The sequence below is a fragment of the Gymnogyps californianus genome, chromosome Z (assembly GCF_018139145.2).
Source record: "Gymnogyps californianus isolate 813 chromosome Z, ASM1813914v2, whole genome shotgun sequence".
Taxonomy (NCBI): domain Eukaryota; kingdom Metazoa; phylum Chordata; class Aves; order Accipitriformes; family Cathartidae; genus Gymnogyps; species Gymnogyps californianus.
In genome coordinates this window covers 41,073,736-41,145,824 of record NC_059500.1, presented here as the reverse complement: position 1 = coordinate 41,145,824, position 72,089 = coordinate 41,073,736, and the positions used below count along the sequence as shown (strand labels likewise).

Genomic DNA, 72,089 nt, shown 5'->3' with positions numbered 1-72,089 from the left:
TAAATAATGGAAAAACAGCTGGCTTGGATGGTTTCCCATATAAATTCTATAAAGTCTTTAAAGAAACTCAGAGGTCCATTTTCTGTGCAACATTCAGCATGTCCTTTGAACATGGTGACAAGCCAAGACATTTGGCACGATTCTGGTTGAGACTGCGCATATCTAGCATCCTTTCATCTATCTGCAAAGTCATTTCCAAAGGGCTTAAATCTATATTTCCCATTACTGAAAATCACAATTAGATAAACTTTGTTAACAGAGATTATTTTATTATTAATAAACTTGTTTATGGCTTTCTCGTATTAATCAGAGTAAGTAACAAGATTCATTACTCATGAAGTACAAAAAGGATTTGATTGCTATGCCTTAGCTTTTAAACAATGATAATAGGCTTCGACATCTATATCAGCAAATCATATTAGATTTTTTAAAAGAAATATTGTTCCTTAAGTACGGAGAGCCAGGAATTAGTCAAAGCACCCTTTTTCTCCCATAAAATGCTAATTTCTCCAAACAAAAATTGTTGCTAGGAAACCATTCCTTTCAACAAATTCCTGGGCTTGAAAAATGTTTGGAAAAGTTTCAAAATTATCAAAATAACCTGTTCAAATTGCAAAATCCAGTCTTTTTCACTAGTGTGCAAAATACAAGGTAGTTATAGTGGCAGTTTTAATAGATTGTTGAAGTATGCCAAAAAAATGCTTTAACTGACCTGAACCAAATTCTCCCCTGACTGAAGGGCAGGGCATCCAGACTGAATCCTTTCGACTGTATTTCCCAGTTACCTGTTTAGAAAGATGCCCCTGATACCCTGAGACCAGAAGCTCCTTCTGGCCTTCTTACAAGGACTGAGAACCAGATCTATGGCTTGTCCATAGCAAGAGATTGAAGATTTTCCTCCCACTTTGTGTAGGCCAGGATTGGCCCAAGGTTTTCTTAATCTGGACCATCTGCTATCCTTTTGTCATTTTTTTTCCCCACAGGGAAATATAACCACAGCAACAGGATTAATACATAGGAAAAAAAATCCATTTGTGTAATTGGAGCTTGCCTTTGTTTTCCTGGGGTTTTGAATTATTTAATGTCCTTATAGTTTCTTCTCTGATTTTTATTTCCACTTCATCATCCTGGTCCTATCAATTTAATACTCTTACTCATTCTTCAACCTTTGTGTCATTCCAACCACTTTGTTTCTTCCACTCACGTCTGTCTTTCTCCATTCCCACTCCCCGCTTATTTTTTCTCCCTTCATTTCTTTTATCCTCTTCTGTTTCTCCCTCTCACTGTTCTCTCTTTCTTGACTCCCTACCTCTCTCTTCTGTTTGTATTTCTTTACCCATCCTCCAGTTCTAACTTCACTCCTTTCCTTATGCTCCAGCTCACATGGGTTTCCCTTCTTCCCACACCCTCCCATATTCTTCTCTCTTGGTAAGATATAAAGCTGAATGGCAGTCATCCCATTTGTTGTAATTTTCTTTTTTCTTCCCCTCCCCCTCATCAGTGTATCACAAGAGGAGCAAAATTAAGCTGTCCAAGTGACACGCTTTTTGTACTGTTTTTCTTTTAATATTACCCATAGCTGTTTCCTACCTTTCTAAATATTTGAGACTGTCTGATAGGTGGCACCTTAACCCAGAGTTTTCAGAAGACTTGTATAATACTTGTGATTATGAAGAAAGCCTTGCAAATACCTACTGAATGTGGCCAGCGCAGCGAGGTCAACCTGCACCAGCAGATAACGCGAAACAGACAGTACATGTGCTACTGCATTTGAGAGATCTGATGCCTGAAGGAAACTATTTGTATCAATACTATTAACTTTCTTTTTACTGATAATTCTGGAAGGAACATTCAGTTGACATGTTTTTTCTGCAGTCAAAAGCACCACGGGTATTACATACGGTAGTTTTTGTGATCCTTGCCTAAATGAGAGCAGGTAGCTCAGGTTCCTTGGCAAAGAGAATTAAAAATAAAAGCAGAAACGGCAAAAGCAAACTACAGTAACAAGACTGAATTGGTCTGTGGGAATTATATCTACAGCTCACATTAGAGGTAAGAGGGACAAGTATTTCTTCTTAAAGCATGACAAAAGCCGCCAATCCATGAACTGCACTACCAATGAGGGTAGCGACAGGCATTCAGCCTCTCAGGATTTCACAGTGTGGTCAGCCACTTGAGAGTCACTCTTGTCGTTACTGTGTCATCAACTCCTCAATATGCTTTTGCACTGCTACAGCTCCTAGTAATGATTTTTCTCTTTCAATAAAATATAATCAGCCCCTGAAAAGTTACATTTAAAAAACCCAAGAGAGAGGGCTCCTCACTTAAGCCCTGAAAGCTTCGTTCTTCAGATGTTGATGTCATTCTCTGAGTTTCTTCAGGGAAAAAGAGGAAAAACAAAGGTTTTATTCATTAATTTAGATGTAGCTCAATTAACAGACTATGTTAGTTGCTTAGTCCTGTGTAAAAGCATATTTACTGCTGGTATTTTAAATCCCACTTCAGAGTGACTTTAGAAAGACTGTGTCAAACATCTAAGCCCACACTGTACCTGCTACATGTAAACCTGTTCCCTCCAGTTTTCCCTGACTGTGACATCTCGAGAACCCACGTACATTACGCTTTTTCCATTCGTGTGCTTGCAGAGTTATAAAATGACAGGTAACTTAATCAATGTTTCACATATACAGATCTATCACTTCATCATCTTACAATGACACATCACACCTCAGGTACCGCCTAATCCAAAAGCTCTCCAAAATCCGCGTGACTTCCTCTGACTCCGCTTGACTTTGAAACAGGCCCTACATTGCTGTGACTCTCTGACAGGGCAGTAGAGTGGAAAACTTCCTAATGCTCAGCATGGTCTGGTCCCCCTTTTATTGTCAGATATTAGTTACATGGACATTTAATCATATATTTACAGGTACTCCCTATTCAAAGGTGCTCTTGGTTTAAGACTAGAGAAGCAGGAGGAGGAGGAGGAAATTCAGCAGCAAGCTGAGGAAAGCCCAGAACCAAGGAATGAGTGTGGCTGGATGGCCCTAACGTGCTTAATTGTCCGAAAGGCTGAACTGTCAAACAGGTTTGTGAGAAGGGACTAATAGAGGGTAGTGTAGCTGATGGGCTCAGGAAAGCAATTTTAAAAGCAGGGAACCATAGAAACAGCACACAGCTGAGTCAGTAGGACATGAGTGGAACAACAACAGCTTGAAACCAGGGAAGAGGGGCGAGGAGGCAGTAGGCAAAAAAAGAGGACGTTTGAGAAGGTGGCAGAAGTTTCTAAAGCAGATGAATTTCCCATCATTCTCAGAGAGTGAAGAGGATGGAGAAGAGTTTTCAATCAGCCAGAGACAATGAGGTAACAATAGAGCAAGCATGCCTCTGCGAAAGTCTAGGCAGAAGTTGGAATGACTATTTAGTTGTCACATTGAAGCTGAGGGTTTTCTAGTGATGGGTGTTTTCAGTAACAGGCCTCTTTGGGTTCAAGAATGATTACTGCAGGAAACCTACTTGATGAAAAGTGAGTGCACTTAATATTCTATCATCTTCTCTCAAATGTTGTGTTTGTCAATTCTCTGATGCTTTGAAAACCTGAGCTTGGAAAACTGACAATGAAATAACAGGAAGCGCAGAGTGAGATCGCTGCCACAGAGCAGTTGGCCTGCAGATACAAACCAGTCTCAAGTTTTTCTGGGGTGTTCCTCATCACAGTAGGTAAACTCTAGCTGTGTGAAGAGATGTTGTGGCAGACAAAAAAACCCCCAAACCTGTGAAGTAAAAAAGTTGACAGAGGAAAACCAAATTCCAGCTCTGAAAAACATTCCCAGTCATCTCTCTCTCTGTTCTTCATGTAAAAAATGATGTTTTGGAAACCAGACAACACTAGAGCTGGGGAAAACATCAGGCAACAAAATTGAATATAGAGATCTATGAGAGATTCACAGTGAGAGATGGAGCAGTCAAATTTTCAACATTGATGCGAATTATTATACATTTTCTGGACATACCTATTGTTAAAACATTGTCCGAAAGCTAATTTTAAAATGAAAACTTTGCTTCTTTTTGCCTTATGAAAAAATATAGCTTTAAACAAATTGAATTGTCAATTAACAACAATGAATGTATTATGTGCCAGATGTGTGACATATGTATATTTCTTAATGTTAGGAAGTCCAAACACAGAACATCAACAAAAATGAGAATCGCGGTATCAGCCCATACAGAAAAACAAAGTATGTTCTGAAAAGCCTACTTCAGAAAACAATAGTTACACGGAAATTGTACAAGCAGCACTTGAAGGTTTTAATTTCCCACATTTTGCATTTTGTATTTCAGCTCCGCTTTCCAGGCTTCCTTAAGTGTTTTCATCTTTTACCTTCGGGCTGGTGAGAAATTGTAGATACTTCTACTCCTTCACCTACACCCCCTCCCTCCTTGCTGCACCCCTCTCTCCCTTCTTGTCCCCCAAAGTGAAAGCAGCGACCTGGGAGGCAGCAACACACTCCGGCCTCTGAAAAGAGGGACAGGGATACACAGGGAAGCACAGTGGAGAGAGCAGAAAAGAGACAGAAAAGTATCGGAGGGAGAACTGAGTGGGGAAGAGGGGAGTCCCCATCCCCTGGGTGCTGGGGAGAGGAGCGACTCGTGCTGTGGCAAGCCATGGTATCGTCCTTGGCAAGCTCCTTCACAAAAGCATCTGAGCAGAGGGGAAGGGCAGAAAAGAGGTTTGAAAATCTCAAAAAGATGCCACAGACTCGGAGAAACATCTGCCAGAAACGCAAACACTCAAGTAGGAGGAGGCATCTGTCGTGCCTGGAGATGCACATTCTTCCACGCCTCTCCATCCTCTTACTCCTTAGGGGAGGACTGTGGCTCTTATGTTTTCACAACGTATGCCACAACATATGTCAGTATGTCACCAATGCTGTATGGATCATTACAATGTCACAGTGCAAACAGCATGGGTGGGATTTTTCAGATCTTTGTAGTAAATTACTAGAAACAGCTTAAAAGCATACATATGAGGTGTTAGTGTTTAGGATCCTTCAATCTGGAGATTTCACACCTTTTTTTTTCACTTGTAGCAGTCGTCTCTAGAGAGTATCCCTTACTAATAAATTCTGTAACATAGGGAAGCTCTACATTCCCTTCAGAAATCCTGTGAATTGCTGCTTTGTGTTTGCCTAGACCTGAAACCCAGAGGAGCAGGCAGTACTGTTTTGGAGATCCTCCATTACTGACGGATGAGAGGCAGAAAACAGTCACATGGACCTTTCACCCTAGGGAATGTTCCTCATTCGATCCTACCTGCCCCATGCCATCCTTGCTGGTTTGTTTGTTGTTCTTTAAAATTATTTTCTTTCCTGACATACTTTTGTGGAAGAATCATAGGATTCCAATGCACTGGTACATTGAAGTAACTTTTAAGGCATTTTTAAGCAGAAGAGTGCTGGAGAGGAAGGTACATTTGAAAAAGACCTTGACTGACTGCAGAGCCCACCACAGCTCACAAGCCTAAGCACTCTGGAGCGTCTGTTCTGAAAAGCTTACCCAGGGGACATAGTTAGTACATAGTCAGTTTTGAGGGGGTGCAGATCCCATTTCAGCATCAGAAAAGAAGCAGATTCTTAAGATGTACGAGACTCTGGATTCTGACCTCTCTGGCCATTTTGGCCACATGTGCCAGGATGCAAAGAGCTTGGTGCCGAGAACATGAAAGCAGTCTGTAAGTGTGACAACCTTGAAAAGCTGTCCCCAAAACCCAGCTCATCCAACACATTCACAGCAGCGTGGCAGCTCCAGGCTCGGTCACTTCTATTGTTGGTGCACCCAGTCCTCGTGACGGCAGAACCACAGAGCAGCCCTGGTGCCAGGACCGCTGAGCCCTGTAGAAATAGGTACAGGAATGGAAACAAATCCTGCCTCTGCAGATGTCCTTTTCCTTCTTCAGACTTTCTTGAGCAGATTTTAGCTACTCAAGAACAGATCATAAGTGAAGTAGTGGAAATGGAAAATAATTAACATTATCCTTAATTGATCTTATAGTTTGTACGAGAAGAGTGAGGAAAATAACATAGATCCTGATTACACTAACTAGAAGGCTCAGATTGGTTCATGTAGCTCATTTTTTGTTAAATAATAGTTAAATAGTGTTGGTTTGTATTTCTAATTAGAGAGGGGGTTAGCATAATTTGATAGGCCAGTAATATTTCCATTAGTGTCATTTATGGTGTTCGTGACTCTTTTTTAATAGACAGCACTTGGAATTTGTTTGGTTACTATTTCCTTTTTCACGTGCAGCCTGCTGGACCAGACCAATTTCATAGCCTGAACCTTGTCCATAGGCTGCTCGTTGACAGCCTATGGAAATATTTCCATATACATAATATGGGGACTTCAGGTACCGTCATTGTAAGGCACAGTTATAGGAGAAGATCTACCTTTTGTACTTTAACAAGGTAGGGAACCATGCCCAAGTTATGTTTAAGCAGTAAAGCAGTTTTTCACTTGCTATAAAGGAAAGGCAGATGCAAGTGAGTGTTTTCTGCAACAAAGAGGTGTAAAAATTTTCCATTAAGCCTATACTGCTCCTTTAGCAGTCTGGAGTTTGATGTGCTGACTCGGCCTCCAGAAGAGATTACAGCTGCAGCTCTAAGTTGCTCTCTAACTCTTCAAGAACTGCTCCAGCGTGGGTCCTTTTCTTGGGGTACAGCCCTTCAGGGACAGACTGCTCCGGTGTGGGTCCCCCATGGGCTGCAGATCCTGCCAGAAACCTGCTCCTGCGTGGGCTCTCCACGGGCTGCAGCTTCCTTCAGGGCATGTCCACCCATTGTAGCATGGCTGCAGGGTGTATAGGCTGCTCTGGCATGGTCCTCCACAGGCTGCAGGTGGACAACCAGCTCTACCATCGTCTTCTCCACAGGCCGCAGGGGAATCTCTGCTCTGGTGCCTGGAGCACCTCCTCCCCTCCTTCTCCACCAGCCTTGGTGTCTGCAGGGCTGTTTCTCTCATGTTTTTCTCGCTTCTCTCTCTCACAACTGATGCGCTGTGTTTTTTACCCGTTCTTAAACATGTTACCGCAGAGGCTCCACCAGCGTTGCTGATGGGCTCAGCTATTCCCTGTGATGGGTCCGTTTTGGAGCTGGCTGGAACCAGCTGTGTCTGACATGGGGGCAGCCCTTGTCTCTTCTCACAGAGGCCAGCCCTGCAGCCCCTGCTACCAAAATCTTGCCACGTACACCCAATACACCACTTCATCATAACAGACTCAGTCCTGTGTGCTCGTGTGCAGGAGTGCTCCAGCAATGGCAGCTCCGTAACTTCTGCCACTGATGTCAGAAGAGCTCTAATGGTGTCACCTACATCGGTTTACAGTGGAAATCTAGCACAGAGCCATCACCCACCTAGCAGAGCTACCTAGACCTCATGGACCAGTCCTTAGAACCAATGTAGAGCAGAAAGCTGAATAAGATATTGCAAAACCGCTATATTCTTTCACTTTTGAACATTATCAAGCTGACTATAAATTAAGCAAACAAAAAACCCAGACAAAGCTATTGTCTCCCACCCCCTCCCTTTACAAACACTTTTGTGAAAAGTCTGTCCTTGTGCCCCTTTTCAGCTCCACAAATGCTACCAGCAGCAGTGCCAGACACATACATTTTCAGTCCTGGTCTATCTAGACTTGTGGTGAAGAGGCTAGCACGAACACTTGTTAAAACAAAAAACTCCCCCCCCCCCCAATCTTACTGATGCTAGAGCAATACATGGGTCTCTTCAGAAGATACACGTATATAAAACTCAAGTACCAACCCACTGAGAAGCAGCTGTTTGTCTGTGGTAGAAACAAAGCCCCACGGGCCCATCTGTGATAACAAATGAGAACTTTGGCTCTTATCCATGGCCAGCGCTGGAGCCGACCAACACAGACCTAGCCATGGACCTTTAAATGTGGGGCACAGCAGTGAAAGGAAGAGATTATCTGATTGCAGTGTATTGTTTATTAGCAGTTGAGGACTACACTATACAAATAGAATAAAAGTGTAACACATTCATACTCTCGCTTAGGAAAAGAGGCCTGGTTATATTTGTATTATGCTCTATATTTTATCATTAATGGTTGCTTAATTTGTACTGCCTTTAATTTATCTATGATAGTGCTACTATGATTACTATTCTATGCACCTGTCTGTTGTTGCCTTGATCTCTACACATGCTTTTTCTGTTTATTCCATAAAAATTGGATCAAAAGCTCTCTGATGCTTGGTCTATTTGTTTGTACAATGCAGAGTAAAATGGAGATTAGTGGCTGTTCATGGTCCCTGTGAAAGTAATGCACTCAGAATTACACCTACTGTGTTTTAGAATGTGTTTTGCTAGAAACAGTGCCATCAAGCAAGACAGCCACCATCAACATAGTTTTATTTTGTCACAGTCAGGAAAAAGACATGTAGCAGCAGTTTGTTCTGGGGCATATAGGTATAAAAGGCTCTTCCAAGAATCTTAAATGAGATAATTTTTAGAGAAAGAACAGTAATAGTTCACAATGCCACCAGAATAGTTCCTGGTCATTTGTACCAAGACCTCAGGGTTCAGCCTTGTCTCTCTGAAATGTCTATATTAGCAAAGATAATCTGCAAATGGAAGATTTTTTGTCTTTTGAAAACTGGTTTTCTCAATGTCCCCTCTCAAAATAAACCAGGGGAAGAATTACCATTCTCCTCTGCTTTGGCCAGCACTGTCAGGTCTGGTTCAGCTGGAACTTTCTTTGGTAGATTCAAGCTTGTCAGATAAGATTTCTTTCTTGGCTACTAGTGCTGCAAAGTCAAATAGTTCTCAGAAATCAGGCTACTTCTCTCTTTGATGGCTAATGAGTAATTACCTGACTGGATTTGCGCAGACGTAACTATAACAGCTGTATCCGAGAAAGTGTAAAGCATGAAAGGAATCCAGTTCACTATCTGCCGCCACCTCATATAGTTTTAGTGGGAGTCAAATACATTGAAAATTTTTTTTTTGCCACATAACTAAGCACATGTAAGTGAACATATATATAGTACAGAAGCCATTTTTGCCTGATATCTGTGTTGTAGGATTTTGGGAGATGTTTGCACAGACCAAAGACCTTGTCTGAGAGAAGAAATAAATCTAGATGCAACTGAAAGCACTTTCCCATTGCTATTTTAGGGAATATTTGAAGAGTAAGAAGGGCGTGAGGGTGACTTCTAATGCAGGAACAAGTTGTGTACAATTTTAGCATCCTACTGAATTCTCCAAGAACTGCAAAGGACAATGCCTCTATAGATCAGTGTAGCAATGATTAGATAAAGAAATATATTTTTCTAGTTATTGCAACATACTCAGACGTGAAGAAGAAAGTCCCTCCAGTTCGCACTAATGTTTTGAAGGAACTTTAGGCACCAAGCTTCATAGAATGGAAAGTTATCACTATTTAAATTCTTGCATTTCCCTGGAAAGAAAAAGAATATAGAGAAAACACTACGGTGAATTAGACCAACAGTTTAATCTTTTCTTTTTGGCCATTATTTGGCAAATTATTCATTGGAAACAGTCAAGTTAAAGTCTGCAGGACAGAAATGTACCTTTTGGAACTAGCTGAAAGTATCTTTGGTGAATATGCTGCCTTTCATGTCCAAGTGAAAATGCTTTTATGAGCAACGTTCCAGAAGAGAGAGCCTTTTCAGAGCCGGGCATTGCTGGTAAGAGCAACACCACCACCCACCCACCTACCACCCACAAAGGCTTTAGTTAACTCCAGTGATAAGCATACACAACAGCCTTTATAGAATGACACTAGGAAATATGAAGAAAAGCTGATGTAAGAAAGCCAAATCTACCTAAGCCTGTCTCAACAGCACACCTCCTCCGGCTTTGAGCCCTTCAGGTTTTTCAAGCGTGTTCTGTGGACGGTTGCAGTTCATGTTTCTGAAGGATAGATGCTCACATCCCCTTGCCTTTGTATATGCCTTTCCCAAATGTTCCCATTAACACAATCACAGATCTGAGAGATGAAGGACAGCCCAAAGTAGGTAGCAAGTGCTCTGCTCTCTCATATTATTTGATGAAGCGTTTCTCAATTGGAGTGAAAGTAATGGAGAGACCCTCCTTATTTAGGTTTTGAGAAGACTGTACCCATCCAGCCTCTTATAAGGAGCCTTTTAAATTCTGTACAAGCTCTTGCAACTCACTGTGAGCACATTACTGTTCTGCGCAGTGGATTACTTTGCCATACTTAGCAGTAAGTATTTATGCTCTTGAGTAGTGGTTTTAGTATCTCTGGAAGGCAAGGGAGGCTCTTCGTGCTTTCCTCTTCTCTGTAGAGAAAGAGTTTGCCAGACACTGCAACAATTGATACTCCAGAAACAAGCCATTTACTTGAATTACATCTCATAAGGATGTCTTGTCATTGCTTTCTCCACAATATATAATTTCCCTCTCCTTTCCAAGGGTATCGTTTTCTAGGGCTGCTACTCATGGTATATGTCATCCTTAATATGTTTTTTCTTAACCCTCTTTACCACAGTGAGCTGATTCCTCCTGTTCCCCCCTACCTCTACAAGGCAACTAAGGAAAACTATACCAGTGTGTGAAAAGCCTTACCGTGTTCAGCAAGCCCCAAGGCAGAGGACATGCTGAGAGCTGGGCGGGTGGTGGAGATTACAGTAAAATGGACTTTGGTACTGTTATTGGTGTTGCTATTCTGGGCCATGCATGAGTTTTAGAAACCTTTAGCCCCATATTACCTGCAGCTAAGTAGAACGGGGATATTGTAGCAAAGTGCACTACTACCCGCCCCCCCCCCCATCTGTTGCAAGTTTTTGCAGTATCTAAGCCTTTGTTTATTCCGTAATTCATTCTACTACTTTCACTAAGGTTACTACAGACAGGCATTAACACCCTTCACCACAATCTACAAAGGTAATAAGAAATCTGGGGGGATCAGCAGGCAGCATTTTAGGAAAAGATGATTTTCAGGGATGGCTGTGTGGCGCTCTGAAAAGTGAAGCTATTCGAAGTGCCCACAGTGGCCCCTCAAAAGCAAACCACCTTGGCCAAAGCATATGATATTTTTATATTACCTGAAAATGGGGGGTAGTTAATAAAAGTATTTAACCTGAAATTTTGAGCAACAAAACCCCCAAGTAGGCCATATACATACAAGTAAAAAGTCTAGATACTCGCATCTCCAAGTGTTTTCTTGGGAAGGGCTTTTACTGATTGTGTTCTGCCACCTAGTGCTCTGAGAAACGAAAAATGCCAGCACCCCTGTGGTGACTTGCGAAATAAAAACAAAGGTGATCAAGAGTAAAAGCAGCAGATACAGAAAGCAAGATGTGAACAGTGCTATTGTAAAGCCATGGAGTGGTCAGAAGAAGAAAGGATGAAAGGAGGGAAGCAAGAGGCTTGAGAATACAACACTTACCTGGTAAATGAAGCCTGACCTGAAATCTCGGTCTGGGCTCTGCCATGGTTTTATTACGGCAGTCAAGGTAGCACAAGGAGAGAACTGATAACTCTGAGGGAGTCCTGAAAGTTTTCCTAGGTCATTTTGGGTCAAGCCAGATACCACAATCACTTATGGAAGGTAAATGTATAGTACAGAGAGTACCTCAGTCGACTTCAGCTGAGCTGTTTGCAAGAATAACGTGTAACTGCAAGGACAAATTCTTTTTTTTGAAATGTCTGGGCGTGATTATTCAAAAAACTGTGGGGGCTGGATGTCTTTTACACGGTATTTGTGAATTGAAAATAGACAAAGGCTTTTTTCAGTGGCTTCTTGGGGAAGTACCTGTAACACAGAAATGATTCAAGATAAACAGGTAAGAGACTTTGGAGTCTTTCCCTGTGTAATAATTCGTGTAATATGGCCAAATAGCCAACTAGAGTCAAATGAGAGTTTTGTAGTACAAGTTCAGTCAGCAATTAAGGATGCTTGGAATATTTGGGGTCACAGAGATAATAAAGCAGCTGTGGAAACTAGCCGGGATGGTGCGATGTAACAGCAGTCATTTGGTACGGGCACCAATTTTTTTGTGTCCCTGCTGTTACTTGAGCTCAGATGCTACAGCAGTGCAATAGCATTTATTTAGAGGGGGGAAATAACATTGGTATGAACCTATCCACAGTCTTCTTCCTTTATTTGAACCAGAGCTGTTAGTTTAGGAAAAGTGCCAGATTGGTGGAGTTATATCTGTTTTGATCCATGTATAAGAGCCTCTGACAGAAACTAGGCATGTAATGCATAGTTGCTTATCACTTTTCAGTACAGAATCAGGCTGGAGGGAGCTCCCGGGTGTAGAATCCCACGACTGCAAAAGTCGTGCTCTCCCATTTCTGCTGTCTAACAATTTTTGCTGTACTGCAACTGCTAACAACACCCCCAGGCTACTGCTTCATTTTACAGATCAGGAACAGAGATATCACAGAGCTGACAAACTTTCCCAAGTACACATGGGGCCTGTGGCAAAACTCACAACTGGACACAAACCCAGGTTTATTATCCTACGCATGGGGCCATTCTCCCTAACACAGGGACTCCAAATGTTGCAATGCAATTGCTGCTGAGGCAGGAGCACTTCCCCAGCATGTGGAAAACAAGTAAGCAACAAGACCCAAGTATAATATTTCTTACATGTATTTAATCCTGGTAACATGCAAGATTTTGCACATGAAAACTCAAGATTTTCTCATTTCATCTAGACAAATGTGGTCCTGAACTGCCATCTATACTTGCCACCGGGGAACATGCAGCAATCTTGCGTAGTGTGCTCCCATCTCCCTGCCATTTCTAGTCACCTGAAACCAAAGGCACCAATCAATATAGCAAAAAGAAAATACCTGTTTTCACTATGGCAACCATGGCAACCCATGCATTCTGATCAATGCCTTTTGAGGTAGTGCACTGGTTGCTATAGCGAATCCCTATGCTGCAGAATGCCATAGCAACAAGAAAATGCTTTGATTTTTTTTTCCCCTCTGTAAAACCATCATGAAGTAGTTCAGAGAGCTTCCCTTGCCCTGCACCAATGCCCTAGACAAAGATTTGTCTTCTACCACTGCTGGTGGGGCTGAGGTTCAGAGTCATCTTCCCAGCTATATGCCACGGCTGAGCAACATGCTTAAATGACTTTAAAGCTACCTGTGTCTAGTTGAAATTTGGAGGTCTGTTAGTGATCCACAGACTCACAAAATTTGGGAACCATGGACGTATGGCACTGCAGAGTGGGAAGCAGTCTGGGCACTGCATAGTGGGAAGCAGTCTGACCACTGCGTAGCAAAAACCGTTTCAGTCTGCACAAGAAAAGAATTGGTATTCATATTCTGTATCTTTAGTGTCTTGCCTCTCTCTACTCACATCTTTCATGAGAAAGAGGTGACATCTTGTTTGAAGAACACTTACTTGGCTCCATAACTTGCTGCATACGACTTGCCTCTTGGACATAGTCAATTATTCACATGTTCACAAAGGTATATAGGTTGCAAGTGCTGCTGTGGTATGTAGAACTGGAAAAAGAGTTTGTTTCTAAAAGTGTGCGTGTGCTTGTTTTTTCCAACTGCATCTCAGCCAATTTAAGTGGAAATATTCCTGTTAGCTACCAGCCTTGCCTCATTTACAGATTTCAGTGCTTTTCTAGACTGGGGCCAGAGAGAACTTGTCTTACATTAAGGATAGTTTTCTTTGATTGTATATGCTCTGAGCATGATAAAGGCCACACAATATGTTTCCTGGAACTGTTGTACACTGAACTGTGTAAAACATTTCCTGGAATTATTGCCGGTGATTTTTAGTGACTAACAAACACCCTGTGAGTGCTACAGCACAAAGCTTCACAAAGCTATTAGATACGTACTGACATCCAGTGGGTAGCTTCTGAGGGTGACAGATTGAGTCACAGCATCTGTGCTTCATTAACTTGTCATCTGCATTAGTTACAACCTATTGTGCGCTGCCATGCCATTAACCGCAAAGCAGGTTAAGCTCTCCCCTTTTTGCAAGACCTTTGAAACAGGGATACCTCCACGTAGGCTTCATCTGTTATTACTTCCAAAATGTTCATGTAAATCTTTGAATCTATACAAGTATAGAGTGTGTATTGGGTTTGCATGGCAAGGTTTTGGCAGCAGGGGGGCTACAGGGATGGCTTCTGTGAGAAGATGCCAGAAGCTTCCCCCATGTCTGACAGAGCCAATGCCAGCCGGCTCCAAGATGGACCCGCCGCTGGCCAAGGCCGAGCCCATCAGCGATGGTGGTAGCACCTCTGAGATAACATATTTAAGAAGGAGAAAAGTTACTGCACAGCAGCAATTGCAGTTGGAGAGAGGAGTGAAAATATGGGAGAGAAACAACTCCGCAGACACCAAGGTCAGTGAAGAAGGAGGGGGAGGAGGTGCTCCAGGCACCAGAGCAGAAATTCCCCTGCAGCCTGTGGTGAAGCCCACAGTGAGGCAGGCTGTCCCCCTGCAGCCCATGGAGGTCCACGGTGGAGCAGATATCCACCTGCAGCCCGTGGAGGACCCCACGCTGGAGCAGGTGGAGGCCCAAAGGAGGCTGTGGCCCCGTGGGAAGCCCACGCTGGAGCAGGCTCCTGGCAGGACCTGTGGCCCCATGGAGAGAGGAGCCCACGCTGGAGCAGGTTTGCTGGCAGGACTTGTGACCCCGTGGGGGACCCATGCTGGAGCAGCCTGTTCCTGAAGGACTGCACCCCGTGGATGGGACCCATGCTGGAGCAGTTCATGAAGAACTGTAGCCTGTGGGAAGGACTCACATTGGAGAAGTTTGTGGAGGACTGTCTCCTGTGGGAGGGACCCCACGCTGGAGCAGGGGAAGAGTGTGAGGAGTCCTCCCCCTGAGGAGGAAGGAGCGGCAGAGAGAACTGACCACAACCCCCATTCCCCATCACCCTGCGCCGCTGCGGGGGAGCAGGTAGAGAAAATCAGGAGTAAAGTTAAGCCTGGGAAGAAGGGAGGGGTAGGGGGAAGGTGTTTTAAGATTCAGTTTTTATTTCTTATTATCCTACTCTGATTTAATTGGTAATAAATTAAATTAATTTTCCCCAAGTCAAGTCTGTTTTGCCCATGACGGTAACTGCTGAGTGATCTCCCTGTCCTTATCTCGACCCATGAGCCTTTCATTATATTTTCTCTCCCCTCTCCATCTGAGAAGGGGGAGTGATAGAGCAGCTTTGGTGGGCACCTGGCATCCAGTCAGGGTCAACTCACCACAAGCGCTAGCAAGCATTTGATTAAATCAAATTTCTTCTCAAGTCTGTGTTGCAGGTTCATTGTCGCTGGCAATTGTGTTGTTGGAAATGTGTTCCTGGGCGCTGATAGTTCAGGGTCCAAGCTGCCAGGTTAACCCTGAGCAGGTTAAATGCATGGTTCCCTTTTTGTGTCAAGAGAGACACAAAGAGCTCTACACTGAACTCCTAGCACCATCACAAGGACAGGGGAAAATAGTCACCTGAAAGCATGACGGTACTTGTTAGCAACCCCCTCCCGCTTTCGCTGCTTTTTTTGCTACATTTAGGATGCAACGTCCCGTGTATATCATCTTTTGATTAAGCCATCAGCAAACCAGGTGGGCAATCTCTTTGACCAGGTGTAGGTAGAGCAATGTCACATATCCGCTGCTAAAATTGCCTTCCATGTTAAACCTGCTATAGAGGAGTCCTAAAAAAGAAGAGAAACACACCACATCTCTTCTGTGGGAGGAAGGCTGCTGCCTCAAGCTATATGGGAGGCTTCTTTAGAAGTTCATGCATGGTTGTCTTTGCTAGCCGGAGTAGCCCTTTTAACCAGCTTACAATTGCAGGAATGGGAAGAGCAGCTATTTCAAAAGGCTAATATTAAATAGAGCATGCTAGAGAGCAGCAAGGAGGGAGAGTGCCAGTGACAATTTGTAAACGGGGGGTGTGGGCTGTGTTCTGCTTGACAGTGAGACTTAATGTTTCTGATTAATTTCCCTTGAAAGAATATATTTCTCTATTTCAGACTCTAAACTTATTTGAAAGCTAAACCCTGCTATAACCAGGATGCTGGCTAAAAACTGTGGACCAAACCCATGCAGTTTCTTTAGGACAGGTTTGCATAAAATATTTGAGCACGTATCTGCAATAATCAGGATTAGCAACACTCTTTAAAAGCACTGAAAACTGAGGTTGACATGCAGTCCCCTAAATCTAGGTGGATGAGGCCAAAGAAAAACACCTAACAATATGAAACCCATGATAAAAATCACAAGTAGTAGTAATACTGGCATTTATGATTTTTCAGAGGATTAAGTTAATAAACTGAGTTTTACAGGAACCTAGCATCTTTTACAATAAGTCCAAATAAATGCCTCCTGAAAATAGCTGTACTGGCAGCTGTCTAAGTTCATGAATCCAGATTTCCCGAAGAGATTCTGCAATAATTAATGGAAGATTGAAAAGTCAGTTATTGTTTTATCAGAATACACTGGTTCATTTTTGTCTGCATAAGTTTTATTTGGAGGGTATGTCAGGACTTTCTGATGTTCCTGTACTTCAGTTCTTAGCTTTTTTCCAAGTCTTTGGCATTAACAATGTCATAGGATAGGAATATATATATCGCAATGCTTTGCAAAACAATCTGCAAAGAACTTTTCAGTTTTGGAGTCCATGAAAAGTCTGAAGTTTAAAAACATAACAGACTCTCCTCTTCAAGAGGATCTTCTAGAGGTCTTCAAGATCCATTAATGTTGCATTCACAGGGAGTAATCAGACTGTGACCTGATTTTACCCACATTTGATTTGCAGCACAGCTCTGTTGTTTCTGGTAGGAACACTGCTCTGAGTTCCTGGTTGGTGACTCCAGGCTCAATTTTCACCATTGTTAACAACAAACATTGAGAAGAATCGATACAGGAAACTCTCCTTGGAGTTTGGACATCTCCATTCACGTGAGTTCCCTCTAAACAGAGACCAACCTCCTGGATCAAGATGTGGCCTGGATACCTCTGTGGGCAGAAGGAGGGGGGCTGGGGCACACAGCGGCTAGTGCCTGATCTGGGTGCTTCAGTGACCAAGCTGGTGAGGTGCACCACATGTTAGCAGCTCAGTTCACATGCAGCCATAGTTACCAGAAGAAATGTGCAAAGATTTCTGAGAACAGAGTCATTTGTCTTCATGCAGTAAAACCACTTCTTCGGTATCAAAAAGAGCAGAAATACTATTAGGAATGGATGGCAATTCTAAATATTATTTCTAGTTCACCCCTTCTGTAAGTGGCAGTCAAATCCTCTGAATCTGATTTTCTTCTTACCTACAGCAGTTTAATTCTACAGATTCATCAGTTTCAGGGTAGAAATCAAATCAGGAGAATCAGGCTTAGAAATGTTCTCCTTCTCTTCTGATCTGTAACGGGAGAAGAATTCTGCAGCAAGAGGTGTCTTGCATTTATCCCAGTTTAATTTATAAGCAATTCCAAGCAACTCAGAGGAAAATAAAGTAAAATAAAGGTTGGGGGGGGGGGTGGTCACATTTGTTGTGGAACAGGAAATTTTTTACTACCTTTCTACGAAGGAATACAGCTCTTATTTATGATCTATCCCCCCCCAAATTAAGGCTTAATCCAAGTGCAATGAAGAGCAGGTCGATGCAGTATTTGACAACATCCTTTCCAGGAACTCAGGCTGTAGTTTCCTCCAGGGAAGACCTCCTGTGAATGATTTACACTGGGGAAGGAGATAAAAGCAGAAATCAGATATACTTCTTTTCTCTTACGGAATCTCTCTCTCTCTCTCTGTACATATATGTAGTATATGTATATCAACACACACATATGCACATACACATGCACATACACACACACGCGCATGTGCACACACACGCTTTCTCCAAAGAAACTTTAAATGTGTTAAAATTTTCATGAGAAATGAAACAGAGAGAAGACTTTCCAAGCACCAGCCATGTGCCATGACCAGATGTTCTCCCTTTTTATCCGGGTGATGCCTGGTTTTCTGTATAAAGTCCTCATGCCTTGGGTATATCTTCCTAGATAACCAAAATGATTGAGGGTTTCACTTCACTATTCAAGGTTTTTGCATCTTTGAAGCATTTGCTCAACATTGATTCTGGTGAAAACAGAGCAAGTTCTTGTTACTTTGTGGCAACCTCGTAGAGTTAAAATTAGTGTGATGAGGAAAAGTCGGAAATATGAATGAAGGCATGTACCTAATATCACAGATTATTTTACTGTGCAAAAAAGTTTTTGACACTGGTTGAATGCTATGATAAAGTCATATGGAACATCAGGTTGCAAGAACAGAAATTCCTTGCAGTGATATGCAAGCGCTGATGTTCAGGCAGAAGCTGGTGATCTTGATGCCAACATGAATAATTTTTTTACATTATGTTTTTGTGAATAGTTGAAATCTAAAAATGTTACCGTAAAAATAAGGCCACCTTACATATGGTATATGTCCATAATATTCAAAGCTATATTTTATGCCAAGGCATGGAAGGAAGAAATATACGTGTCAAAAGAATAATACAGAAAAAAAAAATCACCTGAAGTTAGAATTGGAATTTTGATTCCTAACATGAGGAGTTAAACATCATAAGAAATTTCACGTTGCCACAAGTCTTGATACTAAGAAGATGTAACAAGATACCTCTCTACTACACACACAAAACCCCTGTTTTAGTTAAGCGAGGGGGTGTGAAGGCAGATCCAGTGAAATCAAAACAACTCTGAAAAATTTCACCCTTTGAGGATTTTGTTGAGAGAATTCTTTCAGGTTAGATTACAGCAACATCACTGTTACATTTACAGTGTATGTTTTTGTTGTAGACAAATGCTCAATCTCAGAGCATTGTCTTTGCTAAAAGAAATGTGAAAAGAAGGATGAAGTTCTTCTATTTTCAATAGCATGGAAAAAAGATGAATTAGAGTATTTCTTTCTAAAGCAATTAGTTGTGAAAATGGAAAGAAAAGCAGCACATTAGGACAAATTTAAAAGGTTTTTGCCATAATCTAAATACATAGACCTTTGGTTCTTTGTGAGATAGTGTTAAGTATGTCTGAATATATTCCTTATTTAGTACCACTATTTCTTTCTTCTCCATCTTGGATAGAGAATGATCAAACACAATTTACCTCAGAATATTTTTCTACTTCAAATGTATGTAAAATTTTCTATGCAAACAGGCATGATTACTATTATGTTCAGCCAGATTCACAGACAGCAGAAGGAAAAGCTCCTGGCTTTTTTCAGCTAGAGTTATCCTCAGATACTATTGTTAACATTATGTTAGTTCAAATATTTATTTTTTGTTACTATTTGAGATAAGCCTGAGCTAGACCACTGAATCTTTACATGATAATCTATCTTTAGCCTTTCGGGAAGCTCAGGTTTGGACAAAGATGTTTTGAGTTCTCTGCTGGTTCTGTTTGTGTTTGGCACGTAACAGAGAAATGCCCAAGAAAAGGAAACAATTCAGCAGCATTAAAATATTCATTTCTTTAAAAGATGAAAGTTCATGGAAAACAGGTGCCTAAGAAAAAAAGCCAAATACAAAAAATAAAATTAAGCTTTTAGAGAATATGTGAGCTCCCTAAATTATGCTGACAGAAGGACGAAGAGTTCCTCAATACCTGGTGAAGAGCTGCTGGCAGCATTCAACTAGCTCTGTGCTGTTGGCAGGGAAATCTGTGGAGTTGAAGGCATTTCCTAATAAGATGTGGCAAGGAACTTCCAGACCAGGGACAGTCAGGATTCCTGTGAAGTAAGTAAGAATTTTCTTAATGAGTAATGAAGAGGAAGATAAGACTTGGGGATGTCAGTCACTGGGGCATGGTCAGATGAAATGTTCTGGCTGATATGAAATCACCCTCCGAGATGCTTCTGTAAAGGTGCAAGATTAAAACCCTCAAACTGTGGGATTTTTAAAAAATACGAATAATTTTACAGAACTGGATTAAGGAGTGACCACAAACATTTTTTTTTTATATGTAGAAGTTAAACTATGATAACCTGTTAGACTTAGACCATTTTGGTTTTCTGCCCCTTTTAATGCTACTAAAAAGGTATGCTAATAGCTTTCTCACTGCTGGGCCAGTGTGCTTTCATTAACTAAAATGGAGCTATGCTGCATTTATAGTGGTGCAAGTAAATACAGGACCTTTTCTTTTGTATTAAATTGAGATAGTTATCGTTTATTTATCTTTGCTTTGCTAGATGTTCTCAAAAATTTCCTGTTTCCTCAGTTATACAGAGTAGTGTCATGTATTAAAATATTATGGGGGACTGTGAGACTAATGCCATTTCAAGTGTACTAGTTCTATAACCTTCAGAAAATAGTGTGGGCTTGTCCTTAAAATGTGTATGTTTCTGTTGCTGCAGTCAACACAAAGGGATAGGGAAACTGGGGGGGAAACAGACATGCTGTTTTCAGCTACATAAAGCACCAAGATCTTTCTTCACTGGAGGAATATGAGTGCTTTAACCTTCATCATGCAATTCTGCATATCACATGCTCAGAAAAAAAAGCTGGGAAAGAAATTGTTAAATACTGGGGATAAATTTTACCTGCTGAATCGTATCTGATCAATTAATTAATCTTATAGAATCATAGAATCATAGGATCGTTTAGGTTGGAAAAGACCCTTAAGATCATCGAGTCCAACCGCAAACCTAACACTGCCAAGTCCACTACTAAACCACGTCCCTAAGTGCCACATCAACATGTCTTTTAAATACTTCCAGGGATGTTGAGTCAACCACTTCCCTGGGCAGCCTGTTCCAATGCTTGACAACCCTTTCGGTGAAGAAATTTTTCCTAATATCCAATCTAAACCTCCCCTGGTGCAACTTGAGGCCGTTTCTTCTCGTCCTATCACTTGTTACTTAGGAGAAGAGACTGACACTCTCCTTGCTACGACCTCCTTTCAGGTAGTTGTAGAGGGCAATAAGATCTCCCCTGAGCCTCCTTTTCTCCAGGCTAAACAACCCCTGTTCCTTCAGCTGCTCCTCGTAAGTCTTGTTCTCTAGACCCTTCACCAGCTTTGTCGCTCTTCCTTGGACACACTCCAGCACCTCAATGTCTTTCTTGTAGTGAGGGGCCTAAAACTGAACACAGTATTCGAGCTGTGGCCTCACCAGTGCCGAGTACAAAGGGACGATCACTTCCCTAGTCCTGCTGGCCACTCTATTTCTGACACAAGCCAGGATGCTATTGGCCTTGGCCACCTGGGCACACTGCTGGCTCCTATTCAGCCGACTGTCGACCAACACCCCCAGGTCCTTTTCTGCCAGGCAGCTTTCCAGCCACTCTTCCCCAAGCCTGTAGTGTTGCCTGGGGTTGTTGTGACCCAAGTGCAGGACCCGGCACTTAGCCTTGTTGAACCTCATACAGTTGGCCTCGGCCCATCAATCCAGCCTGTCCAGATCCCGCTGTAGGGAGGGATCTGGATTCCTGGGTTCCTTCCCTGAAGCAGACCAACACTCCTGACCAACTTGGTGTTGTCTGCAAACTTGCTGAGGGAGCACTCAATCCCCTCGTCCAGATCACTGATAAAGATACTAAACAGAACTGGCCCCAATACTGAGCCCTGGGGAACACCACTTGTGACTGGCTGCCAACTGGATTTAACTCCATTCACCACAGCTCTTTGGGCCCGGCCGTCCAGCCAGTTTTTTACCCAGCGAACAGTTCACTTGTCCAAGCCATGAGCAGCCAGTTTCTCCAGGAGAATGCTGTGGGAAACGGTGTCAAAGGCTTTACTTAAGTCTAGGCAGACAACATCCACAGCCTTTCCCTCATCCACTAAGCGGGTCACCTTGTGATAGAATGAGATCAGGTTAGTCCAGCATGACCTGCCTTTCATAAACCCACGCTGGCTGGGTCTGATCACCTGGTTGCCCTGTATGTGCCGTGTGATGGCACTCAAGATGATCTGCTCCCTAACCTTCCCTGGCACCGAGGTCAGACTGACAGGCGTGTAGTTCCTTGGATCCTCCTTCCGGCCCTTCTTGTAGATGGGCGTCACATTTGCTAACTTCCAGTCAACTGGGACCTCCCCGGTTAGCCAGGACTGCTGATAAATGATTGAAAGTGGCTTGGTGAGCACTTCCACCAGCTCCCTCAGTACCCTTGGTCATCAATATTATGTTCTTTTTAATTTCCTCCTTAGAATGGCTGTTGCATTGTGACTCTTTACTCAGTTTCAAGGTGAGACTTTGAAAATAAGGATCTGGTGTTGAGTCCCACCTTAGGAGCGTTTCATTAACTTAAATGCTCTGTGGGAATACTATCAGCCCAAAATATCAATTTAACATTAAGGCAAAAAGTTGTTCAGCTTCCCCCTTGCTCCTTCTCTGTTACACTTCTCCATTTCTGCTCCATAATTACTTCTGTATTTCTGTAGCCAGCGGTGTGGAGGAGGGATTGTAACTCATCTATAACTTGCTTTGTTCATGAGTCATGTGTTACACACAGACTAACAAAAAAAAAGAGATAAGACATAATGGAAGAAATAAAATAAATCTTTTTATATTCCTGTTTTCAGGAACCTTTTGTCGCATATTGACTTTTAATCCTGCCAAACCCGAAAATACTGGGGTTTGAGTGACAGGAGCTGCCCAGCTGTGTCTATCGTACCGACGCACTGCCACCCTGTGGTCACTGACTGTAAGAGACATCAAACTTGGGTACGGTACCTGCAACACAGGCTGTCATGAAACAGGCCACAGTTCCCGCAATCATTGCTCTGAAAGCACCACCAGCTATTTCCTTTTTTTTTGAGGGAGTAACGCTTGCTAGGAAGAAAATTAAAGTGCATGTCAAACATAAATACATATAGATATAAAGGAGATGAACCTGCCAGCTCTCACACCACAAGAAGAAATTCCCACCCTGAAGTTTGAACCAGGAGAATCAAGGAGGGAAAATGAGACATTTTTAGCAGGCCATTTGAAGGCCTAGTGCCAATGCTGGCTCTTTCTGTTAAGAAGGTGGCTTGTGTATAAAATGGCAACTTCTTTGCTTTGGCAGTTTGCATGTCCGTGCTGTCTGATGGTGGCTTTCAGAAGCAAACCCGGGGCACAGCACCGGGGTCTGGCCCTGTGGCTGGGTCCTGCTCCTCCCTGCTGCCCCACTGCTGGCACCGCAGAGCCCACCTGGGCTCCAGGGTAAAGGCGGCCACCAGCAATTCTGGCCACTTGGTGAGGACCCAGATGTTTTTTCAATTTTTCTTTTTCCCTCGAGATCTGAAAAGTGGTGGTTTTTTTTTCTTTCCCTATAAGCCTACTGCATATATGCGACATTTTTACAGGAAACAGCCAACTTTGTCTTTCAAACCAGCAGGCTACAGAGATGGTTTGCTCCTCCTGAAGCCCGAGGGCTGTAATAGCTCAGGCTTGCGGTGTAAGGGCTGGACAGGGAGGCCGATCAGCAGGGCTTGGTCCCCTCCCCTTGCCCTCAGCCCCTCTCCCAGTACCTCCACACCAAAACCTGCGCCCCTCTGGGAGCCCTTCCATGCACAGTTGGGTGCTGGGTCTTGGCAGAGCAGTTGCTCAGCCCCTAATGCTGCTAAGCTTCACCCACAGCCTGTTCCTTTGAGTGTTTTCTTTAGGATTTGCTTGCCAAATAAATTGTCTGAGAGGTGTTCTTACTCAGGCCTCCTATTACCAGTCCCAGGGAGCCGAAGTTGGCAAACCCACAAAGCGCGTAAGTGGCAATGACTTCAGAGCGAACCTGGAAAACAAACACATACCCTGTTGAGTGGTTTGAGACAGCTCGTAATGATTTAGAGGTCTGAAAACACGGCATTGTGGCTCAGGGCTCAGAGTACTGAAATCACTCCATTTTGCTTGGTTGGTGCCCCAGTGTGTGGCTTTCAGTAAGGTAGGCTCATTCTCTCACTGAAAGGTGCAGGTTTACATACCCACTGCCCATATGTGAGGACTCATAAACCACGTGATAGTTTTATTTTTCCTGTATATTGCTGTGCCTTGTTGAATTAAGTACTAGTAATTAGAGACAAAAAATAATTCTTATCTTACTAGTGGCAATTTAGCTGCTGTTTTCTGAAGGTATGAGTCAGAGAGCTTTAACTCAGCTTGTTGTTTATAGCTGGACTGCCTCTATAACACTCTGTTGAAACCTCAAGTTTTGGTATGTATCCCTGACTTCTTTGTCCCTGAACAAGCAGAGGGCTCCATGTGCAAAGCTGCTCTGTGCATGCTCTACCCTATGCACAGAAGAAGAAAAGGGACATGGGTCTCCTAGAGAGTGGGGGCTTTGATGTGACAACAGGCAGAGAGACAATATGATTTTGGAATCCCCATTAGCTGCTTATTGCCTTCCTGCCTTCAGCCACCTTCCTCCCCTTGGGCAACACCAGCTCAGTCTGGACCTCAGAGCAGAGACAAGGTTGGGTTGGCCTTTGCTCCCATGGAGGGACCCCTCACAGGACACAAAATGACTTTGGGTGAAATCAGGCTACAAACCTTGCAACCCTTCAGACAAACGTAGTTCAAACATTTTGGGAAAGGAGGCAACATATCTCAGCAAATGGATTTTTGTCCCCCTGGCAGTTCTGAACTCCTGTCTACTGTGTTTTAGGCCCAAGCTGAAGATACCCGAGTGAGTGTTCCAGTAGGTTTCCTGTTTATTAGAAGTTTCTCTGTTTCCATTCCTGTTTTATGAAAACCAATTTGTAGATATTTTCAATCACTCTGCACATATGCAGGAAAATGCTTTTCAAGCACACACTCTACCTGCTTTTCCTAGAAAAGGCTTTGTGTACTGTGATTTCCCTGCTTTCATTTGCACTTTCCTAGCTCTGAAAACAGGAAGCCTTGTTATTACTGAGTTCAGAGGACTGCTTGTTTGCTCGCTCTGATTAAATATCTGTGCCTGTATGTATTAGAGAGTTCTGAAGCCAAAGAGAAATTAGAAGTGGAAGTCAAGCACACTCTGACCTCAACTGTTGTGCCATAACTAAAATGGTTACTGGGCAATTTTTACTAGTGTTGTGAATCAAAATTATTTTTATATCTCAGAGTTTTTTACCATGGAAGCTAATACAGCTCTTTATAGGTATTAGAAGTGAACATGTTCTATATGACATCTTACTAAAAAAAAAAAAAAAGAAAAACCGGTGAAATACAGTTGATGGAATCTGCATTTTAAGGCTGACTTCCGGATTTAAAAAAAACCTATTCACTCATTCAGGAATTCAGAGCTACCTTCCCCTTGTAGAATGTAGCATGACTATAGCAGGGCAGATCAAAGATCCGTCTAGCCCAGGATCCTATTTCCAGGAATTCCAGGAACACTGGTAATGGAAGCTCAGGCAAGCGTGTGAGTATTTGATCAGACCACCTGGCTTTCTACCTCCACTTGTGAAACATGTTCTGGTAATAAGGAACGCAAGTGGTCAGGAACATGTTTTTTGTTTTGTATATAAGGCAGGTATCCACAGCATCATACCAGATTAAATGAAGATTAAAAGCTGTAAAAAAGGATGCTTCCTAATTAAGGGTCCTCTGCAGTGACAATTTGTCTTTTGATTTGAGGAAGAAAAGCCAGTGCAGGCGTAAAGCTGGATATCATGGTTTTCATTGCCTGTGCTTAGAATGAGGACAAATTCAGCACAAGCTGTGCATGTGGATGCCAGATGGGAGAGCAGTCATGGCTGCAAAGGTCAGCCTTGATTACTGCATGCTCTTTGCCCCTGTGCACACACTTAGGACGCCCTTTGTATTGCCATCCTCTAGGTTTCTTCCCCAGTGCATTGTAGTAGGAATTATGTATCCTGTTGGGTGAATCTGGGTGGAGGTGTGAATGAGAGGTGGGCCCAGGCTTTGGCTGGAAATCCTCATGCAAACTAACTTTCATTGGCAATTGAAACAAACTGGTTGGACTCAGTGCGGCAAGGGAGGTGTACGCCATGTAATACATGTCTTGTATTACTGCCCTCTGCACAGGGGACAATAACGTCCAGCAGCAGTGTGCCAGTAATATCTTAAATGCCATCAGCTAAAGCTTGCTGGATGCGTCTCTTGAAGCTTAATGCTTGGCTAAACCTCTGTGGGCAGGAGGATCCTCCAGTTCTTGCCCAGGATTTTCTTGGGAGCATATGTCATAGGGAAGTGCTAGCTAAGAATGAGGTAAGAAGAAACTCACCTTGAAGACAGCCTTCGTCTTAAGTGCAGTGTCCTGTGGGACACTGCATATTCCCCCAAACTATGCCTTCCTTTTGCTCTGTTTGAGATAGCTAGTGTGATGACAGTCATGGCAGCCTCACAAAGCATCTTCATAATTGAACTCTGTCACTGAAAGACTCACTTTAGAGTAATATGCAACCATCATCCCTTTATGCCCGTATTAAAAAATAAGTTGTGTTTCAGCAGAAGAGTATTAGATCCAATAAATCTGTAGAATAGAAAATGTTACTTACAGTCATATACTGTTTCACACCGTTAATGTACATGCTCCCACCCTTTTCTCGGTTGTGAATCAGTTTTGAGAGGCGCTCATAAGCCACAAATTCATTGAAGAAAGTTTTGTAACCTAGTAGTCCACCGACAATAAAACTGTCTTCCCAGTCTACCCCCATCATGAAAGAGAATGGCATGAAGACATAAGCACAAATGTTCTGCAAAATATGTAACACAAAGCAGGTCAAAAGATATGGTTTGTCAAAGAACAACGGCATGCGGTAAGTTCTCTAAACTTAAAATAAGGATGGTTTTATTTCAGCAGAGGAAAATTGGCCTATGAATTCTTACTGCCAACACATCTAGGAGACTGAGGGTTTTTAATAGTAAGGCACGTTTGAGAATTTTTAAAAGACTAACCTAAAATCTAGATACAACGAAGTAAAAAGGTATGTCCCTAATTTTACACTGAAACAAAAGTTTCTGTGCCTTTTTCCCCCAACAATGGCTTCAGATTGAGCATAGTGTTTGAAGCAAAGGAGGAGGGTTTAGTTGAAAGAGCTGATAAGAGAATTGAGAAGTCTAGTTCTTCCGCTGATTAAATCAAGTGTGTTAATGAACACACTTAATTACCAGGTTATTGGACTCCAACTGGTGTAAACAAAAGACTTGTCTCTGCATAGAAGTTGTGCATCTGACATAATTAAAGCTGTACCTTTTTTCCTAGCATTAAAAGTTTCATGCAAATAAAAAAAAATTCCTGTACCACAGTATAGCTTATTTTTATATAAGAGAGAAAATAGCTCCAGCTGTGAAAGGGTTTGGTCAGATTGTCCTTAGTGAATGTAATGGAGGTGTTTAAGCAGTTACTACTCCTGGTTGGTTTCTCTGCCTGCAAAAGGCTAGAGGTTAGTGTCTCTCAAAAGGGATGGCTGGCTGAATGCAATGTGTCTGTGGGTCTCAGGTCCTTGTGGGTTATCTATGTGTCCAAATCTTACTCCATCCAGCAGTTAATAAAATACCAGCCCTTGCATGAGTGTGGTTGAGGTATACATACTTCTGCCTGTCCTCTGCTGTGGGTGTCTGTGAGTGGGATAATCTGTGGAAGCTGTGCAGGGTAACATCTTAGCATTGCTGAAGCCAAATCTGCTATGAGTGTCTAATCACTTCTGCAGCACCTTTATCGCAATGTTATATCCGTGTTTCACAGGAGACTTTCATTAGGAGCTTGCAAAACAAAGAGCCCAAAGCCATTGAACCAAGATTGTTGCACTGGGTCAAAAACGATGTATTGACCTAGGTTAAAAAAGAAGTCCTGTTTAAAACCTTTTTGCTCAGCTGAGTGATTTGGGTGCAGTTTTACAATTTAATTGTGTTGAGAACTAAGTGGTATTGAGTAAGCAGGGGTTCAGACTAGTCCAGCCTTGCCCTAGAGTCCTTATCTAAGTGAAGATAGTGAGCATTAAGGGCTTGATGGGGGTGTCTGAAGCTAAAGCCACTTTAATGTTTAGCTGAAGAAGGTGTTAATGGCTTGGCAAGTGTGTAAGGGACAGATCTGCTGCACTGTCAAGTCAGAGGAGGCAGGTATTAGCATACAATGCTCTGTAAACATACTCTGCTGGTTAGCAAGAACACCACAGAGGGAAGGTATACATGGACTAATGGATACAGAAATATTTACATGGCAACAATTTTCCTTTGGCTGTAAAGACATTTTTCAAGAACATGCACATAAAAATACATGGTTTTAGATCATATTAAAAAAAACCCCAACCCACAACAAAACCACACAGGCACTTAATTTGAGAAAGACAAATTATGCATGTATATAAGCTGCATGAACGACCTGGAGACCATACCTCAAAGTTCAGCTGTGGATAGTCAAACAGATTGCCCAACCAAGAGAGGGCTGAGTCAAGGAAAGCCAGCAGGGCAAGGAAGGAGATCAGATTCACCGCGATGTTTGCTACCAGCAGGATGGAGGTAGAGGCACCTTGACTAGCTGCTTCCAGTAGGTTCTTTGATTCACTTTATCAATGAAAAGAAAACCAGAGTGTGAACATTTTTTAATTCAAGAACGAATCATAGAATTAAAAGTTACAGGGACTTCATTAGAAATCTACTACCGAAGCTGTCTGTTCACTCATAGGGAAAATAATGATGAGGTGGAGTAGGTTTTTGCTCTCAATCCTCATGGGAGCCACTGGGAGAGTATGCTTTTCGTGCCCTGAGGATGAATTCTGGCACATTCGGGGTTGGGCAAGATCTGGATCAGGTCCCAGTACTGTGACTGCCTGTGGCACCGCTGGAACGAGAGAGTGGGCACTGCTCTTCTTCCAGGCAGCCCTTGCAGAGATGCCCGGGCTGTTCAGGAACAGCTCCTTACAAACCTTTTTGCTCTGCCTGTCGTTCTCAAGGCAAGTGAATCTCCCTGCAGATGGGCAACAAGTTCGCTGCTGTTGTTGAAATGATGGCTCCACCTTTGCTTTTGTATGTTTGCATTTACAGATTTGTTATAAAGCAAAGACAGCAACAGAGCAAACGGGAAAACCTCTTGGTGGCTCACCTCAGGTAGGCATTTCTCTCTTTCTTTGGGGAGTTTACTGTCTGGCCCAGGTCCTTGGCATCTCTGTGCCTGTCCCAATGGGTAGTGATACTGCCATATGTTGTAATGAGGCACGCTGCACCTGAACTCACAAACTAGTAATTTGGGGTATATTGGTGTGTAATTAATTTATTGCTTGCACATCTACCACGTACTACCCCTAAAGCTTATGCGTGAGGAGTTATTTTTCCAAATCTCATTTTTGCATAAGTATTACTATTAACTAGAGCCTAGTCAGCTTACCGTTTTGGCTTTTGTAGGCCACTCCTCAGAGTTACTGTAGGCTTTTCAGTTTCAGGCCAGAATAGTTTGGAGGTGGCTAATGATGCTGGTGCTGACATGACAGAAGCAGTCAGTAGGTGGGACGCGGAAACCTGGAATTCCAGGTGACAGAAAATATGCTGTGATAACCACATCATGCACAAACATGGATGAAAGCAATTAAAATTGTTAGATGCCCGGATGATTTTTCTACAGCGGGTCACTAAAAAGTTCACATTGCTCATAAGGAAGAGAAGAGAATGAGCAATACAGGAGAAAGCCAACTGGAGACAGGAAAAGTCTAAGTACTGAAAAGTATGGAGTAATCTTTCCAAGAGGCAAACTGCTTCACTCCTCTCTAGTGGCAAGCCAGAAGGCAAAAGAAACAAAAAAAAATCCAGGTCCATCGAGTGCAGCTGGGTGTAGCAATAGCAGAGCAGATGAGTGAAAGCCAGCCTTCCTTAGCACTCCCTGTATGCCTTGCAGCGGCAGAAAATTGTTTTTGTCCCTTGAAGTTGTGTTTCAAAACAAAAAATTTACATGGCCTAACGTAAATTCTTGTATTCCCCTTTCACCCCTTCTTCCACAAATTTCTACACAAAACAGCTTCTTTGCTAACTTCTGCAGTATCTCCATCTCTCCTTTTCTCCTCTTACTCTCTCTTTGGTCTTTTTGGCCAATACTCCCTTCTTGCCTCTGCCTCTCCACTGTATTTTATTCAAATATGGAACTAATGTATCTATCAATCATCCCCCAGTGACTCTGATCATAAATCACACCTTCAACCCTGGTTTTCTGGCTTTGTGCTGCCAGCCCCTTAGCAGATGAAACGTTTACTACCCGTGTTTGTACAACATCACTAGAACCTCAGTCACAAGTCAAATCTTTGGGCTCATAAGGCTAGCAACAGTTCCTGAAGGACTTTATCTATATCACTGCCACAGAAGTGGGAGGGTTGATCAGTTACTATATTCCACATGTCAGTTCATCTGGACTGTAGGAAAGTATTCAAATCAGTCATTTCCTTGCAGCTATGGCAGGAAGTCTCTCTGTATTACTTAGGTACACATTTGTGCTACTTAACGGTATCTTCAAGGTCAGATCCTGGTATCCTTTTTACTGTAAGAAGACAGGGGATTTTTGTGGTTAATTCCTTCAGAAAAAAAAAAAGATGGGAATGACTCAGGTATACTTCCAAAACATTTTAGTTGGGCTTCTATACTTACACAATTTCAGATAAACAGTATATTTTCCAGTTCTCTATCCCCATCTTACCCCAAAAGAAACATATGCTCCTAAGACACTTCCAGCAATAGTTGAGAACCCTGCTGTCATGACTGCATGGAGTTCAGATTTGGTGATGTATGGTAAGTAGGGCCGTACCAGGAGAGGAGACTCTGTCTGGAAGTGAAAAACATGCACCAAATTAATAACTTCCTAATAAACCCTCAGAGGTTTATTTTATTAACAGGGCAGAACAATGAGTGGCTGCATCACACTTTCTTAGGTGTCTTTGACTAGTTAATCTTAGTGCTAATAAGTGCTCTGAATACTAATAGATTGGAGTTTTTTTACCCCAAGAAGGAAAATTGTACCAACATCTATCTTGTCTGAAGACAATTCTTGCTCGTTTGCTGTCTCCCCCAAAGGCCCGATGAAATTGCCAAGAAATCCTACTCCAATTCTGAGTGAGTTAGGGACAGCCACAGGTCTGAGCTGCAGGTAAGGCTGTGCATCAAGTGAAACATGCATACTAGCCATTATGGGCAGCTTAAAGCTCCCAGCCCCTCTGGCATGAGTGCAAGCGCATCCTGGAGGCAGTGTCATGCAGAGGTACTAGTTTAAATCTTGAAGCACTGTGATACAGTGATGCACCACTGCTAAATACCTCATAGGCTAATGTCGCTTTTGGCCTTGGATGCTACTTGGTGATCTTTCCACATTGCTTTGAAGCCTGGGACAGACACTGCTGTAGTGCCCTGGATCTTAGTTTTCTGCATGGTCTGTCTCTCCTGCCCTTGCCTGCCTGATGTGCTCTCTTTTCATCCCATTTGCCTTTTCAATTGAAAAAAAACCAGAAATTGTTGTTTCATCATAGCCTTGGAGTAGTCTGGTAGTCATTTTAAGGGAGATCTATCACCTACGTTTATGCTTGACTTTCACTTCGGAAAACATATGGTCCCCAAAACACACCCCATTGTGCATCACTGCTGACATATGAACGTAATGGAATTCTGGAAATCAACCACCAGTCCTGCTGTCCTGGAGTCCTAGGTTCATATGAAATGATGATTTTTTTTTTACACAGATGCTCGCTGAGCAGCATATATTTCACAATATTCAGTAGCATGTTTTTCTGTGCTCCAACTCACCTGTCCCACAAATATGTTACCTGCAGCTACCAGAGACTCAACAGGAGTTGTCCCCATGAAAATTTGCATTATCCAACCAACCTAAAATGATTAAAAAAGAAAAAAAAAACCACATTGGTCTGCCTATTCCATGCACTTCTTGAATTAATCATGTCAATGTAAGAGTTCTGAGACACCTTACAATATTTCCTGAGTTAATGATTACAGCTTCAAGATAAGGCACATTCATTTAATAGTAGCACATTGAAATAAGCCAGAGGAGGAATAATTTAACAGAACTGAGAGTACCTCAGACTCCTCCTGGGCACTAAATTGTTAAACTAAATGATCAAAGCAGATATTTTGATGTGTTCTTACTACTTATGTAACTGTCCAAAGGGACTTGGATCATATGAAGGGAAAAAATGTGAAATTTAGATCAAGGCTAAAAATGCCTCATAGAAATTTTAGCACACTATTTCAGCTAGGTGAGGTTTGTGGTGCTTATATAACAATTCTGTGAATGAGAAGGACAACGGACTTTTTAAGAGTGTCTTCAAATAAGGTTTATTTGAATTATCCACCATGGAGGAAGGTCTTTTCCCTCATATAAGTTCATTGGGTGGACAGGGCAGGAAGTGGACTTTCTGTGGACTTGCTCTTACCTCAGAGGACACTGGCACTGGACATAGGACCTGACAGAAATGAACACTTGGAGCATGAGGTGAGGAACCAGCCTCTGATCTTATTCTGGGGATCTGTGATAGGAAGGTATATGGAATTGCTACTGCAATGCTTAGAAGAAAGCAGAAATCCACTGTCTGTGATGTAACCTCCATCCTGCACTTTGGGGGCTGGGAGAGGGGCAGGCAGAAAGGAAGATTTAAGCAAGTATGGCATCTGAGGAACGCTAAAGCTAGCCAGGCAAATCTAACAATTACTATGACATTAGCAATAAAACCAGGTTGGGGTGAGGAAAGTGTGCCATGTGATGCCAATTAGGATTTTGCAGTGGTAACATTTGGAACTATTTCCAGGTTAAAAATAAACAACTCTTTTTCATATGGCTACCCCTGAGCAGCTTGGTCAGGGCCAATGCTACAGTTGTCTGCATGTGTTCAAGAACTGTCCCGCACTAGGGAAATTAGTACCTACTGGCAAAATTCATACCTTTCCAATGAGCCACTGCATGAATCCAAGATGGTAAAGCATAGACATTACTGTGCTGAAGAAAACCACAATTGGCAGGACCTGATTTGGAGACACAAAATCATTAACACTTCTAGAGTGGTTTTCCTTTCCTTGATTCCGTAGCCATTTAATTTTTGAAAAAGAGGCTCGTGTTTTTGGAGATACACTTAAAGGTATTGAAAACTCGTCATTAAGTTTACACATGCTGTAAAATTTTTAACCTTATAGACTTGTTGTTTATGTTTGTGCTGGAATGAACTATTTTTCATGTATCTACATAGTTTTCTAACAGGACTGCAATAGTTTTGAAACTGTCCGTTTTAACATGATATGCATTAGTTTACAGCCACGTTTAAGAAGTCAGCTCAAACACTTACTGGGCAATGGCATCTACAAAGACTTGGATATGTATATCTGTAGACTTTGAAAACCATGAACTGAAATGTATATGATGGGACTCTGGTGTAGAATTCAGAGCTTAACTTCTCTGTGTCTGTGTTGAAAAAACACAGTTTAGACTGCTATATAAGCAGAAGTTGAAGAGATTTTGATTGGGATTGTAGCTGACTTGATTTCACAGAATCAAGGGTAGCTTCCTTAGAAAGCCCGTACTGTGTAGCTGCCTTTTAATAACACACTATAGAAAAATCTTCTTTTATTCTGCTCTATTTATAGCATTGATTGTAATGCCAATGTGGAGTAATCAAGAGCTCTGTAACTGTATGCAGAGACAGAATCTGTTTAAAAACAAATTCACAGGTGTATACTTATTAAATACGAGAAGTGAATATATGTCTCTTTCGGTGGAGACTGAAGGAAAAATGTTTTCCTTAAACATATAATTTCAAAGAATTGCATGAATGCTTAACCCACTGTCTGACGGGCTATGAAATGTGTTGTTTTTTCATCCTGAATAAAACTAATATCTCTTGATTCTCAAGTATGTTAAATACACAAGATCTCAGCATTTCTATGCTAGTATATAACAGGAAGAAAAATCCCCCCTCAAAGGTCCAAAATTAGGCAGACAGATTAGTTACGGTTAAAACAGCAGCACTAACACTAGGAAGCTTTTATGTGTGTTCAACTGAGGGCATAATGCATTATAAACAAAAGCAAGGAACAGAATGAAAATGAACAAAACACTTTGTTAGTTCAGACCTTTTCAGTAAATAGAAGCTGTGCCTTCCTAGAGGAGAGTTAGTACTATCAGCAATTTTGATAAAGGTTTGGAAACTCAATTTAGATGATCAGAACATTTCACCGAAAGGAGAGTGTGCAGTTCACAGATACCTTTGTGCTCTTCAACAAGTTAATATGAGGTTGCTTTCTCTAGTTTGATTCTCTGATCCTTTTAGCAATCCTCTAGGGCTGGTTTGCCATGCAGTGACAGCAGAAAGTTTAGTTCAGTAAAAGTAACACCTTTCTCCCCTGCCTCTTCTCTCCTGCCATTTCCCCTCCCTGTTCCTAAGGATGTGCTAGCTGGAAAGACATCTGGCTCCCAGCTGACTCCATACCCTGGCACAATAGGGACCATCACAATGACTGTAGGGAAATGGGTCTGGAGAGGCAGTGGGCAGACAGGCAAATGTCAACTGCGTGTACTGGATCGTAAAAACCATAAGCGAGTGTCCTCCCATCTTTCACTCCAAATGGATGAGAAGAGCTCTCAGGTTTGAGAGCTGTGGTTCGGTTTTAGCTGAAGGAGCGAGAAGACAATGTTCTGCCTACGCTGAGTGACAGCTGGCACCCTTTGGGCTGTTTCTTGTGCACATTCCTCTGAAAATACCTTAGATAACTTTAAAACATGCTTTTCCATTTTTGCGGTTGCAGGCATTTCTGGATGAAGTATTTGTCTTTACAAAACAGGGAATTTGTTTTCCAGTTGTAATCATTTGTGCCTTGACTGCATAAAGAAGTTGGGGACTGTTTTATAACTAAACCCTCCTGCTTAAATCCCCAGTGACTTAATGTGGTACCTATTATGTTATGTCTTCATCAGAAAAGCATAGCAACCATTTATAAGGTAAGTAATTACAATGATTTGTCATGTCCAGGCTAGCTTTTATCTAAGGCATAACAAAATCATGTGGAAAACACTGGCAAATTATTACTCTAAAACAAGCAGAATGTAAATAAGCTACTTGCAACACATTGCATTGCAGCGGGTTTTCAATTGCATTTTCTGCAGAGATAAATGCAATGAAAAGCACTTAAATGAAACAACTAGTTCAACTGAAAAAAAACAGAACTCCTTTACAGAAAGGCTCCCCATGGTGTTAATACACTGAAGGGTTAAGTCAGTGGTTTTGAAACTTGGAAGAGAGGAGAGAACAGCCTCAGGAAAACTCCTGTCCCATGTCTATACGGAGCGGCCACCTCCTCTCCACCAGCCCTGAGAGGAGCTTTGCCTTCACTCTGGGCCCACGTGGGGCTGCACGTTGCAGGTGGGACAAGAGTGGGAAAACTGATGCAGGAGAGTCTTCTCCCACTCCCCAGCCTCTCCTTCCCCCTCTTTGCGGTGCCAAAACCAGCGGAGTAGGTGGCATGGGGTCAATAATGTCAGAAGGCTCCCTCTGAGGGTCTTAGGTCTTGGGTAGCAGGGCATGCGTGTCCGGGCAATTCGTTGATGGCGAAGAGCTGTGCAGGGGCATGGGAGAGGGAGGGGAAAGCTCTGGTGGTGCTCCAGGGTCAGGCACGTGGCGAAGCACCCAGAAGGCGAAGGGAGCCCAGGCTAGGAGCAGGTCTGGGGAGGGTGGAAGGAGCCCAGCCTTGCTGCAGCTGCAGGTACAGGATCTGGGGAGGTGAGGAGGGGAATAGACCTTGAAAACTTTTGTATTTGAGGAGGGGTCTGGAGGGCTACGGGATCGGGGGACAGGCATATGTACATGGAGGCAGGACTGTTAGGAAAAAAGGAGGCACGGGGATGATCCAAGGAGTCTGAGAACAGCTTCCCTCTGTAACTATGGGGCTATCACCCTGTGTGTGTAGGAATATCTGCACAGCAGGGGGAGGTCACAGTGGAACATCAGCCTTAACTGGCAGTGTTTCCTTTGTTGGTTAAATGTGAAATGTATTTGGAAATAAAAGGTCAAAGAGTGCCCTTTGTTTTTTTCAAAAAACATGCACTGATTGCATGAAATTGCTTTTAAGGAAAGAAAAGCTCTTAAAACTCATTCTTCTGTCTCACAGACTCCCAGTTCCCTCTTTCTGCTGTAGTGCCCTTATTCTCTGAGCGCAAGAGCCTGCCTCAAAGATGTGGGTACGCTGAACAGGGTGTAACAAAGAGATTGTCTTCAACTTGCTTCTGCCATTAAAAAATTCACCAGTTTAATTTGGATCTACACACACCATTACAGCCTGTAGGTGGAGACAGTTGTCAACTCTGAGACAAGTGGGGAGAGAACCGCAAAAGGAAATACGACAGTGAAGTCAGATGGACTCAGCTATAGCAGAAACCTACTCCTCAAAAAGGGCTAGCATGTTAACCTGCATGGTTAAACTATTAGAATTATATCTCTCTCTGTGGACAAACTTGTGTGGAAGTTTAGTCTTCAATACGTATAGCTCCTGATACCTACTACATACCCTTAAATAGTCAAGTTTTAACTGATGCATAAATTTAATGAGCACTCTGAAAAATCCCACAACATTTCAATGGAGAATTGGTATCAAAGAGCTCTTTAGAATTACATTTATGTGGCCTACAAATGTTGCAGTTAATGCTTCCCATAATACAACCTCTAAAAAAATAAATTCTTTAATTGGTATTTTTTATAAACTGGGTTATTTCATATTTATTATCAATTCTGCAATATGGTTTGACCTTACTAAAGAGCTACTTTCTGGATCATGGTTATTGCCCATGCTACATGCAGGGCAGGGAGTTGAAATGGTTGGCTGCTCACAACTCCTCTCCCATTTGTGGCTTGACGTTCAGCTTTTTGCTTATGTTCCTTTAAAGGAGAAGTTGCTATTGATGTTTAAGGAACATCCTGGTTTCAGACACTCCTAAAGCCTGACCTTCAAAGCAAAGCTTTTCTCAGGGAGCCATAATCCTCCTGGCATAGAAAGGAAACTACTGATACAACATAAGTCTAATTTCCTGCTTGCTCAGAGCAAACTTTGCCTTTCATACTCAACAGAATAGATGACTGAGTACTAAGAGTTTTTTTCTGACTACTTAAGTACTTGGGTATACTTGTTTATGTGGGCAAGTGTTTTTTTCAGAACTCTGAAACTCTGCATCTGCATACACAAATGTGCATTTAAAATAACCCAGTTTATGCATGCATATGCATGTATTTATGACTAGTTAGTGCTTCCAAGACTATGTGCTCAAAGGCTGCAGTGGGACTGGTCAGAACGCCCAGTGGGTGCACGCAAGGGGTGTGTCTGCTCTGGTAACTGTGTCCATCTAAGCTAGCAGAAAACTGAGGTGTTCCTGCATACTGCTAAGGATGCAGTATGGATACAATTGGGCTCTGACAGTTTTCTATGAAGACATATCCTATCACTTGTCTACTCTCTTTCAAGAGCTAAGCTGAGATCGAGACGTTTCTCTTTTGGAGGGCGCTTTGAAATATCTTGGGGCAACATTTGGACAGCTCAGTGCTACATGCAAACCTCATAAAATATCTGAAAGACACAAAAAAGCACTTTCGACCATCTTAATCTCTACAAAAATGACAAGTGTTTCAAGAGAGAATAGGCTGGCTGTCACTCACTGACGCTGGAAGAGAGAAATCTCTTTCTACAGGAGGAGCAGATGGAGCATGTTTTGGTGTTGCTGTGCACTTGTCTGCCACTCTGTTTACCATATATATTCCTATACCAAGACATATGCAGCTCTGAAAATCAACTAGTGGGTTTTCCTTTCTTGTTTTTCAGTGTGAAAATAACCTACTTGTCCCTGTTATCCTCCTCTAGAAATTCCACGTCTTTTGCTGGCTTACCACACAGAATAAGACTGATGGATGTGTGCATACACAGAAGCAAACTTTTGACTGTCTGGTCCCTAGTTACGGCTTTAGTCAGCGAAGTATTTTGCATCATCATTGAGGCATTAAAAAATCACCTTGAAAATAATATTCATAAGGCATTGTGGACAAACACAGGAAAAATACCATTGGGTGTGGGAATTAAACCATTTCACCCCCAGAATGTGTAATTGTGAATGCAAATTGTCACTTGAGTGCTCAATAGAGTAAAGGTGAGAGGAAACTGGAAAGTGAAACAAAAGGTACAAAAATACTGCAATTAAAATATAATTTATATCTCTTGCTGAAACGCTTAATTTTTCTCCCCTCTAAGATGTTCCGACTATTCTTAGTAGCGGCATACTTTACAGGTAGCATCTTCTTTCTTAAGTAGTGAAGGAGCTAAGTGTGAAGAATATCCAGTTTGGAATATCACTTCCAGAAAAAAAGAAGATAAAAGGTGTGTAAGCCCACGGTCAGGTGTCTGAAATACCAGACAGAAGAATGGTCTCTGAGAAAGTCCTGATACATTTCTCATCGTTGGGTTTTTTTTTTTTTTTGCTTTATATATTCTTGATTCCAGCCTAAGCAGGTATTATGGCATGTTACATACATATTACATGTGGGAGCAAAACCAGACAGGATGCTGGTGTGGATTAGAGAGCACAGAGCACATAAGCTGTATTCCAGCAGCTTCCCAAGAAGGTCTCCTAAGGGAGAGCTGGGAAATCTCCCTGGGATCTTATTGATGTAGTAATAATGTAATGTAATTCTTCCTGCTTATGCATGGCCAGGTTCTACCTCTTCTGCCTGGTATAAGTATACATCTAGGCTTTCCACATCTACAGGGGCAATGTCTGTGAGCCACTGGTCTGCACAGCACTTTAGAATAAAACAGCATAGCATGGTATAGCACCTTTACTTGTGGAGAGGTGGGGAAGATAGGCTGGAGGTAATATTTCTTTCAGTGACCAGGTAGGAGCCTTTTAACCTATTCCTTGTAGAAATATATCCCAAAGTTCTGTCTACTTGTAATATATGTTGTTATAATTAGACTAAGTAAGTGTAGTCTAACTCAGTGTATGGCAGTAAATGAAGGGCCTTCATGTGGGGTTCCCAAATTTTCTATTCGGAGTGTCACACAGTAAGGAATAGTTTACCTCTTAGCTGATTTCTCTGGTCACTCCACTGGTACCACAAGACATACAATAAATTTATTTCCCAGCCATACTGTTCCTTTTTCTGTTGTCTATCATCTGCCACATACAGTATATACAAAACCTGTCTTACCTTAAAAGCAAAGAAATGATCTGTATATTTCTCACCGAACACAAACTTAGCACCTGTGTCAGAGTACTCCAGAAAAGCCTAGGGACAGAAAGCAAAGGAAGTTAGCCATAAGCTCTGGGTCCCTGCCAAAAACTAAGCAAATATTGCTAGTTGTCTTGCAGAGATCTGGTGAGGTCCAAGGAGCTTGTGCTCTGCTCTGTATGGGTCCAGGCTTCCCTGTGTCTGGCTGAACCGAGGGTCTCTGCTCTGCTCTCCCAAGAGTGCAGGCTGCTTCAGAGTATGCAGATAAACAGCAAGGGCATAGGGCACATTTTCCTCCAGTACCCAACACGATAAAGGCCATAAGCTATACTAAAAGAAGAATTTATTTTTTAATCCCAATACTGTGGTGCATTTCTACACTCCCTCTCATGCAAATAAGTGCAATAAACAATACAGTTTAAAATGGAGATTTAATGGCTGAAGTAATGAGTTTTGAAAGGAGTAGCCAAAAGCTAGTCTAAAAAAATCTTCTACTTCTTAATTCTAATACAGTGGTGCATTTTATACTCCTGATGCCAACATATGCAATTAATGATACAGTTTAAAATGGAGATGTGATAGCTAGAGTAATGAGTTATGACAGGAGTGACCCTGAGCCATATGCAGCTAACGAAAGGGGGCACCAGGCTCGCTTCAGTCGGAGATGAAAGGGGAGACTGAGAACCTGGTGACAAAACCCAGATGACTCCCGCTGCTTGCAGATTAGCAGCCAGACAGACGTCAGACCAGTGCCTTTGTTCCCGCGCAGAGACAATACATTCTGCACTGTCTTGTTTTAAATGTGCTTAATTATCTGTACTGTGAAGAACAGCTGTGTGAATAGTATCCCTGGGGTGAAAAGTCTGAATGTCCTTCAGTGGGTACTCTCTGATCTACATTTTGGATTTCTCTTATTTACTACTTTACAGTAATGGACTTTTTAAAAAACTTTGTGCCTGCAGACTGTCTGCAGGGGTACCTACGGATGGATCCTGTCCCCTCTCTAGAGATCCTTTAATGCTCACAGCTGTGGATTTTGCCACCTGTAGTTGAATTCATTTTCTTATATGTCATGAGAACTATGAAATACCCCTGGGCCCAGGACTGTGGGTACTCTGAAGACAACGGTGGTTTTGCCTTGCTAAATCCCAAGGCTTTTTAGCATATCAGGTTTATGGCAAGGGTGTTTTGGAGTTGGGCCAGGTCTAAGAATTTCTATGAGTGCCCTGGCACGGCAGCAGTTTTGCGTTTGGAGGGTGCAAGTTATCATTTCAGCCCAAGGATGGTAAAGCCATTAAGAAACAGGGTCACTCTGGCCATTACGCATCAGCCTGTCCCACATGGTCTTGGATTAACTGGACAAATAAGAAATGAGAAGGTTGAATTCAGGTAGTCAATTACCTTTCTGAGAACCCAGTTTTTCTCAAGAGGGGAAAACATTCAGGGGCAAAGGGACCCTTGAACTTCCTGGCTGTTATGTAAGAGTCTCAAGACAGAAAATGATATAAAAAATAAATTTTTTGCCCAGTAGCTTACCTGGATCTGAATGCCTAGCCAGTTAAATACATCAAACCCCACTTTGGTCCTCAGAATAAGAAGCCCAAGAATAAACTGTATTCCTATTCCTGAAAATACTGGTCTCCAAGCAACCTAGATGGACAGAAAAATAAAAATAAAGAAACTAGTTGTTATTTAAATAAATAATAATTTACTTTAGATGTTTGTTAAAATAATGTAAGGGGCTTGTCTGACTATACTGCAGGATAGGAGCAGCTGCCAAAACAGGTTGTAGGAGACTTGGACCATGAATCACCTCTCCTAATTTAAGAGCTTTGCAATGTGGATGTCTCCATCTGAGCTAGCTGCTGAAAGCCTGGCTAGGTAAGTATGGACATGCCCATTTCACCATCACAGACTGCAAGCAGTAGGAAAAGGAGAGATAGTTCTTCCTGTGCTACAGTTTATAGATGAAACAGACATACATAAGGGCAGCAGACATGATTCTTTTTTTTTTTTTTTTTTAACTGGAATGGAAACATTAAAAAAAAAAAGTAACCAAGCATGCGGATTCTTCACATATCTGAACTGGGAGTAAGGAGATTTTGCTACAGGGTTTTTTGTGTGCTTTTGTAATTTCAACTCTGTTTCTGTTCCCCAGCTTTAAAGAGCTCTGATACTTGAGAAATCTTGTGAGAACACAACTACTCACAGTTAGATATTGCGACTCATGACATAAAGGCAGTTGTAGGAAAAACTGTGGCTGCCTGTGACCAGTCCCTCTTCACTACACTGCAGATTTCTGCCCTGCTGCATCAGAAAACATCTCTGTTTTGTGAAAATTGCATCTGATTATTTACAAGGCAAAGAGCTGAGATGGCACTCTCTAATTTATTCAGATGATATTTGAGTAAACACAAGCCAATTAGGTGTAATGAGGACCTATGGGACAGCACAAAGCATTTGGAGTACATGAGTTTTCACCTCAGTTGGAGACAGCAGCCATTGCAAAGGATGGGGAGTGGCAGGTCCATTAGTCCCTGCTGAGGGGACTTTTTCTGTTAAGAAAGTCTCAGCATTGATGCAGGAGTGTTGAAAAAGTGTTGGTGAAACTTGGTGACCTGGACAACGCATTAATATATGAGTGATGAAAGCATGCGCTGTACGCTAGGCATGCACACAGGGGTAAAAGCTGAGGTGGGAGTTGTGGTGGCTGAAGTAACCCCTTTGTAATATCACAGCAGTACATTGTCCTGTATATCACAGAGTGGACATCTCAGCTGGAAAATTAAAATAAATGGCATTGACAAGCCTATGGGGGTGGGTTAATGAAAAGCGAGGACCTCAGCTTGGCCTCAGCTGCTGCATTTGCACTGGGAATCAAACTTGTGAGGGATTAAGAGCCACATGAGGGAAGCACGTCTCCAGTTCCACATGATCTGTGTTGATGTGATGACAGTGTCCTCAAATAAGTGCCTGTGATGTCCTGAGGACTGTGGTGAGCCTCCTGTGGGTGGAAAGCATGGAGCAGGCCTGCCTCAGCTTGCACTGATGCTCCAGGACCAAATATGTTCCAATCTGCATCAGGGCTGGAACAAAGGATGGGCAGTGGCCTCCCAAAATAGTGAAAGCCAGATGCTGGTACAGCCCCACACATGCTCCCCAAGATGTTGGAGCAAAATTACTTTCCTCGGAAACTAAATACATCACTGGGTTTTGGCAAGCCTAAATTTTGACATTCACGGGTTTTCTGTTACTCTTACTGAACTTGGTGCTAGGGTAGGGGAATAGCTTTTGACACATTGAACAAAAAAAACCCCAAAAGATCCAACATGGACTAAATACTCACTCTGGTTGGATATTTGGAAAAGATAAACATCAAGAGAACATACATCACAAGCCCACCAAAGGAGATCAGCTGGTGGGATCCCTGTTTTGCTGTGTCAAAGATGAGCCAGCAGATGATAGTTATAATAAGAGCTGCACACAACACCCTAGGAAAAAAAAAGTGTCAGGCATGACATCCTGAAGAAGACCAGATATTCCTTCCTCTTCCCCTCCCCACAACATTTACATCTCTGCCTGTGAATAAACACTCTGAGCAATGTATTAAGCTGAAACGTGTAGCTCTACACAAGCAGGAACGTCCCTTTGCTGATGCACCTCTGACAACAACATCCCTTGGTGGCATCCAGAAGATATGTCCTCCAACCATGTCCCCAAAGTCAGAGTGTGGAGGAAACCCAATAAAGCACGAGTTACTCTTGTCTGGGTGTTATTTCTATCAAATGAAGTGTGAGAATATACCCTCCTTTCTCACTCCATCCTCCTTTTCCTTTCCTGTCTTCTTTATTGAATTTTTTCTTAGCTCTGGGCAAGACAGGCTATGTTTTTTATGAAGTGCACTGTGCTGTTTAACTGGTGCGCCTATGAAACACACACTATTGAGGAGCAGGTTATGAACTGTTTATTTCTTTGTAACCAGCTGTAGTCTGTTCAGAAAAATAACTTTTAATCACAACAATTTTAGCTATCTCAGAAACAATGAAAAGAGCCATGTGTACATCTGTGTTCAGTGTTTCTATGGTCCCCACTATCACAGAACCACATTCAGCTTGCATATTGAAGGTAATTATCACAACAGCCTGAGAGGCAAGGAAATACATCATGCCATTTACAGAGGGAAAAACTAAACATAGTCCCAGTTGTTTAATGTTACTTGTATTTGACATTTGTTTACCTCCCACTGATTTCAGTGGTATCTAGATACCTAAATTCCATTTTTAGACCTGGATCAAAAATATTGCAGGCCAACTCCACAAAATGGCTTGGCCATTGCAACGCTGAATAACGCTTTCTACACGTGAGAGACTTTCTGTCTCTTGGAGGAATCCATGACCTACAGTTAAGCACTTAATCTGTGATATGTACAATTTAAGGATTGCAGCCCAGGTAATACAGCACTTACTGCCCCTGGCTTGTTCCATCTGCTCATCAGGGCTCTCCTGTCCTGTTTGCTCCTTTCCCCAAAGAGGCTGCCAGATCATCTCATGGAGGTGCCTGTGTGTGACTGCTCTCTAATGTCACTCCTGAGCAGAAGGACCACAATCTTTACAGTATCTTTCTTAGAAATTCCTGCTCCTGCGGCAAAACCATTTCAAAATCTTAAGAATAGGTTGGGACATTTTCCTGAACCCAGAATGACTCCTCCTTAGAGCTCGTTCTCTCTCAGATAGAAGGTGACCTAGCTGAGGCAGAAGGCAGCTGGCCAATTTCCTTTTCCTTTTTAATGAGATTTCATTTGGTCTTTTCTTTGGTCTACGAGCCTCCTTTGGCTCCCCATTTTTGCAGGAATAACTTAAATATTCCTGATAACTGCTCAGGAATACTTAGAATAAGTATCTACCAGATCTAAGTATCTACCATTTATCTACTAGACCAATGTCTACCATCCCACTTAAGGCTGTACGATCTTATTATGACACTAAATGTGGCTGGCATGTTTTGATTCCTGAAGGTCAAGTAAAAATTGCTATGGGGATATGTGAAAAAGTAGTGTCTAGATAACATACTTCCGTGTTTAGCAGTTTGCGTATGTTAGAGTTAAGGTTTTTACGAATCTCACAGCTCTCTGAACAAGTGACACTGAGGCACTTTCTGGCTTGCAGAATGAATGCAGAAGGCTACAACACCTGAACTTCTGTGAACATGTTCTCTTGCAACCACAAACTTGTCCTATCTCAATTTGAGGAATTTTTTTACACTTTCTGTCAAGATTTTTGATACCTAGCTACTGTATTGCAAACTTAAAGGTGTGCCTGACATCTATAAACTGGAAAATACTGAATTATTCTCTATGTATTCTTTGATCTTATTGCAATTTGTATGATTGATCCATCTCCCTGTGCTTATGGAGGTGTCAGCTGAAATAAAACTATAGGGGTAAATTGACTAATGCTCTGTCCTTCTGCATAAATAGGTAGTAATTCATATTTACCATTTCAGCCAAAACCACTGTTTCTCCAAATATCTTTCTCCAGGGGAAAAGAATGCAGCAATTCTGTCTTCATACTTAGCTATTAAAAAATCCCAGCAGATGAAGAACATGGCAAGGACAGTGATGATAAAGAGTGGCAAGGCTCTCTGAAAATTCAAGCTGCAGGCTGCAATAACTACTGCCAAGTATGCTGTCACAGAAACAAGAATATACATGTCAGTTAGCTTAGTCTTTTTAAAAACAATCAAATCTTAAATTTAAAGGATGTGGTTAAAGTCAGGCCTGTGTTTATCTCTTAAGTGCTTTTCTGACTCTTGGCCTAAATACTGAAAAACCTTGCTTTCATAGATAGTGCTGTTACTTACAGTATGCTCATTGATATGAAAGGTGGCTTTCATCCTGTCAAAGCAGGCTATATGCTTTGGTCAAGCCAAGTTCATATCAAACATTTTAATAATTTGGGAAAATTAAACACGTCTACAGAACTGCTTTTTCTTGTGTAAAAACTGTGAATCAAGAACAATGGGTCTTGTTCCTTCTTTCACAGGAGGATGAGTTTATCCAACAAAACTAGAAGAAACACTTAGAAACATTTGTCAAGTGCCTGACTTGATGGCCCTCTCAAGTAATTGAGAAGCTTAGAAGTAGCTTATTTTGTAAAGTAGCTGTGAAATGATTTGTCATTTGGCAGACTCATTGCTAATATGTGCTGGCCAATAAAATATTCAGTTCTTGAAAACAATAATCTGATTTTTGTCTATGGCAAATAAGGAAGAACTACTGATTTTTGTAAGGCAAGTTGTTTTTTATGGAATTAACATATGAAACCCTGACATATCCTTAGAACTCACTCATTTTCTTGAGCCAGGATATGTCTGTACTATGACAAAGCAAGACGAGCCGATGCTAGGAGGGCAGGATATTCAGCAGGCAAGTGGCCCTTTTTTAACCACTTTATGGTATGCTGATGCCTATCACACAGACATATTTTAGGTCTATGTGTTCTCAGTGTTCCAGTAGGAGGATCTCAAAAAGAAACTTGGTGAAGTGGAAGGAAACAAACCAGCCTACTGGCTAATTAAGAAAGGGACACAGAATATCTGAATAACTCTGCAGTGCATGCTGACATAAAACACATTTCCTCTAGCAAACATTTGCTGTGGATATCGAGTGATATGGGTCTGAACAGAAAACTTCCATTTCTAGCCTGCTGTGCTGGGTTTGTGCAGTGAGGAAGGGGCTACAGGGGTGGCTCCTGTGAGAAGCTGCTAGAAGCTTCCCTGGCTCCAACCCGGACCTACCTCAGGCCAAGGCCGAGCCCATCAGCAACGGTAGTGGTGCCTCTGTGACAGCACATTTAAGAAGGGGGAAAAAAAAACAAACCTCCTGAGGTGGTGTGAGAGTAACATGGAGGATGAAGAAGAAGAGGAGGAGGAGCAGGAGCAGCAGCAGCTACAGTAAAGAGAGCAGGAGAGGAAAAAGAAGATGGCAGAAGAAGAGGAGCTCCAGTGAGGAGTGGGATGCGAGAGAAACAACCATGCACACACCGAGATCAGTGAAGATGGAGGAGAGGGAGGAGGTGCTCCGGAGCAGAGATTCCCCTGCAGCCCGTGGTGAGACGGCAGGCTGTGCCCCTGCAGCCCATGGAGGTTAACAGCAGAGCAGAGATTCCCCTGCAGCCCGTGCAGGACCCCGCGCCAGCGCAGGTGGCTGGGCCCAGAAAAGGCCGTGACTCTGTGGTGGAGCCCACGCTGGAGCAGTTTATGGAGGGCTGCAGTGTGTGGAAAGGACCTGAGTTGGAGAAAATCATGGGGCGCTGACCCGCGAGAGGGACCCTGCGCTGGAGCAGGGGAAGAGTGTGAGGAGCCCTCCCCCTGAGGAGGAAGGAGCGGCAGAGACAGCGTGTGATGAACTGACCGCAACCCCCATTCCTGCCCCCTGCGCTGCTGGGGGGAAGGAGGTAGAGGTATCGGGAGCAAAGCTGGGCCCAGGAAGAAGGGAGGGGTGGGGGGAAGGTGTGTTTTTAAGATACGATTCTATTTCTCATCATCCTACTCTGATTTGGTTGTTAACAAATTAAATTGGTTTGTTTTTCCCCAAAATCGAGTCTGTTTTGCCTGTGACCATAAGTGGTGAGTGATCCCTCCCTGTCCTTGTCTCGACCCACGAGCTTTTTTTTGCTGTATTTTCTCTTCCCCATCCTAGCTGGGGGGGAGGCGTGAGTGAGCGGCTGCGTGGTGCTTTGTGGCCGGCTGGGCTTAAACCACGACACCTGCTCACTTAAGTTCAGTCCAAGTTGGTGCCTGACTCTTTTTAATGTGATTTTATGGTTTTGGGCAAGTTCCTAAAACTGTAATTTAATGGGCCTCTTGGAGGGCGCTGGTAATGGACTGAACTACCCTTTTATCCCAAATGTAATTGCTAGTCAGAGTTGAAACGTGCCGGAGGAGCAGCATAGCAAGATCTGTGCTTTTGTTAAGTTTGGGAATGAGCAGAGGTTTTGCGATCTTGAGCTTTCTCTGGGACCAAATTCACTTTTACCTCCTTTCAAATGCATTCTTTGAGACAGTCAAGAGTTTTTGTATCAGAAGACAGGCATAGTCTACAATCTCATATAGGTAAATAAATAAGGCTTCAGCAACCCTGGGTGTAATATACTGTACCTGTTATTAAAATTCCATAGATCACATAGTGAATTCTGGTTTTATGTTTCTTGCAAAATTCACAGGCTTTATCATACTTCTTTTCTAAATGCCTAGGAAAATGCAAAAAAACAAACAGAACAGAAACTTAAGCTGCAGATAAAGAGTAATTTGCACAGGAAGATAAGGTTAAATTGATCAAAATTTCTCCACTGGAGTATGCTGCACTTGGTAAGGGTTAAATTTGGATCCCAAAGTGCTGAAGTAAATTGTGTGACATCTGCAGAGCTTTTGGGAGGAACTTCTTTGGTTTAATGTTGGACAAGTTAAAAAGAAAATCTGGCAGATAGATACCTAATGGGCCGATCTGTCAACTATCTAATGGGCCAAAGTTAGCAGACCAGTACTGCTAGCCTCTGAAGTACAGCTATTCTGTGAGGAGGTCTGTTAACAGGGTCAGTGCAAAGTGGGTAGGTAGTTAAAGATTCAGTGCCCATTACTAGACTCACCAAGATTGTTAATACAGCCAGCCCAGCATTGCTAGGTGGAGCAGTGGTGTTGCTATAGTTGTGAAGGCCTAAGGCTGCATTTGTGTGTGCAAAATAACATCCATCTAAAACCTTATTACAGTGTGCATAGATATTTCTGAATGTTTGAAAATTTGGTTGTTAATTACACTAACTTTTCATCTAAGACACATCAGTTCATGGAAGCTAAAATGATTTGTTATATTTGAATGTCCTATTCTAGTATCTGTTCTTCCAATTATTATATACTTCACTTTCATTCTTTTCTCATCTCACTAAGGGTAACACAGAGTGATTTCATGAGGGAGGCTGAAATTTAGGGAAACAGCAGTTAAGAGAGTTAATTCAGCACAGATTTCCAATGTTAAGTATGCTGGTGATGCAGACATATTTCAGTTACAAAAGCTGTAGCTAAATAAACACCTTTCTATTGTGCAAGCTGAAAAAGAAATCACAGCTATAGGTCTGTCTCTCTAAAGCGTTGCCTCACACCCTACAGTCTATAAAGGCAATGTTATATTTAGAGATGCTAATTATCCAGACTGTATTTGTTTGGAAACTAGATGCAGCTGGAGTCAGATGCACACTGACATTCACCATGAATACCCTTCTTTTCTGCACTAAAAAAAAATTGATTCAGAAATTGGAGAGAAACAAGGAATATTAACTTAATTCATATCAGCACTCAGAACAGCAGAGCGGGAACATACTCCACCAGTACGAAGAGTAACACGGTCTCTGAGAAATCTTGATTGCTTTTGATATTTCAGTTTTAGTTCTGGGAATTCCTGTTGCCTCACAAATCATAGCTCTTTTTTTTTTAACTTGTAAGAACATTAGGTTATCTACCCAGTCTCAGCAGAGAGATTAGATACAACAGGAAAAGAAAGAAAAGGAGAAATGAGAGACAGATGCATGAATAAGCCAGAGTTACTTCATCAAATTTACGGTTCATCCATCAACCAAAAAAAGGAAAAAACATTATCTACAACCTGTTACTGCTACTTATGAGTCCTTTGGGATTTAAAACTGTTACTTTAAGATTACAATTCCTTGTAATCTCTTCTTTGCTCTAACATCTCTCTCCCTCTTGTTATTTTATTAATTTAGGTGATTATCACTTTGGTACCAGGATATCTTAAATGTTTAGGCATATATGTCATAAATATGCAGCTCTGTTCTGAAAGGTGGCAGAAAAAACATGTTCCTTATGAAATCTGGTTAATTTACTAAGGAAACATTATTTTCTAAAAGCTGATCCTATAGGCTTAAAGTACAGCACATTGTTGATGGCTTTTACTTAACCAAAGATGTTGAAAAAACAGATATTACTTAAGCACATTTAAAGGGAGAACTTTAATGTGAAATAGTTGTATATGCCAAAACTATTCTTGCTTGCATTTTGCAACCCAGAATGCTTTTTCTGGTCTGCATGTACTATATAAGTGAATGTTAGCAACTTGCACATATAGTGAATCCTTGTTATCAACAAACTGATCTTTCAAAGGAGTTGTGTCTCAGACCACAGGCTATTCAGTACTATCTGTTGAAAGAAATCCAGAACACATACAAAATGGAGGCACGCTTTGTGAATGCCCTTTTTGAGCAGATACAAGGAAGACATTAGATAGCATCAGTGCCTGCTTTTAGGAGCTAATTTACAAAAAATAATTTGGTAGAGGTACCATTGCCCTTGTCAGATGCTCAACATAAAAATAAACCTAGATGAAGTACAAAACCAAGTACAAAACCAGAGAGCACAGAACAAGCCGTAGCCTGAATGTAATCAGAATAGAGCAAAGTGCTTTTCAGGTTCCAGCCTACAAGGAGCTTTCACTGCCCGAGACAATGGTACCTGCTGCTGATGGAAGAACAAGGGGACCTCAGGAACAGTAAGCCCTGTGAATTAAACCTCAGTTATCCCTCGGCTCTCCATAGGAGTACAAATAAACAAGAATGAATAAACACCATACAGGCTTCATCTGTGCCCCAACTCAACCCATCTCTCTGCGGAGATGCCTCTTGTCGAGTGACTCCTGTGGGCCCAGATTTGAGGGGGAGAGACCCCGCTAACCTTGTACAGCCATTTGCATGCCAACGCTTGCCTGTGCAATTAGCTTACTTCTGGGGAGACACTGGATGCCTGCCACTGGAGAGGCTTATCAAACTTGGATGTTTGATCTATCAAATCTCAGCTTTTGTTTTTGCTAGACAAAACCCTAAACGTTTTAAACAAGAAAGTGTTTCATGTTATGTACTGCTAAAGGAATGACAAATCTCCAAGGAACAGAGAGGAGAAACGAGAGAATATTTAAGTGACTTCTGAATACTATTGCTAGATTTTTGAAGCAGTATTTTAATATGATGGCATTAGTAAACCTGATTGTATTAACAGGTCTTTAAGTTCTGTATGTATAACTTGAAAGCATAATTAAAATCTTCACAACTACTTCTACATATAAGTGTATCATTTGTACAGGCACGGGACCTTTCCAAGTAGTCCAATTTCAGTACGACAAACTCCTATTTGAGATATCCCGTAAGTGAGTTGCTAGAATCTGCCAATAGAAGGACATGTTCAAAACTGAAATGGTGTGCTGTATAACAGAATGCAGTCATAGAAATCAGGGGAAAAGTACAGTATGATTGTTATGAAGGTTTATATGAAGATTCAGTATGACAGAAAAATACTAAGACATTAAAATATAATTTTAAGTATTGTATCTTAATTTTTTTAATGTCTTATACAGGGTTTCTAGTTTTCACTAAGAAATCTTATCTTCAAGTAAAATGTAGATGTGTGCTTTCACTCTGTGGTCACTTGGCACCAGTGCTAATGAAGTGTAAAAATTCTGCTCCATCAAAATGGCTTTTTTTACAGCTATTCTGTTCTTATTTTGCACTGGGGTAAATAGGTATGCAAACTGAAGGGCAATAGTGAATCTTTAACTTCCTGAAAGAGATGACTGTTTAAGACCTCTTTAAAAAAAGCTCTTATGGAAATACTGGAAAAGTAGTTAATGAACAAAAAGAAAAAACATTGCTCCTTTAGTTTGTAAGGCTTTAGAAGGATAGTTCCATGATCACACATGTCAGTTGAAAGGTATAATAATTTAAAATACAATGTATTTCTGTATTACACAAATTGGTAGGCAATACAAAGGTCTGTGTAGCATAGGGGTATGGCAGTGAAATTTAGAGCTGTCGCTCCAGAAGCAGAAACGCTGGTAGCTTATGCTTAGGCCAGGATGAAGTGAGTGGAAAACTTACTCATCCAAAAGACATTACCCTTTCAAGCGTGGTTGCTCATCATCTACTGAGTCACATTTGTTTTCATGCAGATCACTCTCAATATTGATGTATTCATCCTCCTGGAAAACAGATCGGTGCCGAGGCTGTGAGAGGAGTGCATGCTTGTTAAGTAAGGTGTGAAAAAACAGATCCCCACTGGCAGATGGCTGAAGCAGTCTCAAGACTTTCCTGTCTGCACTGAGTGCACAGCTCCAGCTCTCCTGTCTGCCACCAACGCTGTGATCAGTATCAGGCAAACCCAGTGGTTAGACTGTGGCTGTGAACTTCCCCAAGCCATCCACACCACTTTGAAAGGGGAAAAAAATACCAGTGTTACTCAGAGCTGAAGAAGGCCCCATACAGAGTACCACTGCATACATGCCGAAAGGTGAGAGCTGCAGGTAGGGATGGGAGAGCTGCTAATTAGCCATCTTGCCCAGCACCTCCTGTTGACGACCACCTGTTTTTGTTGCTTCTCTCTTTGCAGAACTTTAATATGGTGGAAGTTTTATGTATGGAGAATGGTTAAATTGGGGAGGGGGCTTATTTTTTTAAAAATTTAACTAAGCCCATACATTTATTCTTAAGCTACTGAGACAAGGTAACAGGTAACAATCCTTTAAAGAGAGCTAGCATTCACGGGCTTTGTAGCAGAAACTTGAAATTTGGCCAGATCATGGAATCATTTAGGTTGGAAAAGACCCTTAAGATCATCGAGTCCAACCGCAAACCTAACACTGCCAAGTCCACTACTAAACCATGTCCCTAAGTGCCACATCAACACGTCTTTTAAATACCTCAAGGAGTGGTGACTCAACCACTTCCCTGGGCAGCCTGTTCCAATGCTTGACAGCCCTTTCAGTGAAGACATTTTTCCTAATATCCAACCTAAACCTCCCCTGGCTCAACTTGAGGCCGTCTTCTCTCATCCTGTTACTTGTTACTTATGAGAAGAGACCAACACCCACCTCACTACAACCTCCTTTCAGGTAGTTGTAGAGAGCGATAATATCTCCCCTGAGCCTCCTTTTCTCCAGGCTAAACAACCCCAGTTCTCTCAGCTGCTTCTCATAAGACTTGTGCTCTAGACCCTTCACCAGCTTCGTTGCTCTTCTTTGGACACAATCCAGCACCTCAATGTCTTTCTTGTAGTAAGGGGCCTAAAACTGAACACAGTATTCAAGGTGTGGCCTCACCAGTGCTGAGTACAGGGAGACGATCACTTCCCTAGTCCTGCTGGCCACACTATTTCTGATACAAGCCAGGATGCTATTGGCCTTCTTGGCCACCTGGGCACCCTGCCAGCTCATCTTCAGCTGGCTGTTGACCAACACCCCCAGGTCCTTTTCTGCCAGGCAGCTTTCCAGCCACTCTTCCCCAAGCCTGTAGTGTTGCATGGGGTTGTTGTGACCAAAGTGCAGGACTCGGCTCTTAGCCTTGTTGAACCTCATACAGTTGGCCTCGGCCCATCAATCCAGCCTGTCCAGATCCCACTGTAGGGAGGGATCTGGATTCCTGGGTTCCTTCCCTCAAGCAGATCAACACTCCTGACCAACTTGGTGATGTCTGCAAACTTGCTGAGGGAGCACTCGATCCCCTCGTCCAGATCACTGATAAAGATACTAAACAGAACTGGCCCCAATACTGAGCCCTGGGGAACACCACTTGTGACTGGCTGCCAACTGGATTTAACTCCATTCACCACAGCTCTTTGGGCTCGGCCATCCAGCCAGGTTTTTACCCAGATAGCACATTTTCATCAGACACACACCTTTTTGCTACCTTAATGCACATAAGCCTTGCTGCATTAAAGCTTTTGAACAACCGCAGTCTGACCTCCACCATGTTCGAGGATTGTCCTGGAGGCGGCTGGGAGCAGCACAGCCCCCCGAAGCTGGCTGGCGCACCCGTGGGGGCTGCTGTGCCCACCCTGCATTACTTCCCCTTTCCTGGTCCGGAGGGGCAGAGAGAAAGCACCAGTCCCACAGGTACGTACCTCCACGTTCATGGCGGGGCCCACAGAGGGGCCAGCGATCCAGGGCAGGCGACTGTTGCATTCAAAGGCAGCAGTGTAACTGCACATGGCCCTTGCGCTGTGCTCACACCTCCTCGTTCTAATGCCGTGCCATGGCAGCATGACCAGTCGCCTGCCCTTAGGTGTCCGGCCAGGACCACGGTGAAGGCAGACAGTGTTTTCCTGAGCTGGTAGTCGTGTCCTGCCCTCTCAAGAGGAGCCAGCGCACTGTGCCCAGCCACTTGGAGCAGTGGCAGGCTGCCCATGAGTTTACCTTTTCTTTTTGTGTCACTATTGTTTGTGCTAACTGCATTCCCCAAACTGCTGTATGAAGCAAGGCCTGCCACGGACCTTGGCCTGGTCCCTGCCTTCTGTCTGGCTTTCTTGCTGCAGGCGCCACTGAGAGTCCTCGGTTAGTTCCTAGTGAGAGAACTGAACCAGCTCAAAGGCAAAATTAACACATGGCCAGTAATTAAAATGGTGCAGAGGAGTATGTACGTAGAAGCTGCTATTCATTCCCATAGGAGAAAGCTCAGCATGACATGGATGGGAGTCTCGTAGTCGTCTTGATTGCAGTTTTTGGAAGGATGGTGGTGGTGGGAGTTACGTGGCTCTGCGGAGCTGCACTGTACTTATGGCCACATTTTCGCTTAACTCATTTCTTTCCCTCTTTGGTCTTGACTGAGAAATAAACCAAACCTGAAAAATGCAGATGCTGCTGCCTACTAAGTTGCTATTAGTTTTGGTAACTGGGAGCACTCTTCTCAGCAGCTGTAGGAGGTGGGCTTCTCACCTGAGGGACACTGAGTGCTGATAGTATTGAAATATCATTTATTCCTGGGCTTGAATTTGGGGTATATTGCATGCCAGTGCTTCTCACACGTTTTTGAACCTATGTTTTAAGTCAGGAGAGTCCAGCCCTCTGGGTTGAAGAGCCATGCTTTCATGCTTGCAGGTGGATACGCTCCCGGTGGCACCATGTCCTCTCTCCTGGTCACAGCTCAAAGCCCATGTCCCACACCTCCTGCCTCCATCCCCACCACCATCCCCAGTGCCCCCCCGCTTCATGTGCTGCCCAGGCCAGACCATGGTCCCCCATCACTTTTCCCCCATGCCACAGCATCCTCCCTGGGCCAGGAGCTCGCCTGGATCACCCACAGCCTGGGCTCTGGTTCTTTGAATTTGTGAAATACACTGTTTGTCTTGAGAATATAACCTGTTTTTTTCTTTTGAGTATTTCAATATAAAAAGCATCAATCCACATCTTTTCACATTGTCCACAATGTATTTAAATATGCTTAGAATATTATTATGTCGCTATTTTATTATCACAAATGCTTTCCTACATCTACGTTAAAAGGTGATAAGAAAATGTGAAATCAAAGATCACTTTGTGTCTAACTCTGTGCAGATACACAAGGAAAAGGGAGAATGGATCCAAACTCCTTTTCTTCTTTTTTCATGGCCAAACATGTCTCAGATTTGGCTCTTGGGGAGTGTTGGCCCTTGCTGAGGCTAACCCAAGGGCTATATGGAGCGCGTGGACTTCTGCCAGCAGGGGCACAGCAAAGTCCATACTCCGCAGAGCCTCAAAATAAACTCTTCTGCCTCAGCCACAGTGTGCCTGAGAAAGTGTCTGTGTGGGTATACGTATCTCTACTACACTTGCTGAAGTAGTGGCTGAATGCTTTCAGCTGAACCTTTTCAGTGGGAAATTGATTAAAATCAAGCTTTCACTGACTGCCACTGCTTTTCTCCATCTTTCAACAGTTTCAATCAGTTCTGAAAGTCCTTTTTTTCTTTTTGTGTTGACATTTTCCTTTTTGCTGGCTTTTCTGAAGAGGAAGGTATAGGCACTGTCTACCACCTTCCTCTCCTAGGATCTCAGATCCTGGTCTAGTTCCCAGGAGTGCATATCAGAACAGTCCAAGTGATCCTTTCCATCACTGTAAATCTGGAATCACTTCAACTTTGAGAGCAGAGGCATTTCTTTGGCAGCATGCCTTTGCTGCCTCTGATCGTATCCAAAAACCATTGGAAGATAGAAAAGAATATCCACAGCATCAGGAAACCTCTATTTCCTACGTGCTGCTTCAAGTACCATAACCGAACTTAGCAAGTAGATATGATTACAACGCAGGAAAGTACTAACAGTTTTTCATGGAACTTTTAGCATAACAGATTATTTCTGGAGTGTGGATGTGAAGATATTAATACATGACACTAGTAAAGTATCTGTGGGTTTTTTTAACCTGACTCTCATGTCTTCATAGTGAGCTGCTCACCATGTAAGCTTAAACAAACGTACAGTCAAAAGAAGTCAAAATGGATGTGTTTATTATGAAGTCATCTGTATGGTATTCTCCTCTTCTTTCTCTGGTCAGTTGTACATCAGAGCTGTTGCCTCCAGTTTGTGTTTGTCTGAAATTTCCCCTAATTTGGATGAGTAGGTATTTAATAATATGTATGCCCTGTCTGACTGAAAGATTGTATCACTAAATCCAATGTTTCCAGCTTCTCTTTCTCCAACTCCTCAGGAAAAAATGCTTCTATATCAACTCCGCGTCCATAGTATTCCCTCTGATCACCATTTCTGATGCCTCTTTTGTATCTTTTATGAAGCTATTATGACATTAGAAAACATTTTTGTGAATCCTACACGTCCTGTCAATTTTCTGTGTTTTTTCCTTAATGTATTTCTAAGAACAGAACTCTCTTCCCTGTCAGTTTATGAATTTTAAATCGAATTCAAGTTTTGTTAAAATATCTGTCTTGGATGTATTATCACAGCAAATTACTGACATTGAATTTGAGGTTTTTGAATTTACGTAAGGTTATTCGAAAGAAAAAAAAGAAAAAACATACCTGATTAGTATGTACAGTTTTCTTATTTTGCGAATTCTTGATTCTCTGTGAATTGTCTCCGAGACCTTTTGGGTTTATAACATCCACGCCTTCACTGTCATCCTGGGGCATGAGAAGACCAGAAATTGTATCAGTTCAAATCAAAGGCTGAAAGCCTTTCTTGTGTGTGGTAAGGACTGATTTATACCGTGATGCCTGTGCTTCCATGTTTTACTTTACTAGTACGGGGAGCCTGAAACTCAGTGTACAGAGCTCGGGTATTCAAGCCCCTGCACTATTACACAAAGCTGTGTGGGTCATGGGTGGTGCTCGACTACCGTGAATCTGCTGTCTTCTTGACCCAAACTCACATGTCCTCCCGGTGCTCCTTTTGCCTCAGGACTGGTTCAACAAAGATCCAGCCCTTCTCCCTGCCAAGGACAAAAAGGCCTAGTTGGGCCTTCCCCGGGTTGTCAGTACCTTTACTCCAGTATATATGCTCCTTACGCATATACAGTAAATGCATATTTTTTTAAAATACGTACTTCTGTTGCTCTTGGAATAAAATACTCAGAGTATCTTTAAAGAGAGCAGTTAGCTTTACTACATTAATTCTCTGTGGTATACCTTTTATCAGAGTGTACTGAGAGTTGAAGACAGCCATAACCAGCTCTACTATTTTCACTTTTTTTTTTCATTTATTCAGAAGCTGAGTTTTCTTAATGTTTTGAAGGGTACATTATTTCTTTTTAATGATCCTTGAAGGGCTGGTTCTTATTTTTGTTTCGCAAGAAGGCTGCTTAAACAAAATGTCAGATAACTTACATCCGCAATTCATATATATGTTTTATATTTCAGTGGTTTCTTATGGCAGCAGTTATGGTATGGTCATTTCACTGTGTTTATTGCATGAAGTATCTCATTATTTACATGGTAATAAACCCAGTAAATTAGTATCTACATTTAGCCTTCTAAGAAAATGGTCATTTCCAAATGAACAATACAAAACAAGCTTAATCATAGTAAATTATGATAAAGGCAGGAATAAGCAGTACTACTAGACGTAAATTAAATTTTGCCTTTTAGTGGAAACATGACCTTAGAAACAATTAGAACACTTTTCAGTAACATATTTTCCTTAAAGATACTCTGCTTCTAAACTACACAAAAAATCCTTTTCAGTAAAAGTGTTTCTGGAACATTGTGTGTCTGGGGGAACAGGAGTGCCAATAAACCGTTGATTCACCTGCTGTGGCCCTGATAAACCAGATGCCAATACATTAGTTCCCTTCCTTGTAAGAAGAGTATCTTTGCATTCCCTTAAGAGGGAGGTACTTCTTTTTCAAAAAGCACCTCTGTTACTCGTTTGCCTTCTAACCAGGCTGTCTTAGGCGTTTGCCATAGCTGCCCCTGCAGTCGACAATGAAAGCCTCTACTGAACACTCCATACAGTGCAAAAAAAAAAAAAAAAAAAAAAAAAATCACAAGAAGCAGTGCTTAACTGTAGCATTGAGATATAATATATTAAAAATACTATACAGGACAGCATAGTGAGGTCGAAGTGGTACAGTTCTGTAATCGAGACACACACACCCCTTGGGATAGTTTCTTTGAAGATTTCTATACTTGTTACTGAGCAAGAAAAAGCAGAGATTTCTTACAACTTTTGTCAGCGAACATGTGAGAAACAGTAAGCATGTGAGTTGCTGTCTACAAGCAACAGAAGCACAGAATAATTTGCGTTGGAAGAAACCTCTAGAAGTCACTTTGTCCAACCTACTGCTCAAGTGCCATAATTACGTAAGAGTTTCATTTATAGAGTAATTAAAATATATTAATGTATGAGTAATGTAACAGAAAACTAGTAAGAGCATCACATGATTGCTGGAACTCTAAATAGCCTGCACTGCAGAATGATAGATTTGTGTTATTTTCTGCAAGCATAAAAAGCACTCATTTCAACTGATCATACCACATTTCTGGCACATTCCAAATTCAGTAGAAACTGGTTAATTACTATTGATAACAAGTTTACTTCAGTAAGAGACTACTTCTGTTGACTAAAACAGTCTTTGAGTGCAATGAAGCTGAGTAATTTTCTTATATTTCACAGCTGATTCTTCAAGTACAATCTCTTCATCTTCCCCTTTATAAAATTCTTAAATTTTGTTTGGTGAAAACACATGTTATTTAACCCTACCCCTTGAAGAAAAAGAATTCTTTTTAATTTCTCATAAGAATAGCAATATTCAAGTGACAAATAAAACTGCCTATTCCTTTTTCCTGTTTGCTTAGAGTCTTTCTGAGTTTGCTGAAGGATCCCCTCACCAAAATGTCAATCTGTCTGTGCTTATCAGCTGCTGTTGCAGGTTGCTACCAAAGCACCCAGCACGGGCAGAAAAGCTTCTACGTCATTTGCTCAGTACCCTTTTCCACCTCTCCGGAAATGTCTGCAGAACAAAACATTGCAACAGAAAATGGGAGTTCAAGCCTTAGGGACTATAGCTAGCACCGCCCTGTTACGAGAACAGGCCAGATCCAGCAATATGCCAAGTTGCTTTTGAACGTACTCAATCTGTAGTGACATAAGGAAGCAGGAAGTTAAAACCAAATTAGAGAAGTTTGGATGGGAAAATTCTCTTCCCTTTAGGTCACACTTGAAGGATTACAGAATTGATCTATCTACTTTGAATGCTGACAATATGAAAAGTGTTACACAGTTGCACTTCTGCTTTCACACTCTGCTGTACTTTCACTGATTAGAATTTCCTGCTTGTAAAATATTTGATTAAACTGCAAGGGCATGGAGCTATCTTGTAAGTGAAGTGCTCTTTCCCTGCCTGTTTAGTTCCCTCTAGATGAGCAGTTCATCTGCCAAGTCTTTTTGCATAACTACATTCTTTGACCTCCCCTCCTATCTCCTCCCTGCCTTTCGAGGGAGGATTGGTTTTGCAAAGAGCACATAACTTCTATTGGTTGTGCTTTTAACAACAGCACACACTCTAGAGGAGATGTTTTTCCACCCCTGCCAGTTAGCGATGAAAACACATTGGCTATCAGAGCATCCAGACAGCTGCTTAAACTGTTTATGGTTTAAGGGTGGGTCGTTAGATTAGCTTTGGAGATTAGAATTGGGGTACTTAAGGAACTCAGTGGAAAACAGATGCTTCAAAAGCAAATGTTTTAAGTTACCATGTTGGATTTCATTGGATTTCGGATTGCATTCAGTCAGCTGAAATGAAGCCATCTGATTCACAGTTCAAAACTTCGCTATTCTTTTAATATTCAGTATAACTGAAGACTATTCATCTCAGTTTCCCCCCATGTACTACTTTTTGCTAGCCAGAGTGTCATGATTCTGAAGGAGTTAAAATGCATTTTAAATGTTGAGGAAGAATTTTCTCCATCAATAATCATAGCATCCACAAATAGCTGTCAAATGATAAAATTCAGTGTACAGGGCAGGAGGGATGAATGTTCATTATTCATGTGTTAAACTATAGTACGTGAGCTGTAGAGACAGCATATAAGAAACGTACTGGCAGATTTAAATTCAGCTGGCTAAATCTTCATGAGGTGTTTTGAAATGGGTTGTAAATTAGGCTCACCCACCTCTGAGTACATCAGTGTTTTCTTTAAAAGCTTAAGTTGTCAGTCTTGAGTAGGATAGTTGGATAGTATCCTGAAAGGCAGGATAAACAAGTTAAAATGATAGACTGGCACAAGCTGGCCATAAAATAAGAAACAGGAAATCCGTTTGCTCTCAGAGCAAGTGAAATATATGAAAGGCAGAAAGCAAAATCCAGAAAAACTGAAACAGGAAAAAAAGATCTGCACATTCCTGAGAAGATAACAAGGTGCACATGACCCCTGCAATTATGGCATTCAAAACATCTGTTGATGGCAAGCAGGAACACAATGAGGATGACAAGAATCCTATAAAATGGTTTTTCCAAGGAATATTTACTTAGCCTGAGAAGAAATGAGCCTAAAGGTATAACTAACTTCCACTAGTTCCTGTAAGAGATGTGGTAGTATGTCACAGTTAATTTTTTTTTTTAAAACAAGCATGGCTTTGGAAAGCAAGTTTTGAAAATGTGGAAAAGGACTGCATAATTTCCTGCCTAGATCTGACGGAATTATGCAGTGCAATGCCTTCATAATTTCCAAGGGAAATTACAACAATGATGCCCATGAAATGTAAATTCTTAGTAGTGCCTATAGTCTTGATTAACCAACCAGACAAGTATCTAGGAAGCTGTGGAGAATGGCAATAAACACAGGAATAAATGGCATTTTTTACGACATGTTATAAGCTTGTTTGAATGAAATGGAGTACGAAAGCTGCCTGTGTTATGGCAGTACCAATGTCCTTATGTAGCATGAGTAAAAGGCAGAAATTTAAAGGGGATCCTTCTTCAAGTCAGCTTCTTAAGAGCACAGTGTGCTCTGCTGCAGAAACAGGTACCGACTGCTTCATGCATCATAACACTGACAATAGGAAGCCAGTGAACAATAAATATTTATTAGCTGTTACCTTCCCTTTGCATTGTATTTATTTTATGTTTACCTCTGAGTTCCTTTTAAAAGTCAGGGAGTTTTTTCATTCCGCCAACCATTCCTTTGTATAAGCCAGCTCTTATCATTCCTTGAGGAATAAGTGTGCCTTGTTGTTTAATGTCATCATTAGCAGAGATCTGAATCATCAGAACTGATTAGGTAAAACCTTTACCTCTTAAATGAGGGCTAAACACAAGCTAGGTAAATCCAATCTCAGCTTTAGGGTTACTGTTAGTGTTGCAGGGTTTCTGAGCAGGAAATTCTGTGGGCAACTGTAGTGATCCTCCAGCTGGTGCCATCAGAGAGAAGTTAACTGAACCACATTGAATGCAAGAGACACCGTAGTGTTTCTATACATTACGTACAACATTATTGTAGATATAGATACAGAATGTATTACATTCGCATGTAGACACTCAATATGGACAATCTTCTGAATAGCAATGAGACTATGAGGATAATGATTTAGGTTCCTTAAACTGCATGACATATTTAAGGGGAAAAAATACCTGAATGTCTCCATATAAACAGTACTGCAGTCTGTTGATTCTAGCTACGAGGTAGCATCCAAAGCAGGTAACTTTAGCATGTAGGTCTTAACATTTGCATTGAGGTTTTATTAAGGTTACATTGCACTGAAGGGTAGGAGCGTGCTTGGGAAGACTCGCAGTGTAGGTAGAGCTATGTATCTTGTTAAAACCAATACAAGAAGCTTACTCATTGTAATACACCCAAATGGCTGTTAGTAACTGAGATGTCCCTAATATCAAAGAGAGAGAGAGAACAAGAGATACAGCGGAGCCGTACATTTGGGTTTTATTGTCTGTTTTCTTTTGAGACTGTTTTGAGCTGTTAATGAGGTAAAAAGTAGCTTCTGGGTCTCCCAGGTACTGGTGTTATCACAAGGTAATAATGCAGGACCTGCAGTTTTTGATGCTATGCCTGTAAACAGTTCAAGTGGAATCTGTGTAGTGTACAAAAGAAGTAGCTGATATTTTGCAGGATCATGCGTTTTTTTAAAATGTAATTGATGGTGTTAATAGAACTTTATGCTACATGGATGCATGCTCTCTCTGAAAGTTAACATTGGTTAACTGATTTCTGAGTATCTACTACAGTACAGTTGAAAAAGTTTTATGCTTCTGTGATGCAGTGAAAATCCTATCATGGTACAGAAGGATGTGTGTATTTAAATATCAACAGCCAATGTGAAACTGAGAAGAGCTCAAATAGTTATCCCCCTTAGACCACTTGTATGACTAGTTGAAAGGCAGATGACTCTATATTACCTCTTCATCCTGTTAAGAGTCCCTCCACAATGGAAGGCACAATGCCTCTCATTCCTGACATAATAAAGCTCTGATATGCTCCTTCATCCATGACTTGTTAGCCTTGAGCTGCTTTGTATTACATTGAAAGCTGTTTTGTTAACTTATTTACTTTATAAAACAAATGACCTAACCTGGGTTTACCTTGTCCCTGTCTTATTTTTTCTGTCCCTTTATGCGTTAATCATTAAATTGCTCAGGTACATCTGAAGGTACCTATGGAGTGCAATCCCACACTGATACTTAAAACGGCTTAAATTAATCCCTTTCCAGAACACTTTTATATCTTGTGGTTTAGGGAAGATACTCATTGCTTAATATTAGAAGACACTGTATCTTGGAGGGAGAAAAGCATTCACTCTTTGTGCAAGAAAAGCTCAAATACAAGAAAACAGGAAAAAATGATGAGATTGTTTTCTTCTCAGTGGCTTCTACTGTGAAGTGATTTATTTTTCTGTATGCAGAAGTTTACCTATTTCCTTCTGTGTCTTATTTTCTCTAGGGAGTGACTTATATGTTGAGTCAGAGATAGACAATGTAAATGTAAACACCTTCTGGTGTTCCAGGAAAAAAAAAAGTAAGCAGAAAACCTAACTCAGGCTCCAGGTTTCATTGTTGGATAGTCTCCATGATTTGGCATTCGGATTATTTAAATCAGAGAGGATTTGCAGGCTCTTGCAAACCTCTGCAGTCAATAGGAAAGGAAGCACCTGGGTTCCCTGCACACTGCCCAGGTGAGCTAGCTGCGTAAGGCAGAGGATTAACCTGAGTCACTGTACTGTGCTCCACATAGATTGCTGAGGCAAGAGGTGATTTTCAGCTCAGGTCATTCAAGAGCGTTCGGCACCAAGCTTCTGCAGCTAGGGAGGGACTTCTCTTCTTCATGGATTTGTAGGCACAGACTTTGGAAGCTGACTGCAGTATCTTAGGCACACATTTTGTGTGAAAATGCAGCCAGGATGAAGCCCTCTCTTACCTTATTCACTTGAACTGAGGAAGACCCAAGTTCAAATTGCTTGTCTATCTGCTCTGAAGCACAGATGTGCTGAGGGCGCTCTGATTACCCAGGAGAATGCGCTAACCACTGGGCTATCATGTTTTAAGAGAGTTATCTCTCTGTCTCGTCTTGAAGCTGTCCCACTTAGGATGAATTACTAACTATTGACTGGAGTAGGGACTTGACCCTAACTCCCTTACATTCCACAGATATTCCCTGACCGGCAGATTATCAAATCAATCTATTGCTTGTCTGTCTCTATAGCCCAATGAATAAATACACAGAGTGGTTGGATGTCACTGGTGTTACATAATATTCCACATGCTTAACATCTACAAAGACCTTTCTGTGTTATTGGAATAGTGTTGGCTGATACTCACACCCACTACGTGCTACCTTTCCTGCTAGCTGAGCTCAGGGGCAGCATAAGGATCAGAGGCTGCAGAGGAGAGCAAGGGGTACTTTGCTAACACAGCATGCTTTAGAGCCACTGTCTCTCCCTGACCTGTTCTACCTTCAGTAACAAGTACAGTGAACTGGCCTGGCTGTGGGTTTGCAAATTTCTGTTTGTCCCTGCTCTAATTCATATGACAGCGCAGGGACGCTGGGCACTGAGAAAAAATAACTAACTGGTTAACAGTTTTTTTGGTGCTTCCGCTTTTGAAATCTGCATTTTTTAAATGGCTGTTAACATTACTTCATGTGCATAATTCGCAGAACCTTCTGGGTTGGCTCCTTACCTCTTCTCTGTACTCTTCTTGGGAGAAGAACAAGACAATTGCACTTATTTTATGCATGGAAGAGAGAAGATATGCCCCACTGTGATTACATGATTATTTTTCTCATATTATTAACATACATTGTTTTGATGAGATATATGTCTGCTGCATAATGATGACCTTCTCTTCAACAGAACTGTGAATTACCTATCCTCAGGAAAAAACATCAACTGATACAGCAGATGGGAGAGGTGGATGAGCTAGTTATGAGACGCATCAGCCTATGAAATATTGCTAAGTCAGGAGACTTTTCAAAGATACCAGTATACCAGGCAGCGGTTGAAGGCAATAAGCGGAGCCTACTCCTGAATGTGCCGATTGTGCCCCAGCTTTTTATACAAGAGCCTTGTACTTTGGCAGGATATCAGTGCAAAGCATGTGGGGTGTTGTAAAATATCTGCAGGCAGAGAGCAGAAATTGCTTTTTCTTTGTTCAGGGACTGAAGTATTTATGGTTCGGCTTGATGATCTTAAAGGTCTTTTCCAACCTAAACGATTCTATGATTCTAAGTAAGCATTGTTCATTGTTTTTAAGTCCTTCCTCCTCCCCACAAAGCAAAGGAAACCATGCTTACCTGGAAGGCCAAGTTGTGCACTCCTGAGTGATCACGGGTGGTCTCCTTCAGCTCCATATGCCTAGCATGGGCAGGAGAGTTTGGGGTAAATGTTGAAAGCTACTTGCAGCACAGGGCGACAGCAGCCAGCACCTGGTTAATCCACCGACAGGATCGGTGAGTGTCACTCGAAGTTCAGTTAGCTGGAGCCACTCTCAGGTTGCTCTTGGTCACTCATAGCTCCACCTTCTCGCTCCCCTGGCACAGCCCCTTTTGGCCTGCATGGGAAACTGCATTCAATGTTGCTTGAGACAAGAAGGGAGGATTCCTGCGGGCCCCAAGAGGCCGATGTATCTCTGGGTGATCCCAAAGGCAAATATGTGTAGTTACATGAATTCTGGCTTTCCTCACTTGCTTGGGGGAAAATCTTCTCCACCCAGATCTTTGAGAGATCAACGCAGTTTTTGTCTTTTTTACAGCTTCTCAACTCGCTGTTTCTGCAATGTTATCGTCACTTTATTTTCATAGTGGTTAAGGACTTCATCTAGCAAGAGAAAACAAAGGAAAAGGAACAAATCCCAAATCTCCAACAAATACTGGTTATGCATTTTCAGTTGGCATGCCAAATCTTATGGCACGGGGTCATTTGGTTACCTGTCCTCAAATTCCTCATCTGTAATTAAAGAGTTTTCTGACACAGGTTTTCAGGCTTGCTATTTGCAGTATGGCAAAGTTATATTCTTAGAACTATCGGTTGGGTCTCTTACCAATGTTTTGGATTGCCTATGGACTTTGTATTTACAGCTTGTTCTGTGTAAATTCACTGAAAATAGTGGCACTATTACAGACACTATTGTCAGACAGGATTTGAATGAATATAATTTTTGTCTTTAAGGACACCAAAAATGAGGGAGTGTTCTGTTTCTTTGAAATACAACAACGTATATTTATGTACTCATTAGGTGCCTAAATTTGTAACTTTCTATATGGGGATTGAAAATATCATGAGTTTTGCCTCATCCTGTGAAAAAGCAAAAAATGATGTCCTGTTTTAGGAATAAAGACAGAATGGACTAGCATGACTGAATATATTCTTGGAAATAAAGAACAGTTACATGAAAAATAAGATGATGAATCTTTCTGATGAATCTTCCAACGATGTTTTAGTTATATTATACATGATACCGTTGCAATATATGCTCTCTGAATCTCATAACTATTGCTTAAAAAGGAGGACTAGTTGTTTCTTCTTTTTTTCAGTAAGGAGTGCATGACTTTTAATGATATAATCTGTTTTTCAGTGTTCAGAATCTTTTTTGATGCCCCAGGTTTTGAAATCAGCGTGGTTGTTGCTATTTGTATTTGCCCTGTGAGTGGAGCAATTTCTGTGACTAATTGCTTCTCTCTGCACACTACTCGCCAGCAAAAATAGCTGGAAATATCTTTAACAAGTTTGATATAATCGCCTGCTGATTACTGCGTACCTCAGCTGTTTCTCTCTTCCTTTCTTCCGTCTCTCCTCCTGCCAGTTTTGGACACGCTTTTACTATCAGAGGGAAGAGGGCAGAGGAAACAAGGCAGTGAATAATTTTCAAATCAAGCCCCTGCAATCCTAAAATCTGTAGTCTGCACTTGCATAGTTGGAAGAAAGTTCTACCCTGGTAACTATGCCAAGACACAAGTATTTTCTGCTATTTTTCCTCTTCTTCTGGCAACTCATTAGATCATTTTTAAAACTGGTTTTCTCATTGAAAAATGTCAGAATGACACTGACTCGATCATTTCAGTGCAAAGTTTCCTCCTCTGAATTATATTTTATGTTAGTAAACTCACAGGATACTGAAAGCAAAAAAAAGCCACACATCCAAGACAAATCCTGAACCCGCTATGGAAAACATGAAATATGCCATTTCCATGTGGATAAAGGAGCACGTAGTTAAACAAAAGGTGGGAACTCACTGATATTTTTTGTCAGGATCAGCCTGCAGTCTACTTAATGTTTGATTTACAGCAAACCCTTTCCCATTTCTGGTTAGTTTAAATACTTACATGAAGACATGGACTTTTAAGAAATGTTATGTGTCTGAAGGATATCACATCCTGCCATTTCAATTGATAACAAGCCTGGACATCTCTTTTCCACTTATGTGATTCCTCCAGCTACAAGAAGGCATTAAAGACACTCTTAATTTTTAGGGTGTTTTTACAAGAGTGCTAGGCTCAAGAAAATATGTGTTGCCAAAATTCTATTGACTAATAACAGAGAGAAAAATTTACAATAACTGAAGAGCTGCTTCCTAAGAATAGCACTAAGAAACTTTATATTCCATCCCAGTATTTCTACATGAGCTCCAGGCTCTCTTTCTCTTAGCTATAGGAAGACCAATCAAAAAGCCTAATTCTTTCACTGAGCTTCACATATAAATGAGATTTATATTTTTCCTGGTGTGAATAATACATGGAGGAAGTTCATTCTCATTTGAAGACATAAATATAATTTTCCTGGGTGCTTCTCACTTCCTTTTTTAATGATAGAAGTTTATGAATTTATTGAAAGAATGCTGCTGGTTTGGTTAGCAGGCCTGAGAAACTAGGAAAGTAAAGCATTTTATTGTATTAAAACAGCAATCTGGAAAAGGTGCTCAATAGCACAATAAGTATGTGAAACTACTTTTTTGATATGGACTAAGGAAAATTTAATTTCAGTGTATTGTGTATCTTTACAACTTTGCAGGAAGCTGGCACAATGAACCACTGTTCATTATTCAAAATAACCACTGTTATTTTATCACACATGTGACTGAAACCTTGAAAATGAACAAACTTGAGAAATGAACATTTTTTTAAAAGTTTTGTATATAATAATTATTTTCTTGGATCCTTTCCTCAAAACACAAGAGTTGTTTTCAGTCATTCCCCAGAAATTTATTAAGGAAGAACAAAGCTTGAACATCACCCCCTCAAAGTGTTTTCCTTGGATTCTAATGCAGGTAAAGGAAACCAGAGGTCTTGCTAGGAGGAGAGGCTTTCAGCTGAGCTCTATGCTTTGTGATATAGAAAAATGTTCCTATCTGTAGCATGAATTAATACGGGTTGGTATAAATGGGTATTTTACAGGCAGTGGTAGTTTTGTGCTGACGCCAGACATCAGTATTTCCCATGGAATATACACAGAGGTCTGAGTAGTAAAAAATGGAGTACTACAGCAAATAAATAAAACTTTTGGTTAGCAAAAGAAAGTGTTCCCACACCAGTGCTAAATTTTGCCGTGAAATCCTGGTCACAAGGAGTAGCATTCAAAGCCTTTTTGTGCCTCAAGTAACAATACAGCAGTGCTCAGTCTGCTCTGAAATTGTCATGCAGCCTGGCTAGGCCAGAAGGGGTTTTTTGGGTACTATAAAAATATTAATCAACAGCACTGCTTACTGTATACACAGAAGGCAAATAGATAGCAATATGATTCTTAATAATTTGCTAGGTACATAGAGAAGATGAGCACGAGTATGAAGAAACAGGTGAGGTATCTGAAAAGAGTAAGGTCATTCTGTTTTTTTCATTGCTGAACTGCAGGAAGCAATTTCATAGTTAGGACTTGTACATTTGTTCAAAAATTCAAATTTTTTACATACTTAATTGATCATATTCAGTATTTATAATTGTGCTAAGTTTACTCAGCTGTGGTTTCTAGAACATTTCAGTAAAAATTTCAAAAGCTTTAAGATAATAAAATCTCAAACAATCTCTCTTACGTGCCCTGGGTGAACTGACTTCAAATAAAAAAAGGGCTAGGCCATGAGGTGGGCAGAGCAGCTTCAATCCTGACCTAATGACAAAACGCAGGTAGATTTTCCACAGATGCTGTTATTCTGGCAATCATTGACCATGTCTTTCTATGCAAATTTTTGCCAAAGCTGCTGAGATCTCCATGGTGAAAGCCAGAAAAAAACGCAAAAGAAGAGTTGTGGGAAGAGTGAGAGTGAAACCGTAGATGGACAAGTATTTTTATGATTATTCCATATTACTGCTTAGATTTTGCTCCTCAAAGGAAAGGTGAGTGAAAGAAAAGCATGGTTATCATTCCCAAATGGTTAGCAAGTAGAAGATTAGTTGCTTTACTTTTCGCTATATATCCTAACATTTATTTAGCCAGACATGCTTATCCCTCTACTGACTTCTCTGGGTAAAAAAGGTCCTTTCCATATTTGAAAAACCTTGGACCAAAAAGACATTCTTTGTTAATATCTATCATCTCCAAGCTGCAGGTGTTTGCACCATGGCCTATTCAGTTTTTAGAAACATTTTCATTAGGTTACCAATATAAAAAATAAACTCTATCTTTTTGATGCTAAATCACAGTATCATGAGAATAAAGGATGAAGGGAAGAAATTACTGTCTTCTGGGAAATAAACACAATTTTACGTGTGTAAAATGGTCCCTCACACACACTTTTGAAAAATCTGACTTTGGGACTAATTTTTACCAAAGGTGAACATTTCTCTTCAAAATTCCCAGCTACTGGTCCTGCATTCTTAAGGGAGAAGCAGAAAGTTAAAAGTTACAAAGATAAAAACAGTTTTGAAAAAATCAGAATGGTGTCAAGTTTGATGAAATGTGGACACAAAACCTTGAATCTCCATTATAAAAAATCTTTTGCATCTGTACAAAGTGACAGTAAAAGCTATTAAAGAAACATTATGTGGTTTTGCAGCTATTTTTGTACAAACCTATACTTTACATACCTCATAAAGCATTGATATTGATTAAACTGTTTGGTTCCTTCATGTGAAGTCTTTTGCTAAGAAAGAAAAGAAATTATTAAACTTTGTGGAAAATTAAGTAAGCTAATGGGGAGGGGATGGAGAATAAAGTCGTGACAGTCCAGAGCATCTAACATTTGAGACATGACACCTAGCCTGTCTGGAATATTTTGAATTCTTTCATAACGCATGTTGGAGAATTTATTTGCTACATAGATAAATGGTGGAGGAAACCCATCAGCATTTTCAGAATAATTTTAACTTTTTGCCAGATGGACTGTATGAAAATATACTACTCCCGCAGTTATGAAGTGGCTGAATGGCCAGGTGCTGCCTTCTCCTCTCCCAGGTTCTGCTGTGAGTTCAGTCTTTGGTCCACACTAGTCACAGCCTCTTGCCCAGTAAATCTCCAGCTCCTACTCTGGCTCCCAGCTCTCCTTCTGAGATACTTTTGAAATCTGTGTGAATATTTGAGCAGACTAACTGCTGAGAAAATGATTCACTTTCCCGGTTTTCTGTGGCAGTAGAAATGAAACTTTGTCATGCTTCCCAGTTGTCCTGAAGTTGCCCCTTGACAGGAGGGAAACATTAATGTAAAAGAACTTCATGTTTAACAAAAGCAATGAATTAGAGAGGAAAGACTTCTTGGAGGAAAGTCAAGGGCCTTTGAGGGTTATTGCGTTTTACCTTGTGGCAAATACCTGTGTAAGGCTAAGCAGCAGGAATCCTACAGCTGTTGATTCTCAGGCATTAGCAGCAACTTCAGGAGAGTTTAGAGAGACCACCCCAAAGGGAACAGGCCTTCTGAAAAACAGAGGAAAAGGATTTTATGTGATATCTTAATCATGCTACGCAGGCTAAGTGAAAGAAAATAACACTACATAGATGCTTCCGTAGCACATTCATGTGAATACAGAATGAAAACAAACAAACAAACAAAACCCAAATAAATGAAGAAAGGTATACACTTAAGGGTAATAGGAAGGATTATTTCAAAGAATACTAATAGGGAAATTACTTAATTAGGGTAGGAATCTTATCTAGATTTAATGATTATGTTTCAGAAAGGGTTTGGCCATCTGCAGGTGGGAACCTCTGTGTGAACATAAGCTCAAAGACAGAGAAATGCAGTTAGGCTTACAAGGCTGTCTTTTAATGTCTTATTAATCTAACATTGTGGTATTAATCTAAAATGTCTTCATCAATAGATGGTATTTGGATATAATTTTCTTAATCTAACTGAGGAGAAAATATCTATTGGCTATCTGTCGCTTGGACTGTGTCTTCGAACCTTTTATGCATAGAAATGTAACTGGCATCAATCTGTAAATGTCATCACATGTAAAGATGAGCTGAAATGTTAGCATACCATGTTTCCTTTGGGCAGTGGGGTTTTGTTGTTGGTGATGGTTTTTTTGTTGGTTTTGTTTGTTTGGTTTTTAATTCTGCTTGCTAAATTATACCTTTTGTATGCTGGAAATCTTTCCAACACCACTTCTGGTCATTGCTTAGACACATAAATAGAGCCTATAAACGGTGTAAAGACAACTGATTTTGGTGGGACAATTATGTCAATATGCTTCATGCAGGATGCAGTTTAGCTTTGGGCATGTGTGCAGACTCATTAGTTGATTTTTGCTTTGTAATAATTTTGGCTTTCTGTTCAGTGGGATGAAATGCTAGAGAGAGTCAACAAGATGATAGCCCATGACTGCTGTTGTGAAAATTAGACCTCTGAGGTAGAGAGTGAATTAAAGGTAAGTAATGCATGCATGTTGCACTTTCTGCAAAGGCAGGTGTGGCAAACCCCATGGAAATTAATTGACAACTGCAATATAAGGAGGAAATTTAAGTTCTTCCTGTAGTTACAGTTGTGGGGTGGCTGGCGCGCGCAAGGGCTGTGTAGACAAAGGCTGTGCCCGCGTGCCTACCTGGAGTGCTTCATCACGGGAACTCCCCAGCTTGTCTCTGTACAGACGGAAAGAGTGGACTCATTTGTGACAAATTACTTGGCTGAATTCCTAGCTTGCTTTGTCACAAAGCAACTGCCTAATTGGTACTGGATCTCTCCACGTGCTGGATTCCCAGCGGTGCCAGGGCTTCCCCTGGCAGCCCCTGTGGGGCTGAGACCAGTGGATAGAGGCTGATAGTGGCTCAGCTCATAGCATAAGCATGTTGAGATGTGTCAATTAACACCCTGAGTGGAGAAACTGACTAATCCTGGGGGCTCTCCCAGGCGGTTCCTACTGCGGAGAAAAGAGTTGACCAAAATGTGCATAGATAAGAGAATTTGAATAGTGAGCAGAAACTATTCCTGCATATGTAGGAATGGTAAGGTAGGATAGTCTTTCGCGCACAGCTAAGATAGAATATGTTTTGTTTTGTAGGTACTTAAAAATAGCCCATAGCAATGGATCATGCACTTGCTGGAGTAGTTGTCCTCCCAATAGGACTGAGCAGGACATGTATAATCCTAGTAGGATCACTAGGGCTGTAAGAATTCACCTCAGCTACAGTTCAGGGAGTCTCATCTGATCCAGCGAAGATGCCATTGCAACACTTGCAATGGGGAGTCCTGCACCATCTGCATAGTGACTGACAGCCCTGCTTGAGAGATTCAGTTCCCCATGTACGCATCACCCTATCTATGTAAATGATCGCAATAAATTATTTTTGTAACTAGCACTCCATCTATGAATGTCTGTACAGCTTAGGGAGTCTTTCTCCTGAAACAAAATCTTCTGCTATAAAACAATGTCAATTATTTCTACTTGTTTAAAAGTGAGGTCAGAATCTGACAAGTTTTGAATATTTCAGTGTTTATTATATGATTGATTGTTCCTGTTACAACCCAAACAATGATACTTACCTACTTCCTGAAGTGCTTTTTACATAAGCTTTACAAAAGTAAAGGGGAGTGTCCTGCTGTGAATTGCCAGTGCAATATAAGCTCAAGTATGGTACTGATCTTTAAGCTCTAGCAGCACAAATAAATGTTTTTCTTAGGATAAAGTATTTCAAAAGGACCAAAAAGAGGGCAGTCATGGATCAGAAATCTGAAGAACCTGACCAAAAGTCCCAGAAGTATTTAGATGACTGTCTACAAGAAAAAGCTATACATACAACACTTACTCTTCTGTGATTATTGCTTCCTTGACGCACTTAGCAGTGTTTCT

The 72,089-nt window shown here is 41.6% G+C and overlaps 1 protein-coding gene across 1 annotated transcript; it reads right to left on the bottom strand.

The window, feature by feature from the left end:
• Positions 1 to 17,601: 17,601 nt before the first annotated feature.
• SLC28A3 (solute carrier family 28 member 3) lies at positions 17,602 to 64,233 on the bottom strand. Its single transcript, XM_050913589.1, has 18 exons — positions 64,177 to 64,233; positions 55,960 to 56,061; positions 51,078 to 51,160; positions 47,284 to 47,375; positions 44,621 to 44,810; positions 42,473 to 42,617; positions 40,663 to 40,776; positions 39,106 to 39,183; positions 32,816 to 32,896; positions 31,667 to 31,747; positions 30,570 to 30,695; positions 29,277 to 29,407; positions 28,288 to 28,456; positions 26,449 to 26,646; positions 23,657 to 23,738; positions 22,703 to 22,801; positions 19,639 to 19,762; positions 17,602 to 17,716 (listed from the first exon to the last, which is right to left on the bottom strand). Exons 1-18 carry the CDS (start codon positions 64,231 to 64,233, stop codon positions 17,602 to 17,604), a joined length of 2,067 nt encoding a protein of 688 aa, XP_050769546.1.
• Between the last annotated feature and the right edge of the window lie 7,856 nt (positions 64,234 to 72,089).

Bases quoted from the DNA above. Each gene is read 5' to 3' on its own strand.
- SLC28A3 (XM_050913589.1), bottom strand. From the start codon at position 64,233: ATGGAGCTGAAGGAGACCACCCGTGATCACTCAGGAGTGCACAACTTG. The intron at 40,777-42,472 runs GTGAGTATTTAG...CTGTCCATCTAG, and splicing joins TTTCCAAATATCCAACCAGA to GTTGCTTGGAGACCAGTATT. The intron at 17,717-19,638 runs GTATTGAGGAAC...CTCCTTCCCCAG, and splicing joins TGCCAGCAGCTCTTCACCAG to TGTAAATCATTCACAGGAGG.